Source organism: Populus trichocarpa, chromosome 1 (assembly GCF_000002775.5).
Source record: "Populus trichocarpa isolate Nisqually-1 chromosome 1, P.trichocarpa_v4.1, whole genome shotgun sequence".
NCBI classification, from domain to species: domain Eukaryota; kingdom Viridiplantae; phylum Streptophyta; class Magnoliopsida; order Malpighiales; family Salicaceae; genus Populus; species Populus trichocarpa.
Window position 1 is genome coordinate 21,648,762 of NC_037285.2, and position 72,089 is coordinate 21,720,850.

Sequence of the window (72,089 nt, forward strand, 5' to 3'; positions counted from 1 at the left end):
ATAAATGATAACTAGGCTCTGATATCAATTGTTATTTTTGGATTAAGATAACAATAACATCTAATGAGAGATGAATTAAATGTTCCACTAATAATAACAAGTATTGCAAGTAACTCAATTAAATATAATACACATATAACCAACAATAAAATTAAAGTGTTTAAAGTAAAGAGTATAGGGATAGAAATTGCAAACTCGATTTTCAATGTGGTTCAACAAGCCTATATCCACACCTTAAGCACCAAACTGGTATTGAGTATTATATTCTTTACTAATCCAAGCCAAAGATTACAATGTCCTTGATGAATCCTTACCAAGCCCTTTTCACCATATAAAGAAATACTTTCTTCAAGATTTTTCACCTTGATGAGGTGCCTCATCAATGACCAAGAGTTTTTCACTTAAACTCTTGAAGGATTATAATTGTTTGAAATGTAGCAACACTCTCTCAAAATGTAGATAATACAATTGAAACTTATATCTCTATAGCTCATTCAATAACACTTAAAATGTATGAAGTTGTTTAAGTATAGTGAATGTGAGAATTTATACGCTCATGCAATAATATAAAAGTTTTAATTTATAAATATGAGTATAATTTAGAATTGATGATTTGAAGTTGTTTTTACTATTAAAATAGCTTGTATATGATATATATTCAAATTATATTATTAATTTTTTAATTAGATAAGTTATACATATGTTTCTAGCAAAAACTAGTCGTTATAGTTCTTTTGATGGATGAAACGGTTGACCGGTTCCTGCAGACTCCCAGGTGTTTATCTTTGATGAACAAGCGGTCGACCGGTTCACTTCGTATAGCTAAGCAGTCAACCAATTCAACTTAAAATCTAAATTTGACATTTTCAAACTTGGTGAATCTTAAATCGACTAAATGCATATCAATCATATATTGCATGCAATGTAAAGTGTGTGAATTCATTTTAATTTATGTTATCAAGTAATATATAAAGATTTATATAATTAGCACTAAAATGAATCCTTAAGAACTAAGTTTTCACTTGTTTTGTATCTTGAACTTGTTGATTTCTTTTTCATTTAATTCTTCATGCTTGTTGATGATCACTATATAAACGTGTTTAAACTTAATATCTACTAAGCATATCATTAGTCTATTTTCATTTAATTATTGTCATCAAAATATATAAATATTAATATGTGACCCAAAGATCAACAATTTCCCCTCTTTTTGATAATGACAATTAATATATACACATAGATATAAAAAGATGAATCTCCCCGTATATTTTGCAATATGATTAACAATTAACAATAATATATATATATATATATATTCTCTTCCCCTCTTAATCATATAATCATGTTTTATATCTATTTTCACAAATTCTATCCTCTTTCATCATCAACGAAAAGTAACAGGAAAGGAAGGATAAACCATAAGCAACATAAAAATAAAATATAAAAACATGTTATAATTTTCAAAATATAATATCCATTACAATAAGGGAAAGAAAATACAAAAACATAAAAAGAATAAAATCATGAAAATATGAAAATGTTCTTGATACAATTGCATATGGCGGTGGATATCAAGAGAGTTGATTTGTCATCATGGTCTTGATATCTTATAAGTCGTGTGCGTGAGAGTTTTAAAGTTAGCTTATATTCATCTCAATATGGACCATGTGATTTTCCATCCTAGATCTCCATGAACTAATATCGGTATCTTCAGATGAAAAAGTCGTAAGTAGAGTCTCAAACATATCAGCATACTCATTATCACCATCGATTTTGTTCTTCTCCCTCCTCGTGCTTTCTTTAGCATGAGCACTAACCTAGTTTTCAGGAACTAAAACATTATATCGGTAAATACGTATTCCATCTTGTTAGGGTTTTGGTATTTATTTCCATTGCCTTTTGAGTATGAATTCCTTTCTGTATCGGAAAGCAAAATCTCAGAGCACTCAAAATATTATAGTTAGTTCTCTTCTACTACCCAAAGCGATGAAGTGCTGGCAACTAATTTAGTGAAGACTAATAGTGAGTGTTTTTCTTTTTCTTTTTTGGATTGTAAAGCTTTTATTTTTTATTTTTTATTTTTCTTTATCGGATTCAAAATTAATTTGTTGAATAAATTATTATTTGACCCCAATATTTTTAGTGAAATAATTAGGTAATCAGTTTAGTTTTAAGAACATAATATTGAGTCTTTATAATTTAATATTCATTTGCTACTTAAATTATAAGTGGTTCTTTGAAACTCTCAGTTAATTTTGGTCAAAGTACTAAATTATAATTTTCAAAATCAAAAGGACTAACAAAATCATCAAAATTATAATTTGTTAAATATTTGATTTCTTCTGTGCAAACACCACTATATATTTTTCAAAGTAATATACAGAAAGATCTATTGGCTACAAGACTACATATTTCCAATCTCCTTCACAGGCCATGCTCGCTATTGCTGGGCATCTTGAGTTTCCCGGTTTTCAGGTCTGGGAGATTCAGCATAAACTTGTCCTTGATCTCTCACATCTCTAAAAATGGAAAGAAATGAGTTGAAACCTTCAGAGGAAGCCCCTCCTAGGATCCACAGCAACAGTGAGCTAAACGAATTCATGGACCCGGAGTTGGGATTGGTTTCTGATTGCTGAAGATCCGCTTGACCTGGATTCTGCATAGGATTATCTACTCTCTCTCGGATGTCATTTTCCAAGGGTTGTTCAAGCCCAGGAGCTCCTATTCCATTGGCAGGTATTGCTTGGTCAGGTCCAGGTCTTAATGCAGGCCCAGAAGCCATGTCTGCATTAACTGAACCTGGGTTCCTAGTGTTCAATCTAGTGATGTGTACAGTCGAAGCAAGGATGGTAGAAGAGGTGATATGGAAGTCTGGGTGTTGCTGAAGCTGTGAACGCCGGTTTTGCATGAACCTTTGTAGAGTTGGTACCTGAGAAGAGCTCTTCCATATTAGAGAACTTGCAACAGCAAAATAAAGAAGAAACACAGACTTGCATCACAAAGTAATTGCAAGCTTATGGTGAAAACTCGACCTATAGAAACAGAAAAGAATCGACATGACAATGCCAAAATACACAAGAAGATTCAGGTTGATACCTCGAAACGGTTCCAGAAGTATAGGATGAGGTGTTGCATAAATGCTGCAGTTGTGGAGAGAGCCAAATATGAAAAGCCTGGAAAAACATTGAAGTGATATTCTCAGATAGAATTGATACTATGAAGCTAGAGATAGACCAAGAAAAATCACTGGGTCCATACCATAAGCATAGGAGAAGAAGTAGATGTGGAAAACCAGAAAATATAGCAAAAAGAAACGAGGAAAGAACTTCATTGATATTGGCGTGCGGACACTGCAAAATATGGCAGATGGAATCTCAATATAGTCAACAGGAAAAAAAACACTGATATGGGAAAGTGCACGAGCGCGCATCTATGCATTCACAAATGTTTTTACTCAAAAGACACCAATAAAAATATGGAAGACAAAAGAAAAGGAAAAAGAAATAGCAGTTATTACCCTAGGAAAAGAGATTTCTCACATCACAGAAAAAACCACAAAACCAATAAAAATATAAAAGAAAAGGGACAAATTGCAACAAAAATAGTCCTCAAGTTAAACAATAAAAACGAGCCCAGGAGCCCAACCATCACTTCAAAGCCAGAGCGAATGCAAGAAGTTTGGCACTTGTTCTCTACGAACTAGGAAGCTACTGATTGTGATTGTCCACAACCAGACCATTTCAGCACCAAAACATGCTGGACCACCAAGGCCAGCTTTACCTTCAGTAGCATCTACTGTGTGCTCACAGATCATGGATCACAAACAATCAAGTAATCATAGTCCTTGGGATTAAGCACATCCAACATGGGTCAGCTATAGCCAGCTTGTGGCCAACATGGTCCATTGCAACTCAAACTACCATTGGTAAGAGCAAAGCTGAATTGAATATTAAAATAAAATAAAATAAAATACAGGCGCAAACAGCAGTCTTGATTAGAGTGAAATGTTTGTTAGCATGTGATCAACAGCAATTGGATGGAATACAACCAGATGATGAATATGCATCACATCAACCAAGGGCAGCATGCATAAAAGATGCAACACATACCTGATCAATGTGAACAGTTCACACAACCAAACAAGGATTAAGACCATGAAAGCCAATAGCTGATCATCGTAAAACTCGAACAGAAAAAATAAGATACCAATCATTATCTGCAAAGCCCAGCATACAACTCTCATCAGTCATTAGGTCATAGAGATAGCTACTAGCAGAAAAAATTATTAGAAAAGAAAATATAAACTATAAGCAACTGAACATGATGTGCTCTTACAGGTACAAATACGAGTGACTCAATCACATGGACAAAGATCAGCTGAAAGGTTGGTAGCCGATGTCGAGCATGGTGCTGAAGCTGCACTGCAAAAATTCAGAAAGAGAAACAGCCAATCATATTTAAAGGAAAAACAGACAGAAATACAAAGCCTCACGTCAACCATTTGCAGTCTCACTCAACTACTAATGATAGATTCAAAGTTCATTTTTTCAATGTAACTGTCAACCAATCCTTTTCAGATAAATCATTAGACCCTGGCTGAACTTCCTGGAAAACTAAACCACCAAGAGTGCAAGGTTTTAAGGAGACAAATTAGTTACTATTAACTCAAGTAGTTTTAACCACAAACAAAACTTCAAGGATAAATACACAGTATAGTGGTAGCACCATTCTACTCGTCAAAATACCAACTGCATCTGAAAATACACATACCTGTAAATTTCAGCATACGTGTTTGTGTCTCTCTCAATGTAAATGACACTGACATCGTTGTGGTAAAGAAAACAAACAGTGACATCATAAGCACGCCACACTTGGTCACAAGATAGTCTTCAGGGAAAGAAAAGAAAACCATAATCATCAGAGAACTATCTATATCAATTAGACCAAATCAAGGAAAGAAATTCTTCTGGGATACATTTAGAAAGCACTAATCTAAGTGATAGTTTTATAAATGCCAAATGCAGCAATCACAATAATATAAGCTCAAGTAATAAAATCATAGGAAGAAGAAAGATAGCACATGGACAACTTTTCCAAATAAATACTGCGGTTTTTGTTCTAATTACAGCTCCAACAGACTATTAAATGTCAAATGCTAAAGATATCAGTCTCTTCATGCTTGTTTTTAGGGATCATTCTCATTTCAGCTAGAATCAAGTCAAATAATAGTAGAACCACTAGACTGTACAGGAAGATTTCTATTCGTTGAAAGAGTTGCACTAGCGGTAGGCACCTTTGGTTTTAGCATAGCTCTCTTCTTCAGAGGGTGAGGGGAGGGCATTTAGATAGAGAAAGAGAATGGAAAATCTGAGGCAATCTCTTGTGTTTAAAGAAAATCAAGGACCCCCTGCAAATTAAAGGACACTCTGTACCAAAGTCAAAACATAGCCAAGATTCTACAACCACCTCCTTGTCTTTTCCATCAAAACATGCCTCCTACTCCCTCACCAAAATAGTGTCATAGCAGCCATTGTTACTTGTTGATGAAGGATTGAGAAAAAATTGCTTAACTTGCAAATTCTCCACTCAGTCATGCCCAATATGAAGTCCTTTCTCACACTCATTTATTCAGAGGCCTTTTCAGTTAGTAAGAGTAGAAACCTAGCAAAATCCTGGCAATCTCTTAACATATTAGCCTATCTCTTTTTCCCATTTTTCTCTTTCCTTTTGTTTATTTTTTATGTTCAATATTCTTTATGAGAGTTTGCATCCAAACTTCTTTACCATGCTGGAAAACAAGACAGTGATAAGATGGAGAGTTTTAGGATTGATGGATCCTACGGAAAGGTTTGGTGACTCAAGAGAACTCTATATCAGTCAAGACACTGCAGGAAAAGCCCCTAGCTTCCCCAATCAAAGAAAGTACTGAATTACATCATCAGGGCTTTAAAAATCAATAAGCTTTTACTTCTACAGCTATCCATTTGCCACAAGGATTTGGTGGTATTGATACATAGAAAATTCTAATTACTGTTCCTTGAGGTTCTGCACAAACATTCAACCAGCATTCCCACTAGGAACATGCATCATGTATACAAAAAATTTAAATGCATTATTCATAACAGCAGCCTTAGATATTGCAACCTCATTGTATGAAGAGTACTGAACAACTAGATAGATGGAATGATAAGTCAACAAACCTCCAAATTTTGCAGGGCCTTCCTGCGGCTCTTGCGCATAACTAAGATTATAAAACTCTTTTGTTTGGAAATTATAAAGGTAACCTGAAATAAAGTACCATAACATAATTAGACACAATGACAAACAAAAATCATATCAGGACACCATATATCATTTCAAACTCAATGCGAATATCACAGAACATAGAGTTGAGATCCATTTGGCAAAAGCATTTGCATATTTTTGTGGTCCTAGTTGTTACCATAAAGAAACATTTCATAATATGATCAGTTAAAAGAACCTTTGATGTCCAGTTCACAAAAACAGAGCTTTAATTTATCAAATTGCCAAATAAATATAACTTAGAAAAACTCAAAGGTGACACAACAATATCCCATACTACCAAATTCTCTGAAGCTTCTTGGAAAATGAGCCTTCATCCAGTCTTGTCTGGCTTGAAAAGGTGACTGCTTGGGTAGAGGGAAAATTCAAGGATTGTACAAGTGAACTTGGAGTGTTTTTGAGTGATAACTACAAGCATCTTCAAAAAGCCTTGAATTGAGGCTTTTTGCTGGGTGAGCTATTTTTGTGTTGATAACTTACAAAATGGTGGAGCTGTGGAAGGAAAACACATCCTTGATCACCCCCAAACACCAACATAGCATTTAATGATGTGTGTGCCTGCACATGCACGTGTGCACGGTTTCTATTATACTTCTCTATTCTCCCTCAACCATCCCTTGATCACATGACCTTGAAGGTCAGACAAGCTCCCAATCACAAGCTATGGTTAGGGAGAAGCATTTGTCACCATAACTAGCTATGCTACAAAGAAAATGGCAAGTAAACGAAAATTTATAAATGGAAGGAAAGCAGCAAGTTGGAGCATGACAGAAACATAAATCACCATCACTGAAAACCAAGTCCTACTGGAACCCATATAGAGTGAAATGGTAGAGAAAGAATTCAACTGTTCCTTGATGATACAGCTTGAGATCAACTAAAGGAGCATAGATTAGGTCAATATTTGTTACAAGGTGGTGGCACGTCTGACAATCATTGACTATGGTTTAAGTGATTGATATTACTGATACATGACGTATAAAAAAGTCTTGACTGGAGAAAATGTATTCATGAAATCAAATTCCAATCATTTGATAACTGTTGCATGTAACAATTCATGCACTAACTAGTATAATCAATCCAAGCAACTGAGTTTTTACCTTGACCAGGAGAACTCAATAAACTATTCATCAGTATGGTGTCATATCCAACAAGTCTGTTTATGAGAAGTTGCTGCCACCTGGAATAAGAAAATATGCATTAAGTGGTGACAGCTACATGCACAAGCATTCTAGTCAAGATTATATATTGCATGCATTATGAAACAATAGAGAATTATTCTCAAATATTCACAAAAAGATCTACGTGCATTTTCCAAAAAGACTTGAAGGTTCACTAAGATTTTGGACTTTCACACTTAGACCAAAGGAACTGAAAGTAAAAACTTCGTATCCCTTGGAAGTCCTCAGAAATTTAGTTTTTTCTATTTTTTGCTGATGGGATAATCGCTTCATCAACAGGCACTATGGTTTACTATATTGGGCGATTTAGATTTAAACTAAGGCCCAGTTGAGTTAACATCAAAGTTGATGCAATGAGAAAAATCAATTTAATCTTACATGACTCTTGGTGTTCTCTTTAAATGCCTGCAATTTATCTCTTATATGAAGTCAATTTTGTGTCACCAAACTCCAGAATTATCTAACCATACTCAATCTCTTAACTCCAAACGTTTCAAAAGAATCCAACTACAAAATTTTTCAAAACCTGAATGGAAGGCAAATTACCAAAACCATCCAGCATGAACGTCTAAGGGTTACAATTTAAAGCTTATGCCAACATTAATATTGTCCAGCGAAGAATTTTGTTGATTTCATAGAACACCAGGCATGCTGTGCATGGTGCGTATTTAATAAGAAATATAACCTGTTTCCAAAGCAGGGATGCCGGGCTGATATACTAATGTTAGCAGTACGTATATTATGCCGAGACTTGGCTTCTTCAGGTAGCAAGAAGAAACCCTGCAAACCAAAATTTTTTATAATGTTAGAGGAAACCAAATACAAAGCTTTGTGACTACAGAAGAACTTTTTATTCAAAATCTGAAAACATTTCTACCATGGCATCAACAAAAGCAACAAAACTTTACACAGTGAAAGACAAGTTAATGAAGAATGAAAGTGGAATTGTACCTTTTCCATGGTGTATAAAAAAGTTGGTTCAAATGCTTTATTCTTCTTCTCAAGCCATTGCACTGAAATAGATAGCACAATTATTAAACATGTTCCACAACTACAATGGACAAAGAAAGTCATAAGCTTACACACTTCGCAAAACTTTATAACATGTGCAACAGAACCAGTAAATTTAACACCACAAAATGATACCAGTAGGCTACGTTGGCCACCGCAATCAAAATAGATTTAATACACAAGAAATTGACACTATTAAACTAACACCAATTATCCTCTATGCATATATGACAGAGACAAAACCTCTCAAAAAACTGTATTATAATCACTAGTTCAGGTTTAACAAAGAGAAAATACTTTAGTTCGGTAGCTTTCTGAAGCCACTGAAAACATGACATATTCAGTTCCACAGCTAAATCTTTAGGTCACACTCTGAAATGAAATGGTCATTCAACCAGGCTACGACATTCTAAAGGGATAGATGTTAAGTTCTATATGAACATGAGAATGATTGGTTTATGTCAACAAATATGAGGTCATAGAAACATCCAAAACACTCAACGAGTAATCAAGGGACCAGTTATTACCAGCGAAAGAGTTAAGCCTGTCCAGGTAAAGTATTCTCAGCCACTTAGGAACATCAAGGTTTACATGTATGCCTGTAATATCCTGCACTTGAAAATTCAAATTCAGAAAAGGAACATTTATTCCATAATGCATCTAATCAAGTAAGAGCTGCATTAAGCATGCCCTTATGATCTATCAGACCTTTTGAAACTTCTCAAAGTTCAGAACTAGAAAAATGCATGAGGGCAGGTACAAGGAGAATGAGAGAGAAATGGAAGTTGAGAAATATTCACAAGTTATGCCTGGTTAAAAGTACAAGTAAAATTAAGCCAAAATACATTGAGAATTAGACAATACTGGAAAGTCACATGCATTATCAAAAGAGACTGAAGAATAAATGAAATTGGCATGAATAAGCACTGACTGACTAGGACAATAGTTAAAAGAGAGATTGAAAGGGGAAAAGGGTATTCTTGTAGCATAAAGAATAAAGCCCTGGACAAGGTTAGGAAAACGCAATTATAAAATCTTGCATTCCCTGGCTTTCACTTGAGTAGGTCCATAGAGGCAAAAACACACAGGATACCCCAAAGAAAAAGGAAAGAGGAGTATTGCTTAGAGTGAACTAAACATTTAGATAATTCATGTTGAAATAAGTTTGGCGAGTGTCAGCCCTAATTTCCAAGTTCATATGTTCTACTAGGACAAAACCCAAAATTGAGGCTTAAGAGTTCATTAAATAGCAGAAACAAATGAAAAACAACTCACCCACAACTTCTGGAAACCTCGTAAGATTTGCTTAGCGAGTCTCCAAATGAAAGATAAACGCCGGTGCCACTTTTTGCCAAAATGGTTGATGGCTGCTTTAACAGTTTCCTTGGCTGATATAGGAAAGCTACTGCGTGTGTCTAGTTTATCCGTTTTAGCAGAAGCAGCAGGTGGAACATTATCAAGTACAGGCAAACTAGAGCTTTCAGTATTATCTTGTTGATGATGTTCAACATCAGTAGTTTTCCAGAACTCGAAATCCAGTTTGCCCTTACGAGCACCAGAACCAATCCAATTAAACCACATCTTTGCAGCCAAAAAGGGGTCCCCTCCATCTCCTTGATCGGCAATCGGCAATTCAACTTGGTGATCGGTTACAGCATTGACCACGTGATCACCATCAGGAACATCATCATGATCACCATCATGATCACCATCATGATCAATAAACACATTAGATTCAGACTCATTCTGTGACCACAAACCTGCACTAGTTATCTGATCAAGAAACAACAAACAATTACCACTTATTGCTATAACCCTAAACAAACAAACAAAAGTAAAAAAAGTAAAAAAAAGAAAATCAGTACCAGGGTTTTCTTCTTTTTTTCATATTTACCTTGATTTGAATAAGCTGGGCTTCCCGTGTTTCAACCCCAGATAGCTGACTTGAACATCCAGGCTACATATAAACAAAGAAAACAAGAAGATTTACATGGAATCTTGAAAACCCTAAAAAGAAAAGATAAAAGAACGTACCTGTTGGACATAATTGGCGTGCATAACAACAAGGATGCAAAAAAGAGTGATGGCAATGAACAGATACATATACTCAAAAGCAGCCCTGACTTTTGGGGTTAGCATCTGAGAGAACCTTTCTTGAACCCTTATGAATGTCTGCTCTGTATCCATCCCTTCTCTTTACAGTACAATACAAGATGATGATAAAGATTATTATTTTGCTGTTTTTCTCATCTCATTTCGTTTCTTCAACACGATGAAGATAAGATCAACCTTTCTTCTCGCTCTTCTTTTTTATTCTTCTTCTTCAAATTTGGGGTCAATGCTTTTCAATTTAATGCAAGCTGCTGCCTTTTTAAAAGCAAAATGGTAATAAACTAGTTATTGGCCCGATCTTGGAATAATTTAAAAAAAACAAAAACAAAAACAAAATGATTGCTTTCTTTATGCTTTAATAATGATAATTTTATTTAAAAAAATTATTATTTAAAGAGATAATTATTTTTTTCTTAAACTGATTCTAATTTAATCATTGAGAGTAACGTCGATCATCTACATTTCTTCTCGCTCTTCTTTTTTTCTTCGTCTTCTTCTAATTTCGGGTCAATGCTCAAAAAGGGAGGACTTCTCCTAATACATATAATCTAGTACATTTGCACGTGCTTGGAATAATTAAAAAAAAAACATTAAAAGTTTGTTGGGTATTATGATAATAATTATTTTTAAAATATTTTTTATTTAGATTTACATTGAAATAATATTTTTTTTATTTAAATTTATTTTGAACATCAACATACTAAAACGATTTAAAAATATCAAAAAATTAATTTGAAGTAAAAAATAAAAAATATTTTTTTCAAAAACACTTTTAAAACTAAAAAACAAACAGGCTCTAAGAGTGTAAAAGTTTTTTGACAATGCTATTAAACCTGGGTAAGTAGGTAAATCTTGAAATTCCTTGACCTGACTCATTACATGGTGTGAGTTTTTAACCAAATCATATAAGAGCTAACTCGATGTGAATTGGTAGATGTAATGGGTTTAAAGGAAATTCGGATAACTAGTAAAAGCATAGATCAACTTATCAAAAAAACCAAGAAGATTTTTTTAAAAAAAAGTATTGAGACAATGGCATATTGAATGAATCCGGTCACATGCAACTCAATTCATGAATTTAATTGAGTTTAATAATTTTTACTTAATTGTATGATAGAAATTAGATGTTCGCAAAATCGAACATTAATTATAAAATAGAACAGGCTCTAAAAGTGTAAAAGTTTTTTGGCAATGCTATTAAACCTGGGTAAGTAGGTAAATCTTGAAATTCCTTGACCTGACTCATTACATGGTGTGAGTTTTTAACCAAATCATATAAGAGCTAACTCAATGTGAATTGGTAGATGTAATGGGTTTAAAGGAAATTCGGATAACTAGTAAAAGCATAGATCAACTTATCAAAAAAACCAAGAAGATTTTTTTAAAAAAAAGTATTGAGACAATGGCATATTGAATGAATCCGGTCACATGCAACTCAATTCATGAATTTAATTGAGTTTAATAATTTTTACTTAATTGTATGATAGAAATTAGATGTTCGCAAAATCGAACATTAATTATAAAATAGAACAGGCTCTAAGAGTGTAAAAGTTTTTTGGCAATGCTACTAAACTTGGGTAAGTAGGTAAATCTTGAAATTCCTTGACCTGACTCATTACATAGTGTGAGTTTTTAACCAAATCATATAAGAACTAACTCGATGTGAATTGGTAGATGTAATGAGTTTAAAGGAAATTCGGATAACTAGTAAAAGCATAGATCAACTTATCAAAAAAACCAAGAAGATTTTTTTTAAAAAAAGTATTGAGACAATGACATATTGAATGAATCTGGTCACATGCAACTCGATTCATGAATTTAATTGAGTTTAATAATTTTTACTTAATTGTATGATAGAAATTAGATGTTCGCAAAATCGAACATTAATTATAAAATAGATGTTTGTTTGAGACTGTGATAACTCTAAACAAAGCAAGAAAAAAACCATTCACGAAGTCTATTTCTCAACCAATTAAACATCGATGAATGAAATTGAGAAAAAAATTAATTATTATTGACAATAAGTAAAAGACCAAACTGCTTCTAAGATGACGATTAAGCACTTGAAATTAAGCTTTAAAAGTGATTCTTAAAAAAAAAAAAAAAAAAAAAACTAGACTCAAGCCAAGTGTTGTATTGCATTTATTAGGGGTGTTCAATAAAACCGACCAACCGATTAAACCGAAAAAACCGAACCGATAGAAAAAACCGAATAAACCTATTAAAAAATAAAAAAAACCACTCGGTCCGGTTCGGTTCCGGTTTTAAAAGGCTTAAACCGATTGAACCGGACCAAACCGAACCGGTTTAATTAAATCTAAAAAAAAGTATAAAAGGAAACATCCTAAACCTAAATAATAAATACCCTAACCCTACATTTCCAGCCGCCCCCCCTTCCCTTCCCCTTTTCCCCCTTTCCCCTTCCCTTTCCAGCCATCCCACCTATCCCTCCCTCCTCGCTCTCTCCCCCCCACCTTTCCCTTCTCCTTTTCCCCCTTTCCAGTTGCCCCACCCCTCCCTCTCTCCCTCTCCCTCTCCCTCTCCTCTGTGCACAAGGAAGGCTTAAATCAACTCATTTTCTCTCTTATTGTTGCCTTTCTACTCTCTGCTTTACTTTACGGCAGAAAACTTGAATAAAATCCTTGTTTCTGGTTTTATTAACATGCAGTTGTGCTAGCGAGGTCTTGGTAGTTTACGGGATGCTATTGGAATCTTTGTTAACATGTAGTTGTGCTAACTTGGATAGATCCAGTGATTGTGATTCGGCTAAGGGAGATCTTTCAGATCTCAACCGAAGGGCTTGGATTCAAAGTTTTCAACAAGGATTTTTTTTAATGTGATTCGACCAAGTTTGTCCAGTGATTGTGATTTGGCCAAGTTTTCTATTATTTAATTGGTTTCGGTTTTTCTGGTTTCTAAGGCTAAAAAACCAACCCGAACCGAACAAAACCGGTTCGGTTTGAATCGGTTCTCGGTTCGGTTCGGGTTATATTAACAAGGAATAGTATTTTCCGGTTCGGTTGAATTTTTATATTAAAACCGGATCGAACCGGACCATGAACACCCCTAGCATTTATAAGCGTTATAGCAATTTAACTCTACAAATTAGATATAAAAAAAGACAATAGCAACTTTGATCAATTAAAAAAGGTCAATCCACAATAATCAAAGGAGGGCGAGTATGAAAGCCATTGTGGGGTGTTTATTATTTAAACCCATACCAATTGATTTGGGTTTAATCATTTATATCTAAGTTAATATTCTAAATTCGCAATCTGTGAAATTGAAAACCCAGGTTCAATTAAAAAAATTTATTTGTGAAAAGTTTAATGCTAAATGATAAAATTGAAGAAAAAATCTCAAATAAAAAAACTAACCAAAGAAAAAAAAAAGATAAAAAGAAGAAGAAGAATGAGCATCTAATATGTAAGGAGAAAAAAATAAAGGGGTGAAATTGAAAAAAAAAATTAAAAAAACTATCTTAAATAAAAAAAATCAAAAGAATGAGAACTAATTATGATAAATAACAAAATTAAAAGAGGATGAAATTGAAAACAATTTTTTTTAAGAAATTAATTAAAACAAAACAAATAGATATAAAAAAATCAGGGACAAAATCAAAAGAAAAGAAACTTGAAGGGCTGAAATGAAAATATAGAGGGGGCATGAATTTCTATTAAAAAATAAAATTAGAAAAAAGAATAAGGTCAGGCCATGCGCTTGACCCACAGAGAAAGGGCCTGCGCAGGGGCCTTTAATTTTTTGTCGCCCACTCCCAATGACCTAAACAAATAAAGACGACGCATCATCTATCAATCACCGGATTCTGGCCATTAGTGTGGTTGGAAAAACAGGTTTTGTTTGTTTTATCCAAAAACCTATTTTCATCTATTTTTTACCCAAAACATATAGGAAACATCCTAAGAACCTTGTTAAATCAATCTATAGCCTCCAAAAACACAAAACAATTGACCCGAAACCAAAAATATTCTAGTGCTCAAATATGTTTTTAGGTGTTTTCAAGGTAAAAGAACACTTATTCTTAACTACTTTCATCATATGAAACCATTTGACACAAAAATTGACTGTTTTGGTGGCTGAAATCTTCACTAACAACAACTTTCTCTCTCTAAGTCGAAATCTAATTACCCCCTCTCTCCTCCACAAAAAAAAAGGATTGAAAAAAAGAGAGAAAAATGAAGTTTGGTACTAGAATGCATTTTTTTTAAATTAGAGGGACCGATTACCTAATAGCTTAAAAGGATGGGGGACTAAAATGAACTTTTCAAACAAATTATAGAGACACCACCTATTTTATCTGTGTTTTCCATTTCATTTCTCTGTCTTTCAATTCAACCCTTACAAAAAAAAAAAAAGAATATGCAACTGGGTTCTAATTTTGGCTCAAAATGGCGCAATTGTGGAAAAAAAAAGTTTGAGGCCCAAATTAAAATTTTTAATCCATAATGATTTGTGAAAGAGTGCATAGTGAAGATGAGAACAGTGAAAACACCACAATTTAGCTTTAACTTAATAGGGACCTTGTTTTCATATTTTACATTTGTCAAGAATTATTTTCTTGTTATCACATGGTATTTTAGGATTAAATTATATACTGATTAATTGGCCACCGCTCCATCATCGCTTATATATTGACATTGTCGTGTCTTGCACAGCATCAGACGACAAATATAGCTCCTGGATTGAGGAGGTTTTGGATATATTTGAAAAATCATAAAAATATAATTTGAAAGGTTCAGGAGTCGTCACCTAGTATTATAGTCATTAGAAAACCTAATGGTTTGTAAGAGTTTAAGTAGGGGGATTAGTTGTGTAATGAGAAGATTCGTCATCCACAGTTTACCCTACCTATGGTAAGCTACATTATTTATTTATCTAATATAAATTAAAGTATTGCTGTGTTTTTTAACTGTTGATCTGTCTAATTTTTAAGAAAAGTTCTTCTCAATAATGAGATCCATATTTTATCACGTTAAAATCCTAGCCGTTCTAGAATTAAAACATAAAAAGAGAAAAAAAATGTTTCTTATAGAATATCGGGAATACATCTTACATATAAATTCATAATTTTATATATTAAAAGAAACAAAGTAATTTTTTGGTGTTTTTAAAATATAGGCCACGTTCTCATGGCTTTAATAAACTAGTAATTAAATCCAAAATGCATGCAAAATAAAAAAGACTATTTTTGTAATTTTTAGTATGCTAAATTATGCATATATCATTTATTTTTGAGAAACGTGGCCATATATACACAAATAAAATTTTATTTTTTGTATTTATTCAAAATAAGAAATTTTTTATTTTTTGTATTTTGTTTTCTAAAATTTGAAGAAAAACATGTGTATTTAATATCAGATCAGTATCTTATAGTATAAATCTACAACCCAAATATTAAATAAAATGGTTGGAAAACACACAAGGGACCACATATAATTTTAAAACGGTTCATGAATTTTTTCATAGTTTTTGGAAATTATTTGAGGTTTATTTGGAAAAAACATAAAAATAAGAAAAGAAACACCGCTGGAAAATCACTAAGGTGTGTTTGTCAAACATGCTTTTAGCAAAAAATCATAGGCTTAAAAATTGTCTTAAGGCCGTATTTGGCAAACACGCCTTAAGAACAAATATAGTGTTTTTTCTTTTAAGAGTTTCATGTCAACCAATTATTTTCTTAGCATAAATATACTCAATCTAGGCTCATGGGCTGAGTTTCTTGATCTAAAGGCCCAAACCCACAAACATGACCCAAAACCAGAAAAGAAATAATGAAGATCAAAAGATGAGAAAACGTTCAAATTTACTAAAAAGCATAAAGAACACTCAGATGAAACTTAGAAACTAAGATTCAATATCAGACCATATTATATCAAATTGAAGACGCATAAACATGTAAAATCAAAAGTAAAACAAGATTTTAGGGCTGGATTATCATGACAAACAACCTAAAGTCAAAAGTATTTAATTTTATGCAAAATATAAAATGAAGAAATTGAAGATCAAATGACATGATTTAAGTGTTTTTAAGCCCTTAAGATCCTAGATTAATTATCAACAAGTTAAAATGCATGTGCAAGAGCCAACAATTGATCAAAAAGACATACAAAACATGACCTAAGACAATCTCCAACGAACGAATGTCAAACCCATAAAGCACAAAAACCTAGAAATGCCTAGTAGGGACTTTAAACCCAAAAAATACCTAAAACCCAAAAACAACAACTAAAGCTTAAACATACTCTAAACCCAGAAAATGCCTAAAAGCAAAATACAACAATCAAAGCTTAAACACGCCTAACACAATTTGCTTGAAACATTAAAACAACGAGAAACAACAATCAAGAGCAAAACAACAAGCAAAATCCATAATGACAGCAAGCAAAAATACCATTCTCTATACATAAACATTGTTCTACTGATTAAATTTATTGTCTTGAAGCTTAAACAACTTGCATACGACTTCAACAAACCCAACAAGCTATCCTAAAACAACTTAATCCATAACAATATTAAAACTTAACATAACTTGAACAAGACAAACTATTTTCAAAGCATGCTTAAACATCTCAAAACAAATATTCAATAGATTTTAAAACTAACAAATGACTTCAAATGATGCTTAACTATCATTTTGGGCAATAAATTAAAAGAAAAAATAGAAAGGAGAGAAGGGGTGTGTTAATTGAGCTCCACCCCCTCATCAAAGTTTGAAAGTTTATCCTGTAAAGAGAATGTGGTTTTCTCCTCTAGATTCTTTAATTCTTTCTTCTTGAATTTCAATTTCTTTTCGATCTAGATTCCACCTTTTCTTTCTCAACAAATCAATCTTTATAACTTTCCCTTCAATTCTATTTTAGGTGTCCTCTTAATTTATATGCATTTATTTTCTTTTTTTCTCTATATGATTTTCTCTTGGATTTCTCCCCTCTCTATGTGATTTCTTCTCCTTTTACAGCCCCAAAATGGCAGGTGGTTGTGAAATCACTTGTGGGTTTGAAAGTGGTTTTTCCAAAACTCAATCATAGGGGATTCCTTCCTCTGATATGCTAGGAGACCATTCTTTTCTCTTCTTCTTCTGTTTTCCCTCCCTTAGATGTTTAACAAACTCTTAGAACTTCTAGAATAGGTTGGGAACTTCATAGCTGAAACATTGCCGAAAATGAGTGATTGGGGGTGCACTTTCCATAAATTTATTATGGCAAATAGGAGATTATGGAAGCCAAATAAACCATATACCTCATAAAGGGGATGTATATCTAACATGAGGATCAAATCTCATCTAATTTAGTGCTTTAAAACTCCATATTCATTGATTGGAAGGTGAGCCATCGATCAGTTTGAAATTGTCAAATGCAAGGGAGGCTGATTAGGGACAAGATGTTGTTGAGTTCATTGAGCCAACATGTGATGAGGATAGCTGATCCATGTAGAGGAAATGTTTCCCAGCCAAGTGGTGGTGGTTGAAGCCTTTGAGGTGGTCGGAGATGTCACGTTTATTCGTTTGAATGTGGCAACTCGATTAGCCTTCTCGGCTGAAGAAGACAATAAAACAAGAACAAATGATGTGTCACTCGATTTCTTCATTAAAAACAAGTGACAAGTTGCCTGCTTAAACCCTAAAAATTAGGGTTTTCTAATTTGGAATTTGATAAATTTCAACTTGGTCCATGTTATCCTAATTTAAGCTCAAACATCCTTAACTGGGACAAAACTGATTAATTTTATGCAATTAAGCCCTGTCAAAAATCAATTGAAACCCCTCAAGTCTGATATCTTTTTCAAAGTAGTTCTTCTTTTTCAATTTGTTCTATTTACTCTCCAATTAAGCCTTAAACTTTGATTTTCTTCAATTTAATCCCTGGAAAAATTTGGTATAGTCCTCAATGTTACATGCTTTTTACAAACAGGTCTTTGGTCTTGAATTTCTTCATTTTAACCCTTAATTGACCTCTAAACTTTAATTTTCTTACAATTTCGCCTCTAATTTCATTCAATTATGCTTGTAAAAATTAAGTTTGGTTTTTCAAAATTGCAATCTTCTCAATTAAGCTCAAATTAAGCTTCCAAACTTAATTTTTCACCAATTAAATTCTTAATAAAATTAATTTGACTCATTAAAATTCTAATTAAGTCTTTTAATTTTGACCTAAATTAATTTATAAACTTAATTAATTCCCATGATTAAATCAAATTAGTCTACTAAAAATCTAATCAAGTCCCCGAACTTAGTTTTTATGAAAATTCATCTAATATTCATCTAACTTGTATTGTCTTTCACATTTAGATCTTTCAAAGGCTCATTTGAATTTCTAAAATGGCCATAGCTTCAGTTTGGTCACTCCATCTCTCATTTATGCGTGGATCCTTCTTCAGCTTGCTCTTGCCAACCAAGTCGCTTGTATTTTTATTTTTTCAGCTTTTTCTTTTTTTTTTTTTTTTTTTGTATTAAAAAAAGGAAAAATTTGAGGAACCCAAAATTAAGTCATGACAAATATAATACACACACATATGTATAATATATATCATTTAATATATATATATATATATACACACACATACTTCAAGCGTATGTGTGTTTATATTACTATTTTAATAATAATAATCGAATAATAGATACTCGAAACTCAGTAACTAGAATATAAATATCTAAATTTTTTAATCGATAAATAATAAATAATGTTTGAATATGAAAAACCCAAAATACCCATTAGCATCCCTGATTAACTTCTATCATATATCCAAAATTTTGCATCCCACTTGCAAATTAATACATTTTGCAAACCTTACATGTAAAAACCATCAAAATCATGTATTTAATTTTATTCACACCTTATATGAACCACCGAGATGCTCTTCTCGTCAACCATTGCTGACAAGTTAGTCGAGAAAAATTGATCAAACTTTTTTCCCAAGAAATGAGTCACAAAGTATGAAGATTATCATTGTTTTAGAAACATCTTTTCAAACAAAGGATAATAGCAAAGTAAAGATCTTCTTCTCGGCTAACACAATTATCAACATAAAAACTCAAGTGTTTTTGGATTATAGGGTTAACACCCAATCCTTTTTAGTAGTAATTAAAGGTATTTTGGGTATGAAATAATATCATATATTCAAACTTTTTGACAATCTTTATAATTTCATATATTCAAACTTTTTGACAATCTTTATAATTTCGTGTACCTCCTTGTAATTTATTCTTGTAAAAAAAATAACCTCCTCGTGACTTAATTGTTTTATGATTCAAAAAATCATAATTTCATTGGTGCATTCATATTGTAGTCTAATTTAGCTCGATGAATAGATAGAATATTTTGCACAAATAATCTAAAGATATTAATTTTTAATATTACTTCTTATAAAGCAAGAATAGCCTTAAAGATATTTTTAATTTATACATGATTTAAATATTGAAATTCATTCATGATTTAGTGAGTGTTTGTTTTTGCATTACAACCTATTTTTTTAAATTATTTATTACCTGAAAAAATATCAAATTGATATATTTTTAGATTTTTTTAGATGATTTTAATGTATTAATATTAAAATATAAAGTATAAAATAATTATCATTTTAATAACTTTTCATTCTAAAAACACTTTATACCACAATATCAAACACACAATCTACTCATTATCAACAACATTTCCCAGCACACTTAATTTATTCTCAATCAAGAAAAAAAGAAAAAATCAAGCATGTATGCACATCTCTATCTATAATATTAATTCAAATATTAAAGAAAATCAAGATAAGAGCAATCTTTTAGAATACTCGAAGCATCAAATCGTTGTTCAGGACTCAAGGACATTGGGAAATTAATTAAAAACTTGATTCTTAGATCACCTCTCTTTCCTATTTCTTTTGCAGTCGGCATGCCTTGGCCCTTGATGATCTTTACATATCCTGGATATAATACGATGTCGAACGATAAGCTCATTCTCTCACCTTCCAGCAATGGAACTGAAATGGCACAGCCTCCAAGAGCCTGTGCCAATGGGATCTCAGCTTTATAGACCAAGTTGTCATCTTCTCTTTCAAAAAACAAGTGTGGTTTTTCATCTATCAAGAAAATCAAGTCAGCTGGCTGATAGCCTGGTCTCTCGTCACCTTTTCCTTCGAATGTAATTCTTGTTCCTTTCTTCCATCCTGGCTTCACTGTTATGTTCACCATCTCTCCTTGCTGTTCAGTTATCCTGCCATGATATATATAGACACATATCATCATCATTTTATTATTATTTTTAGGTATTGAGGTAGCTTCTGTTTCTTTATTCAACCATGGAAAAAAAACTGTTTTGTTCTCAGATAGCTACTGATTTCTGCATTGAATTCCATACATCATTGCGTTTGGAATCTTAGTCTCATAGAAGTTGGAATAACATATATTTTTTTATTTTTAATATATATTTGATACTTTTTAATTAAAAATATATTAAAATAATATTTTTTTTATATAATTTTTTATTTTTAATATCAACATATAAAAACAATTCAAGAAACATTTATAAACATCAATTTAATATCTTTTCAAACACTTTTTTTTTTCTTCTTAAATCCATTTTTTTAAAACCACAACTAAGCACACACCAAAAACTACAACAATCACACACCAAGTGTCTATATCTTTATTTTGTTATTACCTGATGAGAAAATACATAATAGTAGTAAGACATATCGAACTTTTATTATCTAATGGCATAAAATCTTCTTCTCTCGCATTCATACAAGTTTTTCAACAGTGTCAAGCTATGCTCATATAATCATAGAGTGTTTGATTAAGACAAATCGAAGCTTACCCATTTATTATAACGTCTCTACTGGTCATAATTTGCTTGACACATCCATAGCACAACTCCTCTAGGGTGCACTCAAGCTTCTTTTCAGTTGGTGGAGGTTTTCTCAAAAGAGTAGATTGAGAGAAGATAATGGGGGATCTAGGGCTTATTCGACTCATACTTCTCTGCAAAAAGGGATTTTCTATGTCTGAACAACCTCGATGACTCTCGTTCCTTGGAGAGTTGTCTCTTGAACTTGCACTTTTTGGTAGAAAGGAAGGGCTTGTGCTAAGTGTAGAACTCTTTCTACTAAGACTTCTCAGAAGGATTGAAGGTCGATAAAAGAAACTCTCTTCCATGATCTTACGAGGACTTGAGCCTCCCGGCGATATTGATACTATAGGCTCGTCGCAACTTTTTAATTTTTCTTTGACTTTGTTCTCAGTAATAGCCTACATCAAGAAAGCAAGAAAAATAAAAGAAATTACATCATTCTTTTTTTCTTGAATTTATACACTGAATTTAAATTTTTTTTTTAAATATATGCAGTTGTGCACATACATACAATATTCAAATATATATATATATATATGAGATACCTTGAATGGTTCATTAATTTCTTGAAATTTGGCTTCAGCCTCGGCTTCAACTTTATTTGATGGGTTCCTATTAGGATTCCATTTCGTAACAAGCGACTTGTATACCCTATACATCTCTTTAGTGATTGCTCCTTAAGAATTCTGAGAATGAATCGTCGTTCTATGATTTTATTAAAAAAAAATATATATATATATCTTCTATACATTTGATAAGGAAATCATGCATTGCCAACACGCATAGATTGGTAACTAGACAAGGTTGCAAGAGTCCCTGAGAGAGAATGTCTTAGAAGAAGAAGAAGAAGAAGAAGAAGAAGAAGATGATGATGATGATGATGATGATGATGATGATGAAGAAAGATTTGAGGAATTTAAGGAATTTTAATAGGCAAAGAGAAATGTTTGGTAGGTGTAACAAACAAAAAAACTCGTGTAATATGCTTTAATTAGGCAAAATTTGTTTTCTTTTCATGATGGTAATTGGTTGGTTCTATTTTTTTCTGGTAAATGATAACAGGTTTCTTATTTTTTCTCCTTTTGGTTACAAAGAAGTAAGAGATCATGGATTCACTATACTGATAGAGTTCATTGTGGATTGGAACAAAAAGATATCCATTTTTTTATTTTCAAACAAAATCATCTGGCTAAATATTAAGGGCAAAATAGTCTTTTTCATATGGTTCATTTGTTACTATCATATTGATCAGGGACAAATAAGTCCTTTGACATTTTAGATGTATAATGAAATGACTTAAATACTCTTCAAAGAAAAAAAATCAAAATTCTGGTCCTGTGACTTTTCAGTCTTTTGACATTTTGATTGCATAGTGAAATGACTATGTTGCCCTTAAAAGGAAAAAATTAAAATTGATATCAAGAGACTTTTTTTGTATTTTCATCATGGTTTTTTAGTTATAATAAATTTCAATGAGGGGCAATTTGGTCTTTTCACAATATAAATATAATTAAAAAAATAAAAGCTAATGGGAGGTGTCGCACTCGATATTGCGACGACCTTTAAAAATTAAATTGTGAAAATAACAGATTTCTAACATGATGTTCTTAGATGAGAAAGGTCTTGTTTAAATAGTCACCACTTAATATTATGATTACTAAGAACCCTAACTGTTCAACATAGATTTTATGGTACGAGACTAGTTACGCGAAAGGAAAGATACTATCACCCCTTAAGCGTCCTACCTAAGGTAGGCTGCATTGCTGGTTTTGTCTTAAATTGCTAAGAGTTTTTTTTTTGTTTCATTTTAATGGTCTTACTATAATATTCATGATTCTGGTGTCAGTGAATAAATCCATAAAATTTAGATTAAAAGAAAAAGAAACTAATTTTTTTTTATTTTTTTAGAGAAAAAAAACTTGTATTGTATATCAGATTCACATTCCACAGTGAAGGCCCACAAATCAAATATACCCATAAATAAATCAATGAAGATCCCCAAATTTTTCCAGAATTTTCTGATATCTGAAAAGGGCTCGTTTGACCAGATATCAAAACAAAGAGGTGTGAAATAAAAGGGAAAGGCATAAGGGTGTGTTTTGCCAAACACACCCTTAACCAAAATCAAATTGGGCCAGCTGGGCCAGAGGCCCAACCTAAGCTATTCTTTTTTTGTTTGTTTTTGGGTTGGGTCCAGCTCAGCCCGTAAGGTAATTATAATTACCTTCGCACAATATTAGTTGAATTGAAGTTGCAAAGCCAAAGAATGCCATGCGATCGCCTCCAGATAATGAGGTGACCTACAGTTGTTATTGCAGGAGTAATGGTAACGGTCGGCAATGGCAGGGGCGTCCTTTTTTTTCTTCCTGGTCTGGTAAGATGAAGAGATGAATAGTTTTCTTTGAAACGTCGTCGTTTTTCAACTAAAATGGCTATTTTCAATTTGCCCCCCTAAGTTCTGACATTTAGCAATTATGCTCTTATTCATGGAAAATCTCTATTTTTTTTTTAATTTTACCCCTAGATCAATTGTAATTAAACCCTTGGATTTCAATGCCATTTACAAAACAATCCTTGATTTTCAATTTAATCAATTCATTTCTTAATTAGCTCTTCAACTTTTAATTCTTTCAAAATTGCTCTTGGAAAAATCAATTAACCCCTTATGGTATCACCTCTTATTCAATTTGGTCATTGAACTTTAATTTCTTGCAATTTTGACCCAAATCAGCCTCAAACTTTGGTATTTCTTCAATTAAGCTCTTGATTGCATTAATTAAATAAATCAAAGTTTAATTAAGTCCATGAACTTATCAATTCTTCTATTTTTTGACCTGACTCCCAAATTTATAATTTCATCCTTATTAGTTTTTAAACTTTCAATTTGTGTTGTCTTGACCCAATTTTCAAATTATTTTTCATTCATTCATTTTTTTTAATTGTTTTTCAAAAATAAAAAATTAGGTTATGACAATTACCTTCTCTTTATAATATTTACAATTCAAAGACGTTGGAAAATTTTGTTTTCTTTTGGCTTTGCACAATAAATTTATAAATAAAAGTAGAAATGGAAAATAACTTTTATTTCCTTCTAGAGTCTTGAAAACTTTGAAAGCAGTAGATTGTCAGATGACCTTCGCTGAGAGATGTTGAAACCGAGAAATTAGTCATATGAAAGGTGACCTACCTTATTAATGAAAAATAAAATACGAGGATTTTTCGGAAGTGGTCTAATTGTTCCAGGTGACCTGCCCTTTGGTGAAAAATATGAGGATTTTTTGAAAGTGATCTAATTGTTTCAGAGGACGTGCCTGCTGGTGATAAATACGAAGATATTTTTAAAGTGGTCTAATTGTTCCAGGCGACCTGCCCGTTGGTGAAAAATACAGAGATTTTTTTGAAAGTGGTCTAATTGTTCCAGGCGACCTGACCGCTAGTGAAAAATACACAGATTTTTTGGAAGTGGTCTAATTGTTCTAGGCGACCTGCTCGTTGGTGAAAAATACAGAGATTTTTTGGAAGTGGTCAAATTGTTTCAGGTGACTTGCCTATTGGTGAAAAATACAGAGATTTTTTGAAAGTGGCCTAATTGTTCCAGACGACCTGTCCATTGGTGAAAAATATGAAAGTTTTTAAACCTTAATCTCATTGTAATGGGCGACCTACCCAATGATGAAAGATATGAAGATTTTTTTTTAGATTGGTCTAATTCTTATGGGTGACCTACCTAGGTGAAAAACTCGAAGGTTATTTTTTCAACATTGATCTCATTGTAATTGATGACCTACCCATTGAAAAATACAAAGATTTTTTAGGTGGCCTAATTCTCATAGGTGGGCGGCCCAAGTGAAAAACTCAAAAGCTTTCATTGTGATGAGTGACTTTCTCAATTGAAAAATACAAAGATTTTTCAGGTGGCCTAATTCTCATGGGCGGCCTGCCAAGGTGAAAAAACTCGAAGGGTCTCATTATGATGAGTGACATTTCCAATTAAAAAATACGAAGATTTTTCAGGTGGCCTAATTCTCATGGGCGGCCTGCCAAGGTGAAAAAACTTAAAGGGTCTCATTGTGATGGGTGACTTTTCCAATTAAAAAATATAAAGATTTTTCAGGTGGCCTAATTCTCATGGGCGGCCTGCCCAAGTGAAAAATTTCAAAAGCGAAAAATTTTCAAAAAACGTTTTCAATTCTTGGCCATTTCGAGGTGGCCTTCCATTTGATGGATCTCGTCAGAGATTTCTTTTGCAAAATACATTGTTGAATATTTTCGAGTTAGATGATATGCATGCACCTTTACCTGATTTGAAATATAAGCTCCAATTTCTTCTCAACCTTCTTTATCGCTTGATTGGTGAGGTCTTGCTATTTCTGATTTGAGCCCTCTTGGTTGTTAGGCTTCTAGCCCACTTGAGTTGACCTATGTAGGTCTTTTTCAGAATATTTCTAATTTTAACCCAGCTCAACCTTTATGGTGCCCATTGTGACCCATTTACTTGCTGGAAATTCTCTATCTTGTTGATCAATTTGAGAATATCATTCATTAATTCCTTGTCTAACTTCTAACAACATTCGGTGTTACTTACTGAAAAGACCAAGCTATCTTTTGTAAGTAAGAATGCCCCCTTGTCTCATTGTAGGAAATGTTCCTTTCCACTTTTTTCGTTACCCGAAAAGATCAAATCCCTTTCTAAGCACAATATTGTTTCCTTGTATAGGTCATCGCCTCTAAGTGTGCTTTGTCAGTGCTTAGACAAATAATAGTTTTGAGTAACCCTTCTTCCCTTTCTCCTTTTTAGTTTTGGTGAAGGAATCTTTGTCTAAAATGAATTTTGAAATCTTGATCTTGCATTTAAAAAAAAAAATTGTTTTGATGTGAGTTTAAAATACTTTGCTTTTGAAATCTTGCAACTCCCTGATTTTTTTTGTTGGGAAACGAGATTATTTGTTGTTGTGTCGACGATATTGCCATTGGTGAAGGTACATCATGATGTGACCTTCTGCTTTTGTGGGTTCCAAAGCGGAGGGCTCGAGAAAAAGCTCAATGTTTTGTTTGAGAGAAATTTATCTTTTTTTTAACACTCATTTTATCAACATGAATAAAAAATGAGTAGCTTGTTCTTGATGTCATGACTCTGATGAAAAAGTACTATTTGGAGTTTGAGAGCATCGTTTATTATTCCAAGTTTCTTGCTTGCTTGGTGGTCAAGGTTTTTTTTTTTTTTTTGTGCGTGTGGGTTGCTCATCAATGGCTGAGAGAGGGGAAGCGGGGACGATGACACAGTTGCCAAAAAAATAAGGTTAGGTTTTTTTGGTGTTGTGGGTCACTCTTAGGTTTTCTTGTAATGCCTCCCCTTGATGTACTGGGATCTGTATTTATAATACAACAATCTCATAGCATATGAGAAACAAAGTTCCAATCAAACTCATTCTCTTTTTAAAATTTAAATTTGATTAGAATTTAAAACTAAATTTGAAAATGGATAACTATTATTATCTTGAGGATCTTTTCAAAATTGAAGATTAGGAGAGAATGACAAAAATATATTAGAGTCTCTAGTTTTCCCATAAGTTGACAAATCACATTTTAATCGAAATCAATCCCTGATTTTTTAATTTCAAATTTTAATCCCCTTAAAATTAAATTAAAACCAAATGGGTCAAAATTGGGGTGTAACAAAATCAATTAAAAAAAGACAAAAAAATGAGCCGACTCAAACTGGGCCAACCTGCCAAACCCGTGACCCAAGTAATGAGATTGCGCTGACCTCACAAAAAACCATCTGAAAAAAAATATAAAGCCTAATTTCAAATAAATCAAATGTTGAAGGAACAAATTGGGAAAAATTCGACAAAAAAAGGATAAAAAAACCTGAGTTAAGCAACTAAACCCACAACCCGGGTAATGAGACCATAATAAACGAAGCCAATGTTGAAGTATGAAATTAAAAAGAAAAAAAAAATGACCTGAATCAATCAGGACTAACTCGTCAAACCCGTGATCCAGGTAATGAGATCATGATCATCTCATAGAAAGTAAATCGATAAAAACTATGAAGCCTAATTCTAGATCAACCTAATATTGAATGATGAAATTGAGGAAAAAATTCAACTAAAAAAGACATAAAAAAAGAAGACCGGTGTCAACTTGAGCTTACATCTCATACTTGCGACCCGGATCATGAGATGAGGATGACCGCATCGAAAAAAATAACGAAGCTTAATCCTCAACAATCCAATGCTGAAGGATGAAAATAAAAAAAATCAATTTAAAATAATAATTAAAAAAACAATTAAAAAAATAAGAAACAAAATTAACATAAAAAATTAAGAAAATGATGTAAAATCCTCAAGCCAATCCGAGTTAGCATGTCAATGTGTGACCTAGGTCGTGAGGCCAAGATATCATCATAAAAAGCAAAAAAAAAAAAAATGTTTGATCTTTAATACATGATCCAGTGTTGAACGATGAAATGAAAAAATAAAATCAGTGTAAAAAAGACAAAGAAAAGATCTATTTCGATCCAGGTTAAAATTTCATACATGTGACCCGTGTCATGAGACTAAGATCTCTTCCAAAAATTAAAAATAAAAGATCTCAATTCTAAATAAATCAAATATTGAAGTATGTAATTGAAAAAAAAGAAAGTCAATTTCAAAAAAGGAACCGAGAAAAAAATAATTAAAAAATAAAGGTCAAATATTACATAAAAAATAAATTAAATCAAATAATAAGGGATAAAATTGAGAACAATTTGTTTTTTTTAAATAAGGACCATATTTGATATAAAAATCAAATAGAACAAAATTTGAAGAACTGAAATTAAAAAAGAAATTAATTAAAAAATTTGAAAACAAATAAAGAAAAATAAAAAAAATAAGGAAATTGTTTCAGCTTGTAGTCAAATTGTAACTCACCTTCAGTTCTATGCACAGTGCTTTCAAGTTTCAGAATGGTTGTTTTTTTGTCGATCATTCACTTGTTTTGTTAAACAATGCCCCTCTACAGTAAGAAGTGGCAATGTTCCAAGTCCTACCTTTGTGCTTTTAATTCAATATGTGTGTGTGCCTGCGAGCTCGAGCACAATTTTGTGAGATGTTGGATCGAATTTAATGTGTTTGAAGTTGTGGTTTTTTATTTATTTATTTATTTACTGTTATATTTTTAAAAAATAAATTTAAAAAAAATATAAATTATAGTTTTTTTAAAAAAGATTTTAAACAAGAGTTTAGGGCAAATTATGGTATGTTAATTAAACAAACATAAAAAGTAAACCCTAATCCTATTAATCTTTACTACCAACTAAGGTTGTTAAAAACATATTTTTAACACGACACGAAATATATAATATAAACTTGGATCGTAAACTCGAATTGTAAAATCATAAAATCATAAATAAAATATTTTAACTAATTATATATTGACAATTTCAATCAAATAGTAAATAATAATATAACACAATTAAAATAAAAGTGAAATAAATAATATAAAAGTCCAAATATTTTAAAATACATAATTCAAATAAAAATTCATACAAAGTTTAAATAACTTAAAAATACAATACAATACAATACAATTATGTCTATAGAATTTCATGAACTAAAAATTAACAAACTTAAAACAAATAATATGTTGGCATGTCATGTAAACTAAAACCATTCTCATTGTCTTTATCTTTAGAATCAATTACTCAATCTTCTTTACAGAGATTTGCTCAACCAATCTTGTCATTTACAACATATGCGAAACTTATGGAAAGAATTCACAACAATTATTTTCAAGTAAAGCTTTTGAAAGAGAATTTTGGATTCAATACATGCACCAACAAGGATGTATAATGCATAGAGTTGGACAAAATAATAATAAAAAAAACATACACATTTATGGTTAAATTCTACAAAATCTTTACATTATTATTAAATCATCAATAAAACATACATCTAACAACTAGAATAAAAAGTATGAAAGCAAAACCTAAAACATGTTAGCTTTCATAATTTTTTTATCAAATTAACCATCTATAGCATGGCTAAAACTTCCAGAGCTCTGTTGATTATGCAAGAATTCTGTTGTTTACGAGGCCTCTTTATTGCCTGTTTCTGGGCTTTGATGGTTGCCACTAATTTGAATGGATTGACCTCAAAGCTCCCTTTCCGTACTGATATATCTTAATCAATATTCAATTTAATTTAATTTTTTTCAAAAATGCATTCAAATCTTGCAAAATCTCATCTTTCTCTCCAATTCTCTCATTTTTCTATATATAATAAAATAAAATAATGCAAACTTTAAGAAAGCATCATAAAATTAACTTTCATGGAAAATTCAAAAGGTGGAAAGTTTATCTAGCATATTCAAGTTTTTCCTGTATTGATTGACACAGGATACATTCTGATGTTGCACAAAGTTATTTTCTTGGAGGTAAGATAATCTTTAACTCTTAAATAACATATTACATTTTTCTCAAGATTCATGTCGCATGTGTGCAGCGTCGCGACGATCGTCCCCTATTCTCAGATATGTGTATCTATATGGCAAATGTGGGAGACAAGTAATTCTTGTCTTTTATCAGTGGAAAATGAAATGGGAGTCGCCACCTAGTATTTTGGTTACTAGGAACCCTAACTAGTCTCAAAGATCGAGTACGGGTACTAGTTGCCTAAAAGGAATGTATTAACACCCCAAATACGTCCTACCTAAGGTAAGCTACATTGTTTGATTGTCTGATATATGCTAAGGTCTTGTTGTGGTTTTTTAATTGTTGGTATGTCTACAGTTTTAAGAAAAGTTTTCTTTGGTAAGGAGATTCTTATCTCATAGGGTAAAACCTAACTATTCTATGTCAACTGAAAAAAACTAATTTTAATATTAGGAGTACGTCTTATGTGTAAGTTCGTAATCCTAGACATTAAAAGAAACAAAATAATTTTTTTTGGATTTGTTTAAATATTGGCCAAGTTCTCGTGACTTTAATAAACTGGTCATTAAAGCCAAAATGTATGCTAAAACATACTTTTTGAAGTTTTCTTCGTTGTATGAAAATACAATATGATTTTTTTTAGCTTTAAGAGACTTGGCCGTATGCGTAAAAACAATTTTTTTTTTCAATGTTTTGATGAAAACCGGGTATTTTAATATCAGATTTGTTTCTTTACGGTGTAAAAATACAAACCAATATTAAGCAAAATTTAATAGAAAAATATGCGGAAAAATTATAAGTTTTTTCCAAAAGAATTTGTTTTCCTTTTTTTTTCCAGAATTGGACCGGACCTGGCCCAACCATTTTGGGCTGGGCCGGCGTTGCCGGCCTATTAAACAGTGGGTCTCTCCACTGTTCACATGCAACATGAATAATGGAGAACGAAGATGCAGAAGAAGGAGGAGGAGGAGGAGGAGGGGGAAGCTGACCTGCGGCTGCTCACGGTGCTGCTGGTGGCGGTGGCTGGGAAGCCCGGTGGCAGCTCTGTGAGCTTCTTCTTCTTCCATGCAGAGACGCCAATCCTTGTGTCCTCTCCTTTTTTTCCCCCTCTCATTTCTCTCGTTTCTATCTCTGTTTTTCTCCTATCTTCTTTCTCTCTATTCCCCCCCGTTTTTTTTTCTTTTTCTCCCCTGTTTTTTTTCTTTTTCTCCCTCTCTGTTTTTTTCTTTTTCTCTCTGCTGCCCACCTCCCTTTCTACTCTCTCTTCCCCTGTATTTATAGGCAAATACATGGGGAGAGAGGCCTACTACCCCTGTCCAGTAATGGACAGGGGTAGGGTGGCGGGGGTGGCCAATGTGTAGCCGCCCTAGGACCGCCCAAGGGGCACGTTCCCTATGTTTTTTTACCTTGTGGTAGGCCACATGTCAGAACTTAGGCAATCAGGGACTCTTTGTCTGCGTCTTTTAGAGGCTTTTGAAGAAAGTGGGAGAGGAGAAAAACAGGGGAATGAAATCTTCTTCTTCCCTTGCCTCGCCCGTCCAGGGGAAGAAGAAGACCCACAGTGCTGTTCAAAATGACACCATTTTAGGCTTTTCCTTTTTTTTTAATAGTGGAACGACGTTGTTTTGGACAAAACACGTCGTTTCATTTAAAAGAAAATGACGCCAAAAACGTGTCAAAGTCTAAATCAATCCTTAATTTATGATTTGTTCAATCAAATCCTAAATTGCAATTTTGATTTTAAAAAAATCAAATGCATCCCTACCAAATTCAATTGTCGACCCTGAAGTTGGCCGCCTTTTTCACTTTAGTCCTTTGTCTCTGATTTATGCAATTTGACCCTCAATTGATCAAAAAACTTTCAATTTCTTCAATTTGGCCCCTGATTCCGTCAATTACAGTCCCTCCATTTATGCGTGTTTTTTTATTTTGGTTCTTGCTTTCAGATTTCTTCAATTAAGTCCCTAATTGGCTATCAAACTTCAATATTTATGCAATTAAGCCCCTGGTTTGCCAAATCAACTCTAAAAAAGTATAATTTGACCCCAGAACTTTAATTTCTTCCAATTAAAGCCCAAAATTGACTTCAAAATCATTTTTTCTTGCAATCAAACCCTTCATAAATTCAATTAAACCTTCAATAAAATTTAATTGAGTCCATAAACATCTGATTTTGGATTTTCTTCCTCAAATTGAATTTTCTTTGTAAACAGGGCTCTCATTAGTCAACGATATACTATCAAATTTCGATCTTTGTATTTTTGAACCTCCTTAACCAAATTCTAGCCATTTTCCGGGCGCTCTGGCATTCTTTTCTCACCACTATTATTTTTTGGATTTTTTTTGTTTTTAGCTCGAATATTTTTTTGGAAAAGAAAAAAAGTGAATTTGGGGAATATCTCAAAAATGGGTTATGACAATTCATGTCATGAAACATTTCAATAAATAGTTTTTTTTCCCGTGCATAGAAAAAGAAAAAAATGATGAAAGATACATTAAATAAGTAAGCAATAAGTACAATTAATTCCAACGCTCAACAAAGTTAACAAATGAAAACAAGAAAAAAATGTGTTTTCCAGATTTTCAACACCAGGAAGATTTCCTCTTTTCACAAAATTAACAACAAGTTCAAGATTATTTAACTACCAAACCACCAAAAACTAATATAAGATTGATGGCCCTCTTCCATATAATAAAACATGACAGAAAGGAGAGAATCCAGCAAGCAAACTTGGCCGCTAACGAAAGGCACAATTATTGTTTCATTTACAGTGGCACAATTAAGCAAAACCTGTCCTCTCCTATTGATTGCATAGAAGCCACCTACTGAAGAAGCATCAGTCGTAAAAAAATATAAGGTCTGGACTGATTTAGTTTCTATAAACAACTGGGTCAGAATATGGAGAGTAGAGAGTGGAGAGTGGAGGCAATCATAGGCAAACAAACTAAAAAAGAGAGGGTTTTTTTGAGAGAGAGAGAGAGAGTGAAAGTTGTGGAACTAGCTGCTGGTGTTAGCCTGCTAGGGTTGAGAATTTGAGATTTGAGAAAGGGGAAATGGGAGACTGGGACTGGGAAGTGACGGGACTCAGGGAGTCAATTAATTTTTGTACTTTATCAAACTCGTAAAATGAATCCAATTTTACTGAGCTTGATCAAGTTTGCTAGTTTTCGAGTTTTTAACCCAATTTTATATGTTATATACATGTTGACTCATAAAATCATATGATTTTAAGAGTCAACTCGTGATTTTGATAACAATGCTCCCCACCATAAATCATAATCTAAGTTCCTAACTAAAGATTGTCCTTTCTCTCTAGTAAGAAGGTCTCCATTTAAAATAACATATGAATTCTTGTTTCTCTGTTTTAATTATTGACATGAAAAGCATGCCAATTGTGAATATGAATATGATAATTATAGTTTGTACGCATTTTTGGGTTGTTTCTGCGTTAAAGTAGTGATTATCAAAGCGAAAGTAAATGACAATGATTATGTTAACTTATGTTAATCATCTTATTTATGTAATACCATACTTATAAATTTTATCAGGTATTCATGATGCTAACTTATGTTGACAACAAATCAAGTTCCTCTCATAACAACGATGTCGGCCGAAGACTATGAAGGATCAAGTATTTGATGTACCAAGTGTTATACAACACAAATCTAGATTAACCATTTAACAAGCAAGGTATTTGAAAATTAATAAGATAAAAATGATAAGACATGTTAAAGCAAGTTGTTTAGGATATAAGTATTAAAGTCCATATTGAGTTTATATTATACTTATCCTAACACCATTAGTGAAACCTTTTCACCTTGACATAATTAACTTAGCTAGACATTATGAAGAAGAAAAACATAAATAAACAATATAAGAACATAAACATGATATAAGTTAACTAAGTATAGTAAAGGAAATGAAAAGCATGAACAAGAGATTAATGAAAGCAAAACTTAAGCATTACAAAAATATAAAGAGAGAGAACAAGAACATGATCTTGATCTAAAAAACAAGATGTCTAAATAGGCAAATGCCTCCTTTTATAAGCTAAAATTTGGAGCACTACAGCTCGAGATATGTCTAAAATATTGAGTAGTGCTGCTGGTGGACGTGGTGGATAGCCCTCAAGCTATTGTCTGGATGAAATGTCATTGCTACCATCAGAATTTGAGCAGGTCTGCTCATTAAAGTTGTTAGCAATTGTCTTTTACTTCCACCCACCAAATTTCACGTCATTTGGCCTTCTAGAACTCCAGCTATGGGTAAATTTCTGAGCAGTGTTTGGGTTGGATTGTAGAACATATTCTGACTTCTATTTTGTGGCCAAACTTTGAATTTGAAAACAGCAGATTTATGTCTTACACTATTCATGAACATTGTAGGCCTATTTCTTAGCTTTTTATCCATATATATCAAACTTAAATCCAAGATCTACAGCTCCAGATATGATCTAATAACTGAACAATGTTCCAATTTGAATTGAATCGGTATCTCCTTTCTAAGCTTAGCCTTTTCTTTGTCCTTTCACTTTCAATAGTTAATCACATCAATCAATACTTTGAATTGTGAGATATGCCTACATTTAAAATGAGCATTTACCATAAATTAAAGCTATCTTATATTATCAGACCTGTTATTATAAAACATACTCTAGTTAAGGAGTTATTGATACTTCAAGTGCAAAATGATGATATAAAACCTTGATAAAAATACACTTTTAAATACTAATCACACCCCCCAACCAGCTTATTACTAGTCCCTAGTAATCAAAGCGTTAAAATAGAAAAACAATTTGCAAGTTCCACAAAGCAAGACATTCATCATTCAACTTCCATTAATCTATCCAAGTAAACAAACTCTCATTAAATTTATATATATATGCTCAATACCTCTTAAACAAAATATTAATAAACCTTCTTTTTTATGTGCTCAATGTATGAAAACATAGATGATGAGGCTTTTATTGGAAGAAAACAATATTCTACTCTAATGTTTAAGGTTAACTTTCTTGGGTTGAGGTTATTATCTTACTTTTCTCTCTCTCTCTCTCTCTCTCTCTCTCTCTTTTCTATATATATACATATAACTTAAAACACAATGTATCTTTATCCCATGTAATGAGCTTTCGGCTAATGACTCCCAGACCAGTTGGTCCTAGGGCATTAGGTGTTGAGACACCCCTTCAAGCTTAATAACTCAGGTTGCAGATACTGATACGTAGATAATGCAATATTTGATTCCCTTAAGCTTTTCTCCTCAACTCATGTAACAAGCGTTGGGCCAATAGCTCCCAAGTCAGTTGACTTTAGGGTATTAGGTGTTAAAACACCCCTTCAGACTTAATTGCTTAGGTTAGGGAGGCTAAGAAACCAAACTTATCTACGTTTTTATTTATTTATTTAATTACATTTATTATCATATTTTTTTTTGCAAATTATATACTATCCCTTTACTTTAGTTGTTACCTTTAACAAAAGAACATAAATAATGTAATAATCCAATATGCAACCCATAATCATATGTTAAAGTGTGTGTGTGAAAATGAAGGTTTAAGAATACTTGTTAAATGAGTATATGAGCAGAATCAATTGATAATAATACGAGAGTTTGTAAACCTGAATATTTCAAGAAGTATTCTGATAGACCTTGTTAAGAATGTTTACTAAGATGCGTCTCAAGAGTCGCTTTAACAAAAGAACTCCTTGACTCTGCCATCATAGTAACAATAGTTTTGCAAATAGAAAACACAGTTAGTTAAAATTTTTTTTAATATCAACTGCTATCATTTCCCCCCAACCAAAATATACATTGTCCTCAATGTTCTAAGGTAGAAAGATAGAGTATAGAAGACATCACCTGAAACAACGAACACTGACAAACCTGAAACACACTTAAACAAATATAAGAAATAACAAAACAAAATAATATGCTATTAATAAAACCAAAAGACACAAGGTTTCACAAACAAAGGCTCAAATCCAATCTAAGCTTTTTACGACTTTCCTTAGTTGACCAATTTATGCGACTCATGAAGGGATCAATTACAGGGATGGAATATTGTAGTTGGTCAATCAATTGTTCAGCAGTAGCAACAGAGATTATGATTTGTCGTGCCGAAGATGTTAGAAATTCCTGTTCCACAGTTTGATCAAGAAAAGACAATAATTTATCATAAAAACCATTAACACTTAACAATCCTATAGGTTTATGGTGAATGTGCAGTTGGGCCCAAGAGGAAATATGAAAGATCTCTTCCAATGTGCCCAAACCACTTGGTAAGGCAATGAAGACATCAGCGTGTTTAAACATTGTATTCAGTCGTTCAGACATTGTGGAGACCTGTAGTTCCTCTCCAATTGTTTTTCCAAGGAGGTCCTTTTTTGCTAAAACTTTGGAGACGACCCCCAAAACTTGACTGCCTCCTAAAAATACAGCTATTGACACACCCCCCATTAACCTAAGGCTGCCTCCTCCATACACTAAATGAATCTTTCTCTCAGCTAATACTTGACCAAGATGATTTGCTGATTCTAAAAACTCTTTTTCTTTCCTAGGACTGGATCCACTGAAAACAAAAATATTTTTTATTTAATGACTTGAGGAACCTGCCATTTCTACACACTTCGATATCTGTTGAATGTGTGGGTTGAGTAGAAATAAAGGGAAGGATGAGAAGATTTTATAGATGAGAAATTAAAAATGCAATCATACCACCTATATATAGGCCAGTTGGAGTCTCTCTCTCTCTCTCTTTCTCTTTTATTTTTTATTTAAATATAACATGTGTATGTACAAGCAGTTGTGATTGTGGCTCACATCTTCCCCTTGGTTTTACGTCCAAGAATGGCTTAAACGCCCTCTATGGGTCGGGGATTTGCTTCCCATCTAGTTTTCTTAAAAACTGGCAAACAAGGTCTTTTTTAGTCAGATTCCCAAGACTATGGCGAGCATGTTCTTTATGGAATTATGACCATAAATCATGAATTGCACGATGCACATCTCCACTAGGGTGCGTCTCAAGAGTCAATAGAAGATTATCTAAAGACCCCTTACTTAGGCCATCCTTAATGAATTGTATTTTATCTTCACGATTTACAGGTACCATTCCTAAAGAACGACATTTTGCATTACAAGTCCATCTAGCACATCTGTGACAGACTTTCAGTCATTTTGCACGACGTTTCTTTGCAAAAGTGTTTTTACCTGTTCCAGGTATGTATGAAATGAAAGAATTGGAGGACTCCCTGATAATCAAACCTTTGCTTCAATTAGCCAACGAATATCTTCAGGAATTCCATGGTTCATTAACAATCTCAATCTTACACATCTAGCACGGTAAATTTTTGTAATCGCATTCTGAGGCAGAGCGGGAAAATACTTTTTCAATTTTTCAAGTGTGGTGTCCATTTTCAAATGAGAAGAGATGCAAAGAAGGGAGAAAGAGCAAAGAATTACACAAATATATACACAGATATCAGTTATCATGGGAAACTGAAAGAACCGACTTAAGAGTCACGGAGTACCGTTATCTGCCATTTGACCAGGGTGAGAAAAACTAGCAAAATAAAGGTCACACCAAAAAGAAACACAAAAAGAATGTGAGAAAAAGAATCAATCTTTATATACAGGATCACCCAATTCAATAGAGTCATTTTCAACTGAAAAATTGTCAAAGTAAACTTTCAAACGATGTCCATTTACCTTGAAAACATTACCATTCTTTGGATTCTCGATATCACAGGCCCCATATGGATACATATGTTTCACAATAAAAGGATCGCTACATCTTGATCTTAGTTTTCCAGGAAATAAATGGAGTCGAGAATTATAAAGCAAGACTTTTTGACCAACATTGAATGTTTTTCTCAGTATTTTCTTGTCATGAAACTCTTTGATTCTTGCTTTATGAATTCTTGAATTTTCATATGCATCATTTATTTGACTAGCATCATCAAGATTTGAATTGAAAGCTTTAATAGCCCAATAAGCTTTATGTTCAAGTTCCACAGGCAAGTGACAAGGTTTTCCATAGACTAGTCTATAAGGTGACATACCTAATGATGTTTTATAAGCAGTTCGATAAGCCCAAAGTGCATCATTAAGTCTTAAAGACCAGTCTTTCCTATTAGGGTTCACTTTTTTCTCCAAGATATGTTTGATCTTCCTATTAGCAAGTTCTACTTGTCCACTTGTCTGAGGGTGATAAGGGGTGGCAACTTTGTGTGTGATTCCATATTTCTTCATTAAAGACTCAAATGACTTGTTGCAGAAATGTGTTCCACCATCACTTATCATGGCTCGAGGGATTCCAAATCGACTTAAAATATTTTCTTTCAAAAACTTGATCACTGTTTTGTGATCATTGTTTCGACTTGGGATTGCCTCTATCCATTTTGAAACATAATCTACTGCGACTAATATGTACAAGAAACCAAATGATGGAGGAAATGGACCCATGAAATCTATACCCCAACAGTCAAAGATCTCTGTTGTTACCCAATTTTTGACCCACCTTTTTGATAAATTTTTGGAAAATCCAAAAATAGCGAAAAAACAACGAAAATCCAAAAAAATATGTTTTTAATATATTTGCATCGTTTTTAGCATTTTCAACGTCGTCTAAAAAAGAATTTAATTTTTTTAAAGGTCTTTTGAACGCGTTCGACTTTTCATGCGTCATTTTTAAAATCATTGATTTTTCTCATTTAAGTCGACGTTGATATTGCTCGTTTTCAAAAAATACAAAAAAATTAAGAAAAATCAAAATTTTACAAAAAAAAGTTGAGGGACCAATTCTGAGACCCAAACAACATTTTGCCTATAAATAGTTGCCTTCAACACACACCAAGAAGGAGGGTAATTTGGAATTTTTGGGGGAAGGTAACACAAAGAGAGCAAACCCTGAAAAGCTTAACTTTTCTTCTACCTCACCAGGAGCAGCTGCCTCCCCCAGCCCCTCAGATTTTTTTCTTTCTTCTTCCTCTCCCCCAGCCGTTGACCAACACCCACCATCCCTCTCCTCTCTCAGCTCCCCACAAACCAGCCACCCGAAGACTCCACACCGCCCCCTTCCCTCTGCACACAAGCCTCACTTCTCCCCCTCACAGCTCCTCTCTCGGTTGCTCTCCCCATTCCCTTCTTCCCCTCACAGGAGCTAAACCTTCAGCCCCAGCCATACTCTCCCCTCATCTCACCAGGGCTGTTCCTTCACAGCCGGTTTTCCCTCAGCTACTGTGAACGCCATCTCCAGCCGCTCCCCCATTTCAACAGATCTTCCCTCTCAACTGCTCCCTTCTCCAGCCGCCAGCTCGCCATACCAAAAAGAAGGCAGAGCCGTTCCCCTTTGCTCTCCCCTCTCGCCGGCCGCCTCTCCGTCTTCCCCGATCTCTTCATCTCCATCAACACCGAAGCTTCCTCCAGCAGCAGCCAACACACGGCAGCACCCACAGAGCTAACAGCCGTTCCCATCTCCACTCGACAAACCCAAGAGCAGCCCGAGACACAGTCGCCTGATCTGCCACCTGAGGAAGAGAGAAGACAGAAAAAAATCAAATAAGGAGGAAGAGAGAAAACAAAAGTGAAACAGATTTGAAAAGGGAGAAGACCCGAATGAACCAGATCTGAGAAAAAAAAATAAAAACTAAAATCAACTAGTTGTTGCGATTTTGCTGTTTGTACAGGTCACCGCCGGCGAGGAAAGCAAGAGGGGGAGGCAGCCGTTCCAGATCGCCCCGTCCAGTGGAGTTTCTTGCGGCGGCGCGTGAACCTACGCGCCGCCACTGTCTTGCGGCTCTAGAAGTTTGCCTGACACTATTCTGGTGGTGCAGAAGGTGTTCCTTGTAAATTCCAGATTGTTTTGGGGCTATTATTGTAATTTTAATGTAATTTTTGTTTAGTTGTTTTGAATTTGTATTTTGTATTGTTGATGTAAAAAAAAGAAAGAAAAGAAAAAGAAAAAGAATATAGTCAAAAGTGTATGTATGGTTTGTATGTTTTTGTGGATGTTTTTTATAATGAAATTGCAAAGAATAAAGAAGAATTTAATATTTTGATTTGCTCACGGTTAAAGATTATGAACTTACATGTAAGTCGTATTTCTAATAATCGATGAAAGAACAAAATTTTTAAAACTTCTTTAACACATCAAAGCCACGAAGCAGCTTACCTCATGTAGGGTGCGTTAGGGGTGCTAATACCTTCCCTAACCACAATCAGTCCCTTACCCGTGAATCTTTGACAAGACCAGTGCACCCGGGTTTCCTAGTAGCCCTCAATTAAATACTAGGTGGCGACTCCCAACGAACAATTCGAAGCAAACGAGAAAATGAAAAAAATCGCCAGCCGATGCCGTGCGGGTGACGCGTGACAGAATGACGACTCCACTGGGGAAGGTATTGTTTCTGACTTTATTGGACTAAGCTTTGTGTTTTTGATGTGTTTAAGTTTTTTTCATTTTGTCTTATTTTATTTTTATCCATGCATTGTATAGAATTGTCTCATGCATCACATATTGTAATTTTTTTAAGCACACACAAGCTTCAGGTTAGGAGGGAGACTAGCAGCTTACCTTATGACTTTTAGTCAAGGTTTAAGTTTGTGTAAACCTCAACTCTTCATTGAGTGCTTAGACTAGGAACAGTTGGTACACGTGCCATCTCATTGCCTGCTGGGCCCCTATATTGCCTTTAATAGGGTGATCACTGGGACAACGAGAGACCCTTTTTAGAGACCAAGTAGTAAACCTACCATATGTCTCACGTAAAAAGATTAGAACCTGCCTTTAGGATGTATGCTTCGTACACATTGTCTTGCATCCGAGCAAGCCCTTCTTGAAGCATTTTGAACTCAAGACTTGTGGGTGACACAATGACCGTCGCTCAGAAAATTTTCATTGTAGAGTTTGTGCAAGAATCAAGATTCTTGTTTCATCATGCAAGAGTTGCGATAATATGTCACCCCTCGAAGGGCGAGTTCCTCATATAGATTACATGTTCATAAATTTATCATGCATGTACCGGGAGGAAAAATAGGTACCCCCATCCGAGGTTTACTACACTGGATGGAAAAAGATGGATAATAAAGAAAGGGGTCAGAGTAAGGCACAATGTCAAAATGAAGTTGAGAGCATCAAAGGTGAAGTAACTAGACTCAGATCTGCTTGAACAAATGTTGAGCATTAAATGGAAAGGGAATGTCTGCACAGTCTTTTATGGGAATACTGTTTGTCCACGTCCAATTGAAGTTGCACCTCTCCTTTTCAGCCATGAACAACAACAGCAACACCTTCAGTCATCAATTAAAGATGATCTCCTTTCTGGTTCAACTGCACTGTTAATTGTGCATCGCCTCCACATCTTCCAATGGCACCCAATAACTGCTAGTCTTCTGTGTATAGTGCATTAGTCTTCTTTGAAGTTACCCAAACTATGAGCTCAATTCCAGTTCAGCAGCACAAGATTTTGGTCTGAAAAAAAAAATGAGCAGACATCAAACTTCAACGTGGCAAAGCTCTTTCGGTAGGAATCTGTTTGTGGATCTGCAAGTGGGAAATCCAAGAAGGGATGTAGTAGTTTCAGATCATCTACAATTTTTTCTCGTACTAGTATCGGCATTAAAACACAAAAGTAGGGAGAAAAGACAAACATGGACTAAACAACATGAAGAAGACTGAAACTTCAACATAACATAACTCTCTCTACAGGTGGCTATTTGTTGCACCGTCAGTGAGGAATCAAAGAGGAAATAGAAGAGTTTTTGATTCATCAGGTTCTCTTCCAGTTTTGACAATGTGTGATTCCCTATGTTTTTGTTTTTGTGCGCTGCCAGGATTACCTAGCTATTGAGAGGTTTCCAGCAATCCTAAAACAACAATAACAACAACATTGGAAGATTGACATGAAGTTGTGTGGATTGCTAAAAAATTGAACAAGCTATCAAGATGGGAAAGATTGAAGGTTTTGCCAAAGATTCCAGAACAATGATGAGAGATGCATCAAAAGAAGACTCTGATGGTGGGAAACCTTAATTATATGGTCTAGCCAAGTCTCGCTGTATCATCGACTACTCCAATGTCTTTGCCGAAGATAGACATTCTTTTGCCTTGTGAGTTTATTTACCAGCATCTGCCAGATTCCAGACTTTTGCCTAACTCCGTTAAATCCCATGCAACCACTGTTTCCTATGTGATATAATCCAAACAAGAGATTTGAATATCATGGGGGGATTTCAGGTCATTCAATTGAACAATTGCAAGAATAGAGTCTGGAAGTTAGTGAGCAAAAGGCGAGTTAAATCTGTGAAGGAGGTTGTCATTGGTCATATTGTCATGGAACATCCTCAGAGTGACAAGTGTACGAAATTGCTTGGCAAAACACATATATTGCCATAAAAGCTGATTCAAGAATGACGATGAATTGTCAATCATATTGTTATGGAATTTTGCATTTTGTTTTGGGATCACATCTCATCCTTCAACGAAACATGTCTTGTTTTTTGTCTCTTTGTTGTTTTGAAATCAACAGATGTTTAGCATTTTATTCTGACAAAATATTTTGATCAAACTCCAACATGCGATAAAGGTTAATCAATTCTGAAGATTAAAAGTGTTTTGATTACATAAATGACTCGATGCTTGAAAATGACATGAGGTGACCAAACAATTTTGAACTCATACCTCCTGAAACTGAACCACACATCATATAACTAAGTTTTAGTAGTATGCATAATGACATGTAGTGGATTCGGTAGTTATGGACTCGTGAATCATGATTCTTACAAGTCCTAATCATTACACTAGATGAGGTCAAAATTTATCGGTTTTAACTGACCTTGCTTGAAATGAGAAAAGACCATCTTTGATATCCCTTCACTTTCTAAAGATTATATCCCTTGTAGTCCCATTTTGAGCTAGATAGAATATTATTTTCATAAAAAAAAACCCTGACTAGGATCACACCCCACACTGGGGGCAAATGAGAGATATTTTGAAGACATTGATGGATAAATGGGAAGGCTTAAAACAAAAGTCCAATGTTTGAGAGAGGGCTAAAAGAAAACACATAGACTGGGGGCATATAAGAAAATTTTGAGGAATGCCATGAGAAGGCAAAAAAAAAAAATGAAAAATGAAAAAAAAGGGGAAGTTGAAATTGCCTTCGCTTAAAGGCAAGTCAAAGATAAAGGAAGGAGAACGCCTATCAAGTCTAGGAAGAGCAAAAGAAATTTCAATCAAAGAAAGGCACAACAAAAGTCAATACCAGAAAAAAAGACTAAGCTATAAACGTGACTTTTGGTATCCATTATAAAGCCTCTGATGTTATCAAATGATTGAGGTTGGTTATTCATCAAGGAAAGGTGGATTTGCATTATGACTTATGTTAAGAGAAGTCTGATCTTTCAGGTTAACAAGGTTATATGTCATTTCCTCTACAAAGACAATAATAAAAAAAGAATTGATGAATAGTTGATGTTGATCCTGGGTCTTTGAAACCCTCAAACACCTTTTGAGCCTGTGAAATTCCTTTCTTTCATAGCCATGAACCATAGCCTGCATTACGTGCTTTTAAAAGCCCTTTTTAATCAAGCAAATAATTTGAATCGATAAATGGTGCTCTCAAAACTTGAAGAGCTTTTCCATAAGGGGTCGTGACTTCATGAACTAAGTTATTGATTATTATGCATGCTGATAAAATAAGTGCTAAAAAGAGAAACAACCTTTCTTGGTAAAGCCCGAGTTTTGACTTGAGCATCTTGTTTTTGAAATTCACGCAAAGGTCACTTCATCATAGACAATCAAATGATATACCCAATATCAAGGATTCAAATTGATACAAAGAACCATGAAAAAAGCCATTTTAATCCTACATTGGGTCAATTTCTGTTTTCAAAATACATGACAATCAAAGGACTGTATATTTTGAATAACGTGTGTTGGATCTTTGATCAAAAAGCTTGATTTTCAAAAGGTCTTTTTAAAAAAGGACATCTCTGATTTCTTTTCAACAAACTAGACTTTGAATAGACATGATCTTTGAAATATGAGAGTTGATTCCAAAACAAGGAAGAACATCGGACACAGAAGAACATCGATTGAGTCTGCGAAATCCTTGATAGAAATGACATTGAAGTCTTTGACACTCCTTGAAAAGTTGAGCAGCTGAGGGCAATACATTGGACCCTGAGAAGGAAAAACGAGCAGTATTCAGATCAGCTATGAGGCAATGAAAAATGATTAAATGATGAGTCAGTGAACTGAAGACAATGATGTTCAAAGAAAGATAATCAATGAACGAGCACATTTCAGATCATCCTAGGGGCAATGTTGTTCAAAGATAGTCCATGATCTAGTGAACCCCTACAACCATCGAGAAAACAAAGATGTACCTGAAGGACACTTTCATATCATCATCTTTTGAAACATGGCTAGCGATCGATGAGGATACACGAATGAATGTAATTGAATGGCGAAAAGATGCACACCACCAAGACTGACTGTGGAACAATGCTGCACTTAAAGGACAATCTCATACTGTCATCTTTTAAAACATGGTTATCGACAGATGCTATCACACAACTGCATTGAATGAATGTCGGAAAAGGCACCCACCACGAAGACTGACTAGGGGGCAATTTGTTTTGAAGCCAAAATGTGCAGTTCACTGCATGAGTATGGGTGATAAAAGCAACATCACTGATGAGGCCGAGACATTTCTTTTCACAATCTGATTAGAAGAGCTGAGGGGAATCTATTGAGAAGAACACTGAGCATACAACCATGAGCCTTTGTACTGCAAGCTATGAGATGCATGTCTGGATGACTTGGCAGTTCCAAGAAGGCTGGTGATAACATATACTTGAAGAGTATTGTTTCAACTTGAGGCAAGTTCATGACTGATTGACAATCTTGATGGGTGTTAGCACGATGCGCATAATCAATGAGAGAACAATTCTCAGGATAATCTAGAAGACGAATGATCGGTTAAGCTCATTCGTGATGAATCAAGCAACACCACACTTGGGGGCACACTCATGCTTGATAAACAACGAGAACAGTAATCATCACGGATAGCACACGATAGGCACTGAACTTACATCTGAGTGGAAGGCTAGCACATGAATGAGCTAGTACATTGAAAGAATAAAGAAAGCTTTGAATAACAAACAAAGGCACCCTGTGATGATGGAACATCGAAGAGGGGGGCCTATATTTCAAATCAGGTAAGGATGCATGCATGTCATCTAACGTCGAAGCATTGCATATATTTTTTATTTGTTGCAGGAAAAATCCTCAATGTAGTCCAGCAAGATTGGGGACCAAAAAAAGAATCATTGAGTTGATGAACAACAAAGAATCATGGTTTTGACCCTGGAAACGAGAGGAAGATGAGATAAACCCTAACATTAGGGAAATCTCAAAGAAATAAGAAGATCAATGAAGAAGAGTCTTCAATTCGAACCCTATCATCTTGAAGAAGGAACATATTTTTTGGTTAAAGGAGATTGCCAGAAGGAATCTCAGGTTAACCACAACATGCAGAATTTAGCTTTGGTTAAAAGGAGTTGCCAGATGGGATTCCAGGTTGACCGAGCTACACACAAAGGATTTTGGTTCTAGTTAAAGGGGATCAGCGAAGGGATCTCAATTTAGCCTAACTACGCAGAATGTAGCTTTGGTTAAAGGAAATCACCAGATGGGATTTCAGGTTGACCGAGCTACACACATTCTTTGGTTCTGGTTAGAGGGGATTGGCGAAAGGAATCTCAGTCTATCCTAACCACATGCAGGAATTTTGGTTCTGGTTAAAGGGGATCGGCGAAGGGGTCTCAGTTTATCCTAACCACACAGGATTTTTGGTTCTGGTTAAAGGGGATTGGCGAAAGGAATCTCAGTTTATCCTAACCACATAGGATTATGGTTCTGGTTAAAGGGGATCAGCGAAGGGATCTCAGTTTATCCTAACCACACAAGATTTTTGGATCTGGTTAAAGGGGATTGGCGAAAGGAATCTCAGTTTATCCTAACCATATAGGATTATGGTTCTGGTTAAAGAGGATCAGCGAAGGGATCTCAGTTTATCCTAACCACACAGGATTTTTGGTTCTGGTTAAAGGGGTGATTAGTACTTAAAAGTGCATTTTTATCAAGGTTTTATATCGTCATTTTGCACTTGAAGTATCAATAACTCCTTAACTAAAGCATGTTTTATAATAACATATCTAATAATATAAGATACCTTTAATTTATGGTAAATGTTCATCTTAAATACAGGCCTATCACATAAATGAAAGAATTGATTGATGAGTTGAAGTACTGAAATTGAAAGGACAAATAGATGGCCAAACTTAGAAAAGAGATGTTGGTGCAGTCCAAACTGGAACATTGTTCGGTAATCGGGTCATATCTGGAGCTGTAGATCTCGGATTTAGGTCTACTTTATATGGATGGAAAGCTAATACATAGGCCTACAACTTTCATGGGGAGCCCAAGATTTAACAAGGCCGTTTTCAAGTCCAAATTGTAGCAACAACGAAGAAGTCCGAATTTGTCCTGCAGCCCAGACACTGTTCAGTGTTCAGCCCATATCTCGAGTTCTAGAAGTCCAAATGATCTCAAATGTTTACCCTGGAAAGATGAGACAATTTCCTAGAACTTTCATGATTGAAGTCTGTTCAAATTATGACGTTATCAATGACGTTTTTGGCAGACAAGAAGATAAGAATTGTCATCAAGTCAAGATGTGGCCACCCATTCATCAATTAGTCAACAAATCAATAGTTCCGAATTTTGGCCTATAAAAGGAGGCATTTGCCATGTATTTAGGCATCTTGGTTTTTAGATCAAGATCATGCTCTTGCTCTCTTTATATTTTGTAATGCTTAAGTTTTGATTATATTAATTTCTTGCTTATGCTTTTCATTTCCTTTCCTTGTTTCTTTCTTTCATTATGTTTAACTAAGTTAATTATGTCAAGGTGAAAAGGGTACACTAATGGTGTAAGAATAAGTATAATATAAACTTAACATGGACCTTAATGTTGGATACTAACATGCTTTATATTTGTTATCTTGTTCACTTTTAATACTTTGCTTGTTAAATGGTTAATCTAGATTTATGTTGTATAACACTTGGTACAACAAATACTTGGCACTTTCATAGCCCATACTGTATGGTATAACCGACACCTGAGCTATGAAAGGAACTTGATTTGTTGTTAACATAAGTTATAATCATGAATGCCTGACAACATTTACAAGTATTAGCATTATTCGAATAAGATAACTAATGTAATCATGTTAACAATTTATAATCTGATTGGAACCTCCTTTGTGTGTGGTTTCCAATTGAATAAAAAAGGTTTATACTATACTTGTTTGAAATACCATTAGTGGATCCTCTAACCTTGACATTTGTTGTTATCATTGTTTAATCCTTACGTTAATCTTCCATCTCAAAGTTCTCATCAACTTCTTCCTCTTCTTCTTCACTATTATTATTATTGTTGTTATTGTTGTATTATTGTTATCTATAATTTATACAATTAACCTCCCTGTGGTTCGACCCCGGTCTTGCCGGGTTATTTATTACTTCGACACTCCTGCACTTGGGAGAAGACATCAATCTTTTGGTCGTGTCAAGTTTTTGGCGCCGTTGCCGGGGAGGTAAATTCTTGTACAAATTATAGTATTTATTTTATTTTCTCTTTTCTCTTTTCTCTTTTCTTGTATCTAACTTTGTTTGTTTTGTTTTGTTTCTTTTTCTTTTGCTTTCTTCTTTTTTTTATTCTCTTTTTACACGTGCATGAGAGTGTGGTCACGTACATTAAGTGGTAGACTTTGTAGGGTATCCTCATCATTTTCAGAAAATATGGCCGAAGAAGATAACCAATCGCTTCATAATGAGAATAATGAGAATATTCGGGTTAGAACTCTTAGAGACCACATGAATCCCACAAGAACAAGTGCACCCTCATGCATAGTTTTTCCTCCTGATGCATCTCATTTTAATTTTAAGACAGGCATTATTCAACTTTTACCATCTTTTCATGGCTTAGATTTAGAAAATCCATACTTGCATTTAAGGGAATTTGAGGAGGTTTGCAACACGTATAATGACTCAAATTATAACATGAACACCATTAGGTTAAAGCTTTTTCCTTTTTCATTAAAAGATAAAGCTAAAACTTGGCTACAAAATTTGAGACCTGGATCTATTCGTGCTTGGGATGAAATGCAACAACAATTTTTAAAGAAGTTTTTTCCATCTCACAGAACAAACTCTTTCAAAAGACAAATAATCACTTTCACTCAAAAACCAGGAGAAACATTTTACCAATGTTGGGATAGGTATCGAGACTTGCTTAATACTTGCCCCCATCATGGTTTTGAAAAATGGAGATTGGTGTCACATTTTTATGAAGGGTTAACTCCTAGAGATAGGCAAATGGTTGAATTGATGTGCAATGGAACTTTTGAGGATAAAGACCCTAATGAAGTGATGGAATACCTAGACTTGCTAGCTGAAAATGCGCAAAATTGGGACACTACAGGAACTTATGAGGCACCAAGTAAAACCCAACCTCATACATTTAGTGGAGGTATGTACAACCTTAGGGAAGATCATGACCTCCAAGCCAAGTTTGCATCCTTAGCTAGAAAAGTCGAGGCACTAGAATTGAAAAAGAGTGGTCAATTAAAATCTGTTCAAGATATTGCGTGTCAAATTTGTGAAACTAATGAACATTCAACCAATGACTGTCCAACTTTGCCTTCTTTTAAAGAATGTCTCCATGAACAAGCCCATGCATTAAACAGTTTTCAAAGGCCCAACCATAACCCATATTCGCAAACATACAACCCTGGTTGGAGAAATCACCCAAATTTCAATTGGAAGAGTGATAACAATAATGCACAAACTTCACAACCACCGTTTCAAGCACACCATAATTTCCAAAATTCTCATGGATATGCACCTCCTTATGCTCTACCTCCTAGAAGAAATCTTGAGGAAACATTGCATGCATTCATGGAAAAGCAGGAGACAATCAACACTCAACTTGCTCAAAGCATGACAGATTTTAAAGATACTCTTGCAAAATTGACATCTGCTCTCAGTTTCCAAGAGAAAGGTAAGTTTCCATCTCAACCACAACAAAATCCCAAGGGGCAATACAATGCGAATGCAAGTAATTCGGGAAGCCAACACATGGATCACGTAAAATCAGTCATCACTCTTCGCAGTGGTAAGGTTATTGAAAAACCCATTCTTGAACCTTGTGAGAATGATGATGAGTCAATCTCTGAGGGTAAGGAAGGGGTTGAATCTGATCATTGCAAAGAAAAGACTGATTCTCCGCCAGCACTTCCATTTCCTTATGCCATGACCAAACAAAGGAAAGTTAATCACAACTCTGAAATCTTTGAAACTTTCAAACAGGTAAGGATCAATATACCTTTGTTGGATGCTATTAAACAGGTTCCTTCTTATGCTAAATTTTTGAAAGATCTGTGCACTGTGAAGAGAAAATTGAATATGAAAAAGAAAGCCTTTTTAGCCGAACAAGTAAGTGCCATTCTTCAGAACAATAATGCATTGAAATATAAAGACCCTGGTTGTCCTACAATTTCTTGCTTTATTGGAGAACATAAAATTGAAAGAGCCTTACTTGATCTTGGAGCTAGTGTGAATTTACTTCTATATTCAGTTTTTCAAAGTCTCAATCTAGGTGAGTTAAAACCAACTTCTGTGACTCTTTTACTTGCCGATAGATCTGTAAAAGTGCCTAGAGGAATAGTTGAAGATGTGTTAGTACAAGTCGATAAATTCATTTATCCGGTGGATTTTATTGTCTTGGACACATAACCTGTTGAAGCATGTAATTCATTTCCTGTTATTTTAGGGTGTCCGTTTCTTGCAATTTCTAATGCATTGATTAATTGTAGGAATGGACTGATGAAGCTATCATTTGGGAACATGACATTGGAGATGAATATTTTCAACATTTGCAAGCAACCTGGAGATGATAATGATTTACAGGAAGTGGACTTTACTGAAAAATTAGTTCATGATCAATTTCAAACCACTTCTAGTGAAATTGAGATTGATGAATCTGATGATTTGCAAATGGTTTATTTTCAGGAAGAATCAAAGGCAAATAGTTGGAGACCGAAAATTGAGGAATTGCCACCACGATCAATTGAGTCCATACCTTCAAGTGTTCAACCACCAAAACCGGATTTGAAGCCGCTACCATTCAATCTCAAATACTCATTTTTGGGAGAAAATGAAACTTTTCCGATAATAATCTCTTCCAAACTTAATGCACATCAAGAAGGTAAGTTATTACAAACTCTGAAAATGCACAAAAATGCATTAGGATGGACCATAGCTGACATAAAAGGAATTAGTCCTTTGATTTGCACACACAGGATCTATTTGGAGGAAAATGCTAAACCCTCTAGAGAAATGCAACGAAGGCTTAATCCTAATATGAAAGAAGTAGTGAAAAATGAAGTCATTAAGCTTCTAGATAACGGAATCATTTATCCTATTTCTGACAGCAAATGGGTAAGTCCTACCCAAGTTGTACCCAAGAAGTCTGGAGTCACTGTGATAACAAATGAGAAAAATAAGTTAATTCCAACTAGGACTATTACTGGTTGGCGCATATGCATTGACTATAGGAAACTTAATTCAATGACTAGAAAAGATCATTTTCCTTTACCTTTCATGGATCAAATCCTAGAAAGAGTTGCAGGTCATGAATTTTATTGTTTCCTAGATGGCTATTCAGGTTACAACCAAATTGAAATTGCATTGGAAGATCAAGAGAAGACTACTTTCACATGTCCATTTGGTACTTTTGCATATCGGAGGATGCCTTTTGGATTATGTAATGCACCAGCCACGTTTCAAAGATGCATGCTCAGTATATTTAGTGATATGGTTGAACGTTTTCTTGAAATTTTTATGGATGATTTTTCTGTTTTTGGCGATTCATTTGATGATTGTTTGACTAACTTAGAAAAGGTTTTGAGCAGGTGTGAAGAGAAGAATCTTGTACTGAATTGGGAAAAATGTCACTTTATGGTAACAAACGGCATTGTACTTGGTCACATTGTTTCATCAAAAGGAATTGAGGTTGACAAATCTAAAATCGAGTTAATTGCTAACTTGCCAACACCAAAATCTGTTAAAGATGTTAGATCATTCTTAGGACATGCTGGTTTTTATAGAAGGTTCATCAAAGATTTTAGTGTAATAACTAAGCCCTTGAGTAACCTTCTAACAAAGGATAATATTTTTGAATGGACTGAACATTGTGAAGAAGCCTTTGTTAAACTTAAAAACTAGCTTACTTCTGCTCCTGTCATTCAACCTCCTGATTGGTCATTACCTTTTGAAATAATGTGTGACGCTAGTGATTATGCCGTGGGTGCTGTCTTGGGACAAAGAAAAGATAAGAAACCCTATGTGATTTACTATGCAAGTAAAACTTTGAATAGTGCTCAAATGAATTACACCACCACTGAAAAAGAATTACTTGCAGTAGTATTTGCATGTGAAAAATTCAGGTCTTATCTTGTTGGCTCACCTGTTGTTGTTTTTAGTGATCATGCAGCATTGAAATATCTTCTTTCTAAGAAAGATTCTAAGGCTAGATTGGTTCGGTGGATTTTGTTACTTCAAGAATTTGATATCACAATCAAAGACAAGAAAGGCACCGAAAATGTTGTTGCAGATCACTTGTCAAGATTGACAACAGAATCGAGATCTGACATCACACCAATCAATGACTACTTTCCTGACGAATCTTTATTTTCTGTCTCTACAATGCCTTGGTATGCTAATATTGTTAATTTTCTTGTTTCAGGACAATTGCCGGCTCATTGGAGTACCCAAGACAAAAGAAAGTTCTTGAACGAAGTAAAGAACTTTTATTGGGATGACCCTTATTTATTCAAATATTGTCCTGATCAAATATTTCGAAGATGCATTCCTGACAATGAGGTAAGTAGTGTCATTAAATTTTGTCATTCTAAGGCATGTGGGGGTCATTTCTCATCAAGAAAGACCACTGTAAAAATCCTACAAAGTGGATTTTACTGGCCCACCATGTTCAAGGACTCACATGCATTCTGCAAGACTTGTGAAAATTGTCAAAAGTTGGGATCTATTTCAAAACGTCACATGATGCCTTTAAATCCTATTCTTGTCATTGAGATCTTTGATTGTTGGGGTATAGATTTCATGGGTCCATTTCCTCCATCATTTGGTTTCTTGTACATATTAGTCGCAGTAGATTATGTTTCAAAATGGATAGAGGCAATTCCAAGTCGAAACAATGACCATAAAACAGTGATAAAGTTCTTGAAAGAAAATATTTTGAGTCGATTTGGAATCCCTCGAGCCATGATAAGTGATGGTGGAACACATTTCTACAACAAGCCATTTGAGTCTTTAATGAAGAAATATGGAATCACACATAAAGTTACCACCCCTTATCATCCTCAGACAAGTGGACAAGTAGAGCTTGCTAATAGGGAGATCAAACAGATCTTAGAGAAAACAGTGAACCCTAATAGGAAAGACTGGTCTTTAAGACTTAATGATGCACTTTGGGCTTATCGAACTGCTTATAAAACATCATTAGGTATGTCACCTTATAGACTAGTCTATGGAAAACCTTGTCATTTGCCTGTGGAACTGGAACATAAAGCTTATTGGGCTATCAAAGTTTTCAATTCAAACCTTGATGATGCTAGTCAGCTGCGTAAGTTACAAATAAATGAGCTTGAGGAAATAAGAAATGATGCATATGAGAATTCAAAAATTCATAAAGCAAGAATAAAAGAATTTCATGACAAGAGAATCTTGAGAAAAACATTTGATGTTGGTCAAAAAGTTTTGCTTTATAATTCTCGACTCCATTTATTTCCTGGAAAGCTAAGATCAAGATGGAGCGGTCCTTTTATTGTGAAACATGTGTATCCATATGGGGCCTGTGATATCGAGAATCCAAAGAATGACAATGTTTTCAAGGTAAATGGGCATCGTTTGAAAGTTTACTTTGACAATTTTTCAGTTGAAAATGACTCTACTGAATTGAGTGATCCTGTATATAAAGAATGATTCTTTTTCTCACATTGTTTTGTGTTTCGTTTTGGTGTGAATTTTGTTTTGCTAGTCTCTCTCACCCCGGTCAAATGGCGGATAACGGTACTCCGTGACTTCAGTCGGTTCTTTCAGTTTCCCATAATAACTGATATCTGTATATTTGTGCAATTCTTTGCTCTTTCTCCCTTCTTTGACTCTATTCTGCAATTCTCATTTGAAAATGGACACCACTCTTGAAAAATTGAAAAAGTACTTTCCCGCTCTACCTCAGAATGCGATTACAAAAATTTACCGTGCTAGGTGTGCAAGATTGAGGTTGTTAATGAATCATGGAATTCCTGAGGATATTCGCTGGCTGATTGAAGCAAAGGTCCGATTATCAGGTGAGTCCTCCAATTCTTTCATTTCACACATGCCTGGAACAGGTAAAAGCACTTTTGCAAAGAAACGTCGTGCAAAACGACTGAAAGTCTGTCACAGATGTGCCAGATGGACTTGTAATGCAACATGTCGTTCTTTAGGAATGGTATCTATAAACCGTGAATATAAAATACAATTCATTAAGGATGGCCTGAGTAAGGGGTCTTTAGATAATCTTCTATTAACCCTTGAGACGCATCCTAGTGGAGATGTGCACCGTGCTATTCATGATTTATGGCCCCATTTTCATAAAGAACATGATTGACTTAGTCTTGGGAATCTGACTAAAAAAGACCCTGTTTGCCAGTTTTTAAGAAAACTGGATGGGAAGCCTATCCCCGACCCATAGAGGGCGTTTAAGCCGTTCTTGGACGTAAAACCAAGGGAAGATGTGAGCCACAATCACAACTACCTGTACATACACATGCTTTTCAAAATAAATAAATAAATAAATACATAAAGAGAGAGAGAGAGTGTGAGACTCCAGTTGGCCTATATCTAGGTGATATGATTGCATTTTCAAATCCTCATCTATAAAATCTTCTCTTCTTTCCCCTCATTTCTACTCAACCCTTACATTAGACAGATATAGAAGTGTGTAGAAATGGCAGGTCCCTCAAGTTATCACATAAAAAATATTTGTGTTTTCGGTGGATCCAGTCCTGGGAAGGAAATAGCTTTTTTGGAAGCAGCAAATCATCTTGGTCAGGTACTAGCTAAGAAAAAGATTCATTTAGTGTATGGGGGAGGCAGCCTTGGGTTAATGGGGGGTGTGGCAATAGCTGCATTTTTAGGAGGTAGTCAAGTTTTGGGGGTCATCCCCGAAGCTTTAACAAAAAGGGACATCATTGGAAGAACAATTGGAGAGGAACTACAGGTCTCCACAATGTTTGATCGAATGAATACAATGTTTAACCATGCTGATGCGTTCATTGCCTTACCAGGTGGTTTGGGCACATTGGAAGAGATCTTTCATATTTCCTCTTGGGCCCAACTTCACCATAAACCTATAAGTTTGCTCAATGTTAATGGTTTTTATGATAAATTGTTGTCTTTTCTTGATCAAGCTGTGGAACAGGAATTTCTAACATCTTCGGCACGACAAATCATAATCTCTGCTGCTACTGCTGAACAATTGATCGACAAACTACAATCTTTCACCCCTGTAATTGATCCTTCCATGAGTCGCATAAATTGGTCAACTACAGAAAGCCGTAAAAAGCTTAGATTGGATTTGAGCCTTCGTTTGTGAATCCTTGTGTCTTTTGGTTTTATTAATAGCATATTATTTTGTGTTGTTATTTCTTATATTTGTTTAAGTGTGTTTCAGGTTTGTCAGTGTTCGTTGTTTCAGGTGATGTCTTCTATACTCTATTTTTCTACCTTAGGACATTGAGGACAATGTCTCGTTCTGGGTGGGGGGGAGGGTAGTAGTTGACAAAAAAAAAAAAAACTTACTAACTGTTTTTGCTATTATTAAAACCATTTGACAAAACTGTTATTACTAGGATGACAGAGTAAGGGGAAATTTTAGTGACTCTTGAGACGCATCTTAGTAAACATTTTCCAATGGTTATTTGCAATATTCATAACAAGGCCTATTAGAATACTTCTTGAAATATTCAGGTTTACAAACTCTCGCATTATTATCACTTGATTCTGCTCATATACTCATTTAACAAGTATTCTTAAACCTTCATTTTCACACACACACTTTAACATATGATTGTGGGTTGCATATTGGATTATCACATTATTTATGTTCTTTTGTTAAAGGTAACAACTAAGGGATAGGGATAGTATATAATTTTTTTTTAAAAAAAAAAAGAAGAAAAAAAAGAAATAAAAAAATGATGATAATAAAAACGTAGATAAGTTTGGTTTCGTAGCCTCCCTAACTTAAGCAATTAAGCCCGAAGGGGTGTTTTAACACCTAATACCCTAAAGTCAACTGACTTGGGAGCTATTGGCCCAAAGCTTGTTACATGGGTTAAGGAGAAAAGCTTAAGGGAATCAAACATTGCACTATCTACGTATCAGTATCTGCAACCCGAGTTACTAAGCTCGTACGGGTGTCTCAACACCTAATGCCCTAAGACCAACTGGTCTGGGAGTCATTAGCCGAAAGCTCGTTACATGGGTTAAAGATGCATTGTGTTTTAAGTATATGTATATATATTGAAAAAGAAAAAAAAAGAAAAAAAAAAGAGAAGAAGATAATAATCCCAACCCAAGGAAGTTAACCTTAAACATTAGAACAAAATATTGTTTTCTTCCAATAAAAGCCCCATCATCTATGTTTTCATACATTGAGCACATAAAAAGGAAGGTTATTTAATATTTTGTTTAAGAGGTATTGAGCAGATATATAAATTTAATGAGAGTTTGTTTATCTGGATAGATTAATAGAAGTTGAATGATGAATGCCTTGCTTTGTGAAAGTTGCAAATTGTTTTTCTATTTTAACGCTTTGATTACTAGGGACTAGTAATAAGCTGGTTGGGGGGTGTGATTAGTACTTAAAAGTGCATTTTTATCAAGGTTTTATATCGTCATTTTGCACTTGAAGTATCAATAACTCCTTAACTAAAGCATGTTTTATAATAACATATCTAATAATATAAGATACCTTTAATTTATGGTAAATGTTCATCTTAAATACAGGCCTATCACATAAATGAAAGAATTGATTGATGAGTTGAAGTACTGAAATTGAAAGGACAAATAGATGGCCAAACTTAGAAAAGAGATGTTGGTGCAGTCCAAACTGGAACATTGTTCGGTAATCGGGTCATATCTGGAGCTGTAGATCTCGGATTTAGGTCTACTTTATATGGATGGAAAGCTAATACATAGGCCTACAACTTTCATGGGGAGCCCAAGATTTAACAAGGCCGTTTTCAAGTCCAAATTGTAGCAACAACGAAGAAGTCCGAATTTGTCCTGCAGCCCAGACACTGTTCAGTGTTCAGCCCATATCTCGAGTTCTAGAAGTCCAAATGATCTCAAATGTTTACCCTGGAAAGATGAGACAATTTCCTAGAACTTTCATGATTGAAGTCTGTTCAAATTATGACGTTATCAATGACGTTTTTGGCAGACAAGAAGATAAGAATTGTCATCAAGTCAAGATGTGGCCACCCATTCATCAATTAGTCAACAAATCAATAGTTCCGAATTTTGGCCTATAAAAGGAGGCATTTGCCATGTATTTAGGCATCTTGGTTTTTAGATCAAGATCATGCTCTTGCTCTCTTTATATTTTGTAATGCTTAAGTTTTGATTATATTAATTTCTTGCTTATGCTTTTCATTTCCTTTCCTTGTTTCTTTCTTTCATTATGTTTAACTAAGTTAATTATGTCAAGGTGAAAAGGGTACACTAATGGTGTAAGAATAAGTATAATATAAACTTAACATGGACCTTAATGTTGGATACTAACATGCTTTATATTTGTTATCTTGTTCACTTTTAATACTTTGCTTGTTAAATGGTTAATCTAGATTTATGTTGTATAACACTTGGTACAACAAATACTTGGCACTTTCATAGCCCATACTGTATGGTATAACCGACACCTGAGCTATGAAAGGAACTTGATTTGTTGTTAACATAAGTTATAATCATGAATGCCTGACAACATTTACAAGTATTAGCATTATTCGAATAAGATAACTAATGTAATCATGTTAACAATTTATAATCTGATTGGAACCTCCTTTGTGTGTGGTTTCCAATTGAATAAAAAAGGTTTATACTATACTTGTTTGAAATACCATTAGTGGATCCTCTAACCTTGACATTTGTTGTTATCATTGTTTAATCCTTACGTTAATCTTCCATCTCAAAGTTCTCATCAACTTCTTCCTCTTCTTCTTCACTATTATTATTATTGTTGTTATTGTTGTATTATTGTTATCTATAATTTATACAATTAACCTCCCTGTGGTTCGACCCCGGTCTTGCCGGGTTATTTATTACTTCGACACTCCTGCACTTGGGAGAAGACATCAATCTTTTGGTCGTGTCAAGGGGATTGGCGAAATGAATCTCAGTTTATCCTAACCACACAAGATTATGGTTCTGGTTAAAGAGGATCGGCGAAGGGATCTCAGTTTAGTCTAACCACACACAGACTTTGGTTCTGGTTAAAGGGGATCGGCGAAGGGATCTTAGTTTAGCCTAACCACACGCAGACTTTGGTTCTGGTTAAAGGGGATCGACGAAGGGATCTCAGTTTAGCCTAACTATAAAGGATTTTGGTTCTGGTTAAAGGGGATTGGCGAAGGAATCTCAGTTTAGTCTAACCATACATAAAATTTGGTTCTAGTTAAAGAGGATCGGTGAAGGGATCTCAGTTTAGCCTAACTATAAAGGATTTTGGTTCTGGTTAAAGGGGATCGGCGAAGGGATCTCAGTATTAGCCTAACCACGCAGAATTTAGCTTTGGTTAAAGGGAATCGCTAGAGGGGATTTCAGGTTGACCGAGCTGCACATCATTTTGGTTCTTGTTAGATCGCCAGATGGGATCTCAGGTAAACCCAATCAAAAGGGCCGGTCGCCCTTGAAAATAGACCAAAGTGAGTATGTGTGGGCAGGTCGCCCGTGAAAATAGACCAGTGTGAATGTGGGCAGGTCGCCCGTGAAAATAGACCAGTGTGAGTGTGTGGGCAGGTCGCCCGTGAAAATAGACCACTTTGAGTATGTGTGGGCTGGTCGCCCTTGAAAATAGACTACTGTGAGCGTGTGTGGGCAGGTCGCCCGTGAAAATAGACCATTGTGAGTAAGTGTGCGTGGGCCAGTCGCTCTTGAAAATAGGCCACTTTGAGTGTGTGTGGGCAGGTCGTCCGTGAAAATAGACCACTTTGAGTATGTGTGGGCAGGTCGCCCGTGAAAATAGACTAGTTTGAGTGTGTGGGCTAGTCGCCCCTGAAAAAAGACCACTTTGAGTATGTGTGGGCAGGTCGCTCGTGAAAATAGACCAGTGTGAGTGTGTGGGCTGGTCGCCCCTGAAAATAGACTATTTTTCTTCGAAAAGGGGCAGTTCGCCCAAGATAATGAGATCATTTTCCTTTTGTCTTCTTTACAAAGCTTACTATACAAAACATTGAGGATTTTCGCTTCGTAAGCATTGTAAAGAGGGGGCATCTGTTGTTACCCAATTTTTAACCCACCTTTTTGATAAATTTTTGGAAAATCCAAAAATAGCGAAAAAACAACGAAAATCCAAAAAAATATGTTTTTAATATATTTGCATCGTTTTTAGCATTTTCAACGTCGTCTAAAAAAGAATTTAATTTTTTTAAAGGTCTTTTGAACGCGTTCGACTTTTCATGCGTCATTTTTAAAATCATTGATTTTTCTCATTTAAGTCGACGTTGATATTGCTCGTTTTCAAAAAATACAAAAAAATTAAGAAAAATCAAAATTTTACAAAAAAAAGTTGAGGGACCAATTTTGAGACCCAAACAACATTTTGCCTATAAATAGTTGCCTTCAACACACACCAAGAAGGAGGGTAATTTGGAATTTTTGTGGGAAGGCAACACAAAGAGAGCAAACCCTAAAAAGCTTAACTTTTCTTCTACCTCACCGGGAGCAGCCGCCTCCCCCAGCCCCTCAGATTTTTTTCTTTCTTCTTCCTCTCCCCCAGCCGTTGACCAACACCCACCATCCCTCTCCTCTCTCAGCTCCCCACAAACCAGCCACCCGAAGACTCCATACCGCCCCCTTCCCTCTGCACACAAGCCTCACTTCTCCCCCTCACAGCTCCTCTCTCGGTTGCTCTTCCCATTCCCTTCTTCCCCTCACAGGAGCTAAACCTTCAGCCCCAGCCATACTCTCCCCTCATCTCACCAGGGCTGTTCCTTCACAACCGGTTTTCCCTCAGCCACTGTGAACGCCATCTCCAGCTGCTCCCCCATTTCAACAGATCTTCCCTCTCAGCTGCTCCCTTCTCCAGCCGCCAGCTCGCCATACCAAAAAGAAGGCAGAGCCGTTCCCCTTTGCTCTCCCCTCTCGCCGGCCGCCTCTCCGTCTTCCCCGATCTCTTCATCTCCATCAACACCGAAGCTTCCTCCAGCAACAGCCAACACACGGCAGCACCCACAGAGCTAACAGCCGTTCCCATCTCCACCCGACAAACCCAAGAGCAGCCCGAGACACAGTCGCCTGATCTGCCACCTGAGGAAGAGAGAAGACAGAAAAAAATCAAATCAGGAGGAAGAGAGAAAACAAAAGTGAAAGAGATTTGAAAAGGGAGAAGACCCGAATGAACCAGATCTGAGAAAAAAAAATAAAAACTAAAATCAACTAGTTGTTGCGATTTTGCTGTTTGTACAGGTCACCGCCGGCGAGGAAAGCAAGAGGGGGAGGCAGCCGTTCCAGATCGCCCCGTCCAGTGGAGTTTCTTGCGGTGACGCGTGAACCTACGCGCGACCACTATCTTGCGGCTCTAGAAGTTTGCCTGACACTGTTCTGGTGGTGTAGAAGGTGTTCCTTGTAAATTCCAGATTGTTTTGGGGCTATTATTGTAATTTTAATGTAATTTTTGTTTAGTTGTTTTGAATTTGTATTTTGTATTGTTGATGTAAAAAAAAGAAAAGAAAAGAAAAAGAAAAGGAATATAGTCAAAAGTGTATATATGGTTTGTATGTTTTTGTGGATGTTTTTTATGATGAAATTGCAAAGAATAAAGAAGAATTTATTATTTTGATTTGCTCACGGTTAAAGATTATGAACTTACATGTAAGTCGTATTTCTAATAATCGATGAAAGAACAAAATTTTTAAAACTTCTTTAACACATCAAAGCCACGAAGCAGCTTACCTCATGTAGGGTGCGTTAGGGGTGCTAATACCTTCCCTAACCACAATCAGTCCCTTACCCGTGAATCTTTGACAAGACCAGTGCACCCGGGTTTCCTAGTAGCCCTCAATTAAATACTAGGTGGCGACTCCCAACGAACAATTCAAAGCAAACGAGAAAATGAAAAAAATAGCCAGCCGATGCCGCGCGGGTGACGTGCGACAATCTCAATGACAAGAATAGGATTTAAAGGCATCATGTGACGTTTTGAAATAGATCCTAACTTTTGACAATTTTCACAAGTCTTGCAGAATGCATGCGTGTCCTTGAACATGGTGGGCCAGTAAAATCCACTTTGTAAGATTTTTGCAGTTGTCTTTCTTGATTAGAAATGACCCCCACATGCCTCAGAATTACAAAATTTAATGACATTACTTACCTCATTGTCAAGAAGGCATCTTCGAAATATTTGATCAGGACAATATTTGAATAAATAAGGGCCATCCCAATAAAAGTTCTTCACTTCGTTCAAGAACTTTCTTTTGTCAAAGGTACTCCAATGAGCTAGCAAATGTCCTGAAACAAGAAAATTAACAATATTAGCAAACCAAGGCATTGTAGTAACAGAAAGTAAATATTCATCAGGAAAGTAATCATTGATTTATGTGATGTCAGATGTGGAATCTATTGTCAATCTTGACAAATGATCCGCGACAACATTTTCGGTGTCTTTCTTGTCTTTGATTGTGATATCAAATTCTTGAAGTAACAAAATCCATTATACCAATCTAGCTTTAGAATCCTTTTTTGAAAGAAGATATTTCAAAGCTGCATGATCACTAAAAACAACAATAGGTGAGCCAACAAGATAAGATCTGAACTTGTCACATGCAAATACTACTGCAAGTAATTCCTTTTCAGTGGTAGTGTAATTCATTTGAGCACTATTTAAAGTTTTACTTGCATAGTAAATCACATAGGGTTTCTTATCTTTTCTTTGTCCTACGACAGCACCTACGACATAATCACTAGTATCACACATTATTTCAAAAGGTAATGACCAATCAGGAGGTTGAATGACAAGAGCAGAAGTAAGCAAGTTTTTAAGTTTAACAAAGGCTTCTTCACAATGGTCAGTCCATTCAAAAACAATATCCTTTGTTAGAAGGTTACACAATGGCTTAGATATTACACTAAAATCTTTAATGAACCTTCTGTAGAAACCTGCATGTCCTAAGAATGATCTAACATCTTTAACATATTTTGGTGTTGGCAAGTTGGCAATTAACTCGATTTTAGATTTGTCAACCTCAATTCCTTTCGATGAAACAATGTGACCAAGTACAATGTCGTTTGTTACCATAAAATGATATTTTTCCCAATTCAGTACAAGATTCTTCTCTTCATACCTGCTCAAAACCTTTGCTAAGTTAGTCAAACAATCATCAAATGAATCACCAAAAATAGAAAAATCATCCATAAAAATTTCAAGAAAATGTTCAACCATATCACTGAATATGCTAAGCATGCATCTTTGAAACGTGGCTGGTGCATTACATAATCCAAAAGGCATCCTTTGATATGCAAAAGTACCAAATGGACATGTAAAAGTAGTCTTCTCTTGATCTTCCAATGCAATTTCAATTTGATTATAACCTGAATAGCCATCTAGGAAACAATAAAATTCATGACCTGCAACTCTTTCTAGGATTTGATCCATGAAAGGTAAAGGAAAATGATCTTTTCTAGTCATTGAATTAAGTTTCCTATAGTCAATGCACATGCGCCAACCAGTAATAGTCCTAGTTGGAATTAACTTATTTTTCTCATTTGTTATCACAGTGACTCCAGACTTCTTGGATACAACTTGGGTAGGACTTACCCATTTGCTGTCAGAAATAGGATAAATGATTCCATTATCTAGAAGTTTAATGACTTTATTTTTTACTACTTCTTTCATATTAGGATTAAGCCTTCGTTGCATTTCTCTAGAGGGTTTAACATCTTCCTCCAAATAAATCATGTGTGTGCAAATCAAAGGACTAATTCCTTTTATGTCAGCTATGGTCTATCCTAATGCATTTTTGTGCATTTTTAGAGTTTGTAATAACTTACCTTCTTGATGTGCATTAAATTTTGAAGAGATTATTACCGGAAAAGTTTCATTTTCTCCTAAAAATTAGTATTTGAGATTGAATGGTAACGGCTTCAAATCAGGTTTTGGTGGTTGAACACTTGAAGGTATGGACTCAATTGATCGTGGTGGCAATTCTTCAATTTCTGGTCTCCAATTACATGCCTTTGATTTTTCCTGAAAATAGATCATTTGCAAATCGTCAGATTCATCAATCTTAGTTTCACTGAAAGTGGTTTGAAATTGATCATGAACTAATTTTTCAATAAAGTCCACTTCCTGTAAATCATTATCATCTCCTGGTTGCTTGCAAATGCTGAAAATATTCATCTCCAATGTCATGTTTCCAAATGATGCTTCATCAGTCCATTCCTACAATTAATCAATGCATTAGAAGTTGTAAGAAATGGACGTCCTAAAATGAAAGGAATTGAATTACATGCTTCAATAGGTTGTGTATCCAAGACAACAAAATCTATAGGTAAATGAATTTATCAACTTGTACTAACACATCCTCAACTATTCCTCTAGGCACTTTTACAGATCTATCAGCAAGTAAAAGAGTTATAGAAGTTGGTTTTAACTCACCTAGATTGAGACTCTAAAAAACTGAATATGAAAGTAAATTCACACTAGCTCCAAGATCAAGTGAAGCTCTTTCAATTTTATGTTCTCCAATAAAGCAAGAAATTGTAAGACAACCAGGGTCTTTATATTTCAAAGCATTATTGTTATGAAGAATAGCACTTACTTATTCGGCTAAAAATGCTTTCTTTTTCACATTCAGTTTTCGCTTCACAGTGCACAGATCTTTCAAAAATTTAGCATAGGAAGGTACCTGTGTAATAACATCCAGCAAAGGTATATATATTGATCCTTACCTGTTTGAAAGTTTCAAAGATTTCAGAGTTGTGATTGACTTTTATTTGTTTGGTCATGGCATGAGGAAATGGAAGTGTTGGCGGGGAATCAGTCTTTTCTTTGCAATGTTCAGATTTAACCCCTTCCTTACCCTCAGAGATTGACTCATCATCTTTCTCAAAAGGTTCAAGAGTGGGTTTTTCAATAACCTTACCACTACGAAGAGTAGTGACTGATTTGACTTGATACATGTGTTGGCTTCCAGAACTACTTGCATTTGCATTGTATTGCCCCCTGAGATTTTGTTGTGGTTGAGATGGAAACTTACCTTTCTCTTGAAAACTGAGAGTAGATGTGAACTTTGCAAGAGTATCTTTAAGATCTGCCATGGTTTGAGCATTTTGAGTGTTGATTGTCTCCTGCTTTTCAATGAATGCATGCAATGTTTCCTCAAGATTTTTTCTAGGAGGTGGAGCATAAGGAGGTGCATATCTATGAGAATTTTGGAAAGTGTGATGTGCTTGAAACGGTGGCTGTGAAGTTTGTGCATTATTGTTACCACTCTTCCAACTTAAATTTGGGTGATTTCTCTAACCAGGGTTGTATGTTTGCGAGTATGGGTTATGATTGGGCCTTTGAAAACTGTTTAAAGCATGGTCTTGTTCATAGAGGCATTCCTTGAAAGAAGGCAAAGTTGGGCAGTCATTGGTTGCATGTTCATTTATTTCACAGATTTGACACACAAAATCTTGAATAGATTTTAATTGACCACTCTTTTTACATTCAAGTGCCTCGACATTTCTAGCTAAAGATGCAAATTTGGCTTGGACGTCATGATCTTCCCTAAGGTTGTATATACCTCCACTAGATGTATGAGGTTGAGTTTTACCCGGTGTCTCATAAGTGCCCGTAGTGTACCAATTTTGAGCATTTTCAGCTAGCAAATCTAGGTACTCCATTGCTTCATCAGGGTTTTTATTTTCAAAAGTTCCATTGCACATCAATTCCACCATTTATCTATCTTTAGGTGTTAACCCTTCATAAAATTGTGAAACCAATCTCCATGTTTCAAAACCATGATGAGGGCAAGTATTAAGCAAGTGTCGATACCTATCCCAACATTGGTAAAATGTTTCACCTGGTTTTTGAGTGAAAGTGGTGATTTGTCTTTTGAAAAAGTTTGTTCTATGAGATGGAAAAAACTTCTTTAAAAATTGTTGTTGCATTTCATCCCAAGCACGAATGGATCCTGACCTAAGATTTTGTAGCCATGTTTTAGCTTTATCTTTTAATGAAAAAGGAAAAGCTTTAATCTAATGGTATTCATGCTACAATTTAAGTCATTATAGGTGTTACAAACTTCTTCAAATTCTCTCAAATGCAAGTATGGATTTTCTAGATCTAAGCCATGAAAAGAAGGTAAAAGTTGAATAATGTCTGGCTTAAAATTAAAATGAGATGCATCAGGAGGAAAAACTATGTATGAGGGTGCACTTGTTCTTGTAGGATTCATGTGGTTTTTAAGTTTTCTAACACGGTTATTCTCATTATGAAGTGAATAGTTATCTTCTTCAGCCATATTTTCAGAAAATGATGAGGATACCCTACAAAGTCTACTACTTAATGTACGTGACCAAACTCTCATGCACGTGTAGGAAGAGAATAAAAAGAAGAAGAAAGCAAAAGAAAAAGAAACAAAACAAAAGAAACAAAGTTAGATACACGAAAAGTGAAAAGAGAAAATAAAATAAATATTATAATTTATACAAGAATTTACCTCCCCGGCAACGACGCCAAAAACTTGACACGACCAAAAGATTGATATCTTCTCTCAAGTGTAGGAGTGTTGAAGTAATAAATAACCCGGCAAGACCGGGGTCGAACCACAAGGAGGTTAACTATATAAATTATAAATAATAATAATAATAATAATAATAATAATAACATCAACAACAACAACAACAACAACAATAATAATAAGTTAAAGAGGACTTTGAGATGTAAGATTAATGTGAGGATTAAACACTGATAAAAACAAATGTCAAGGTTAGAGGATCCACTAATGGTATTTCAAACAAGTATAATATAAACTCTTTTTATTTCTCAACTGGAAACCACACACAAAGGAGGTTCCAATTGGATGATTTGTCATTAATAGCTCATTATAAATTGTTAACATGATCATATTAATTATCTTATTTAAGTAACACCAAACTTTTAAATATTGTCAGGAATTCATGATGCTAACTTATGTTAACAACAAATCAAGTTTCTTTTATAGCACAAGTGTAGGTTATACCATACGGTTGAGCTATGAAAGTGCCAAGCATTTGTTGTACCAAGTGTTATACAACACAAATCTAGATTAACCATTTAACAAACAAGGTATTAAGAATTAATAAGATAAAAATGATAAGACATGTTAATAGCAAGTTGTTTAGGATATAAGTATTGAAGTCCATATTGAGTTTATATTATACTTATTCTTACACCATTAGTGTAACCTTTCACCTTGACATAATAAACTTAGCTAAACATAATAAATAAGAGAGACATAAATAAACAAGATAAGAACATAAATAAGATACAAGTTAACTAAGTAAAGAAAAGAAAATGAAAAGCATAAACATGATATTAATGAAAGCAAAACTTAAGCATTACAAAATATAAAGAGAGAGAGAGCAAGAGCAAGATCTTGATCTGAACAACCAAGCTCCTAAATGCATGGCAAATGCCTCCTTTTATAGGCCAAAATTTGAAACTATTGATTTGATGACTAATTGAGTGGGTGACCAACTCTTGACTTGGTGACAATCCTTATCTTCTTGTTTGAACAAAACATCATTGCTAATGTCAGAATTTGAACAGACTTGAATCATGAAGTTCTAGGAAATTATCTCAGTTTTCCGACAAAAAACAATTGAGGTCATTTGGACTTCTAGAACTCAAGATATGGGCTGAACATTGAACAGTGTCTGGGCTGCAGGACAGATTCAGACTTCTTCGTTGTTGCTATAATTTAAACTTGAAAACGGCCTTTTTAAATCTTGGACTCCCCATGAAATTTTTAGGCCCATATCTTAGCTTTCCATCCATATAAAGCATACCTAAATCCAAGATCTACAGCTCCAGATATGACCTGATAACCGAACAGTGTTCCAGTTTGGACTAAACCAGCATCTCTTTTCTAAGTTTGGCCCTCTCTTTGTCCTTTCAATTTCAGTACTTAAACTCATCAATCAATCCTTTCATTTATGTGATAGGCCTGCATTTAAGATGAACATTTACCATAAATTAAAGGTATCTTATGGTATCAGACTTGTTATTATAAAACATGCTTTAGTTAAGGAGTTATTGATACTTCAAGTGCAAAATGATGATATAATACCTTGATAAAAATGCACTTTTAAGTACTAATCATATAGGCCACTTTGAGGCTCCTCAATTCTGCCTCACAACAAATTTCTCCTTCTTTAGCCATTAAAAGGCAGCCTGGTCTGCCTTATGTTTGGCAATGACCTCCTTTACTTGGTTCCTATCGGGCATCCAACATTTCTTGAAACGAGCACACATTATGAAAGTTTGCCAAAACCAAGATTGTTAGGAATAATGGGTATAAAACCAAAATAAAAGGTTAAACAAGAAAGTTACTTACATTAAAGGTTATTTGTCTAGTTATGACTAAATGACGGTTATAGCTCTCATCAAACATCATTAATTAAGATGTTTAAAGGAATGGTGAGAATCCACTTTTATTATCTCATCACCTCAAGGCCAGTCTCCCTAAGGCTTGACCTTCCACTAACAACAACCTCCATAAGCTGCCTTTCCTTTTTAGTCAGGGTAGATCAGGGTAGATAAACTAGATAATTTCCAAAACTTGCCCCCAATATGATAGGTGATCCTAGTTGGGATTATTATTCAAGAAAGATATTTATGGATTAAATGGGTAATGCAAATGATATATTTTATTTATGAAGGATATTCCAAATATGTCTTTTCTTCATCTCAAACTTAAATATGCTCATGACGATAAGCCTTAGCCTCATTCAAATCATCATTAATCAGGAAAACTATGAGGTTAACCTTGGAGAAGATATGTTGGCATCATAACTTGAATACATATTATTTAGGTCATCAAATCATCCAATTCTATTTTTTGTAGTATTTTATGTAATATTTTTTCTTTTTGAGGTGTGTTGGAAGTAAAAGGGTAATTTTATTATTAAAAAATAGGGGTTATTAAGACTTTACTTTTTTGTGAAAAAAATATTTTGGATTAATACAAAGGATTGCCCCTTAATTAATATTTGAATGACATGTTTTGGAATTTGATAGCCAACTTTTTCATCAATCGATCCTTCCAACTTTGATGGCCTGCTTTACTTGTTCAGCCACGAGCACAATCTAAATGAAGTTAGTAAAACCATTTTCCAATAGGTATTCATACAACAAACTCTTAAAGGTAATGATACAGAGGGAGACTAGAGATGAAGGATTTGAGTTTAGCTAAGAAAATTTTAGGTTTAGAGATATGCAAAGATCAAAGTGTTGGCAAGTTATTCGTGTCATAGAGGAAGTTTATTGAGAAGGTACTTAAGTATTTTGGTATGAAAGATTGAAATCTAGCTAGTGAGTTCTCCACTTGCAGTCCATTTCAGGTTATCTTTAGGTTTATCACCAGAAATCGAGGATAAAAAGAAGCATATGTCAAGCGTTCTATATGCAAGTATAGTTGGAAGCATTTTGTATGCTATGACTTGCACTCATCCAGATATTTCACATGTTGTTAGTGTAGTCAATATATTTATGGTAAATCCTAGTAAAGTTCATTGACATGCCATGAAATAGTTACTTCATTATCTTAGAGGTACTACAAATATTGACTTGATATATGATAGAGGTAGTAGCATTAGAAAAAGTGTTGATGGCTTTGTAAATTTAGGTTATGTTAGTGATTTGGACATGAGGAGATCATTGTAAGGTTATTTTTTCACTCTCTTGAAGGTTTGGTTGATAATCTTGGTTTGTCATATAAGTTGACTGTTATACATTGTGATAGCTAAAGTGCTATTTATCTAATCAAGAATCGGTGTACCATGAAATGACCAAACATAATGATGCAGGTATCATTTCATTCTAGATATCATATCAAACCATAAATTCATTATGTGTTCTTGTATGATAGATTGTGCTTGTTCTTTTATATTTTTCTACTTACCAGATGGTTTGGGATTCTATGGCTATTTCTGTAATAAATTTTTATTTTTATTATAATCATAATTATAGTTATAGTAACAATATTAACCATTATCCCTAATTTTGAAATTCTTAACATGATAATAATTCTTTCGAATTTCTTGTTAAGCTAATACTTTTAGATAATGGCAAATTTCATATGCTTTCATTCCACTATATATTTTCTTTTCATACAAATTAAGCTAGTTTTTTTTTCATGGATTACGAATATATATCAGCCGGATTGTAGAATCCTATGGGTTGGCTTATATATTTATATAAGAAACATGGATTACGAATATTGAACGTGATTATTGGTTTTCGACTTTTACTGTAAATGCATCATCTTCTTCCTTTTAAAAGTTATCTTTGAATGGGTTTCAAGAGAAACATACAAGATTTCCTAGATTTTCTGGTCGCTTTGTTTAGCTCTAAGAATGTATTTGCTTTTGAACTCTATAAAAAAACTACAAATAATACGGATAAGTATCATTTTAAAGACAAATAATATATGTTTATTGATTCAAATTCATCATCTTCAAAACCTCAGTCATTAGATGTGAATGACTAAATCACAAAATACCTGAAGAAGATCTGACAATTACAGGCAGTTTTGCAGAGGACTGACCTGCCACCAGACACCCACGATAATATATGAAGGCGACTCTCACCTCCTTTCTGGCCTTGCCTTCTCTTTCCTTGCCTCGTGCATTAGCATGATAAATAGCATCTCTCCTTCTCTTTCTCTTCCAAGCTTGTCAAAGATTATATCATGAACTATTTAACAAGAAACAATTAATGAGCTAAGATCTTCGTAAATCTAGTGGAATATTTAACAAGAAATAAGTTCTTTATATCATGAATTATTAGTACCACGAAAGAATTTAGTAAACGCTGATTAGAAAATATAAATAGCATTTCTACAATGAGAGGCTGGCCTACATAAATTTGATATTCTGTAGATGTTTTGTGAGCCAGCTGAAAACAAACCCTTTTCAAAGAATTTGCAGACAGCAGCTAGCTTGAATCTGAACTGGACTGGAGAGATCAAGTGTCAACCACGAGTCATTATCTTCCATGGAATAACAGTGTTATGGTCTATTTGTTTTTCTCCACCTCAGGAAAATAAAACAAATGCCATCACTGCCTATTCCATGGAAGACAATAGCTTGTAATTAGCATGTTCATCATAACCCTACAGCTCAACTTGTTCGCCATGCATGGGTCCAATTCTCAGCAAGTCATTTGCCCTATTTATGGAAGGAAATGCAAGCAATAAATCAACAAAAAGCAATGTCAACAGATCATAGAATATAAAGTTAGTGTCTTTGGAATAACTTTGGCTTCAAGTTTAGTGATGGAATCATAGGTGGTGGTCTGTACTAGATTAATTAGGAAAGAATATTGATTTGAGCTTTGCAAAGTGTAGATTGCACTTAGATGTAGCCACATACGTCAAGCCCACCAATCCTAGAAGAACAATAACTTTTTTTTTTTTAAAAAAAATATTAATTTATTTTGTTATCTCTAAAGAAACTCCTTTCGTCAAGTCTACTGTTTATTAATTATAAATCTTTCGTGATGTAGCCACTTTTTGCTACGAAAATCAAACAAGAAGTACTAATTAACAAACTTCTTTTCCTTTCGACCTTGGTCCCAAATGCACTTTAAAGTGGATATAACTGAAAGGAAAATCTGTGCCTTTGTTGCCGGAGATATGCTTGCTTTAACAGGATTCAGATTGTGCCCATACCTTGTTATTTTGGGCTTTTGAAATTGTCTATGGACTAGGGATAGTCACAGTGCATTCTTTTTAATAGATAAAATAATATATATGAATTTATTTAACTAGTGGATCCCTAATCAAGACAATCTTTAAAAATCACTAGTCCCGTTACCCGCGTTATGCTATAATCCTGATTAAAAGTCAATTTAAGCATAAAAAGAACATATGGGCAATGTTAAATTTTGAGTTTACAATGGAAAATTTGAAAATAGTATTGAGATTTGATTATTATATTTAATAAAATTAATCGATCATCATATATATCAAAATATATTAAAAGAAATTGTTAAAGAAAAACAGAAGACTGAATCAAGATGCTAAAAGATGAGTGAAAATAAAAAAATATAATCTCATGACATAAAATGCATTTAGCATCTTTATTTAATTATCCATTAATATTAATTTTGTAAATTAAATTACAAATTAAATTGAAACAAGATAACTTGTAAACTGCATATTTCCTTTTATTTTTTAAGTAGATAGTGTGTTGTTCATTGGATGACTAAACTTTCAAATCCAATCGGGTTGTAGAATTATGTTGGAGTTGGCTAGCGCATGTGAACACGCCAGCATGTGAGAATGGTCATCACATTTAGGCGGCACGTGCGACTTTTTCCGAGCTTCAATGACGGCCTTTCTTGGTTTTGATGGAATTGGCGGGGAAGCAGTTCTCTCCCATGTCAGTGCATGTCGACAACGTAACCACGACCTGGATCCAACTATCTTTTTTCTTTTTTTCTTTTTTTTTTCTCTCCCTCTCAATTCTCGTACTTATCTTGAACAAAAAAAAATATTTTTATTCCATCCATAGTAGTTTATTAGAGAGGCCACAATGTTTTTTCTATAAGAATTTTTTTTTTGTAATTTTAATTTGATGTTATATGGGTTTCATCATGGATTTAGCAGCATAAAAATTTTCTTTTGGCTTATTCCCTTCAGGTAGAATGTTTCTCGCTCATTCGACAATTCTATCGTAACCGACTTCACTCAGCCCATGCTCTGATTTGACGGTGAACACTTGTGCAACGACCGATAATTTATTATGATTTGTGCACCCATCCCATAATGGTTTGTCAGAGTCTTTTAAAAGATAAAAAACCAGGTTGCGCTTGCATTTTGTTTTTCATCTATAATTAAATATTCACCTGAATAATTCTTATTCATTCTCATTGCATCCATAATCATATTCCTATAAGAATTATTATTTTCATCTACGACTCCATGCACATAACTAAAACTAAACGTTGACCCAACCATGTTTTTTATCATATTCTCGTAAGGAACATATGATTATCCGTGTGCAAACCAGCACAAGTTTTTTTTTTATGAAATCTTTTTGTAGAAGATACATCGTTACTATATCTGGATCGAGAAATTTTTTATTTTTACACCTCTAACATGGATATCTAATACCGCCTCCACTAATATTTATCGGATTAGATAGTATGTAATTAATAAAACCCTCAGTCCCATTATAATAATCCATCTTGCGCAACCCTTTTGGTGAAACTCGATACATCCAAAAATAATTATCCATTACTTATATCAAACCTATATAGATTATTGATGATAACATGTATTAATTAATTATGTGAACTAAATAAATTAGTTAACATTGGTTTAACTCAAACTTATTCAATTTATTTTAATAGTATTGTTAAATCATTATCAATTTTTTTATAAAAATCCAAATTCCTCCACATTTACCAAAATTTTCAACACAAAAATAAAATTAACAAAATATAAAACGTACTCATTGAACAAGGTACTATTTATTTCATTACAAAACACCTAAATCACAAAATTGAAATTAATTTCAACAAATTACAAACAAATATAATTTT

The 72,089-nt window shown here is 34.3% G+C and overlaps 3 protein-coding genes across 3 annotated transcripts; all 3 read right to left on the reverse strand.

Moving 5' to 3' along the window:
• Window positions 1-2,305: 2,305 nt before the first annotated feature.
• Window positions 2,306-10,866, reverse strand: LOC7486672 (membralin-like protein At1g60995). The gene is made up of 14 exons (XM_024586319.2): window positions 10,530-10,866; window positions 10,390-10,452; window positions 9,771-10,268; window positions 9,023-9,104; window positions 8,436-8,497; window positions 8,170-8,264; window positions 7,404-7,483; window positions 6,201-6,284; window positions 4,771-4,887; window positions 4,336-4,421; window positions 4,110-4,216; window positions 3,259-3,350; window positions 3,097-3,173; window positions 2,306-2,929 (listed from the first exon to the last, which is right to left on the reverse strand). Exons 1-14 carry the CDS (start codon window positions 10,680-10,682, stop codon window positions 2,441-2,443), a joined length of 2,085 nt encoding a protein of 694 aa, XP_024442087.1. The 5' UTR covers window positions 10,683-10,866; the 3' UTR covers window positions 2,306-2,440.
• A 7,154-nt stretch (window positions 10,867-18,020) lies between these two features.
• LOC7473004 (uncharacterized) lies at window positions 18,021-20,805 on the reverse strand. The gene is made up of 2 exons (XM_002298132.4): window positions 20,478-20,805; window positions 18,021-18,163 (listed from the first exon to the last, which is right to left on the reverse strand). The coding sequence occupies exons 1-2, from the start codon at window positions 20,803-20,805 to the stop codon at window positions 18,021-18,023; spliced, it is 471 nt and encodes a 156-aa protein (XP_002298168.3).
• Window positions 20,806-21,337: 532 nt separating this feature from the next.
• LOC127904917 (uncharacterized) lies at window positions 21,338-22,320 on the reverse strand. The gene is made up of 2 exons (XM_052450073.1): window positions 22,009-22,320; window positions 21,338-21,861 (listed from the first exon to the last, which is right to left on the reverse strand). Exons 1-2 carry the CDS (start codon window positions 22,120-22,122, stop codon window positions 21,427-21,429), a joined length of 549 nt encoding a protein of 182 aa, XP_052306033.1. The 5' UTR covers window positions 22,123-22,320; the 3' UTR covers window positions 21,338-21,426.
• Between the last annotated feature and the right edge of the window lie 49,769 nt (window positions 22,321-72,089).

Excerpts from the sequence above, each read along its gene's own strand:
- LOC7486672 (XM_024586319.2), bottom strand. The coding sequence starts at position 10,682 with ATGGATACAGAGCAGACATTCATAAGGGTTCAAGAAAGGTTCTCTCAG. Across the intron at positions 4,888-6,200 it reads AGGCCCTGCAAAATTTGGAG|ACTATCTTGTGACCAAGTGT; the intron begins GTTTGTTGACTT and ends CTTTCCCTGAAG. Across the intron at positions 2,930-3,096 it reads ACTTCTGGAACCGTTTCGAG|GTACCAACTCTACAAAGGTT; the intron begins GTATCAACCTGA and ends AGCTCTTCTCAG.
- LOC7473004 (XM_002298132.4), bottom strand. The coding sequence starts at position 20,805 with ATGGTGAACATAACAGTGAAGCCAGGATGGAAGAAAGGAACAAGAATT. Across the intron at positions 18,164-20,477 it reads AAAAGAAATAGGAAAGAGAG|CCGAGAAGGCTAATCGAGTT; the intron begins GTGATCTAAGAA and ends TGTCTTCTTCAG.
- LOC127904917 (XM_052450073.1), bottom strand. The coding sequence starts at position 22,122 with ATGTATAGGGTATACAAGTCGCTTGTTACGAAATGGAATCCTAATAGG. Across the intron at positions 21,862-22,008 it reads AAATTAATGAACCATTCAAG|GCTATTACTGAGAACAAAGT; the intron begins GTATCTCATATA and ends TTCTTGATGTAG.